Genomic DNA, 72,089 nt, shown 5'->3' on the forward strand with positions numbered 1-72,089 from the left:
CTTTTCTTCTGTTAGAGAAGAGCATTCTGTAGAGCATTTAGTATTACTGTGTATTACATACTAAATTACACACTAAATATCAGGCCCCATTGTGACAAGTACATAACACCAGAATACTGTACCATTCCCTCATCTGATATTATCCAGGTGAGGTGAATTGGGTTAAGGTTAGAATAAGGGTTAGGGGAAGGGTTAAACTAAAATGCAACGTTTGGGAGTAACTGATTACTTAGTCAGTTACATGCCATTTGATTACAAACAAACTGTAATCAGTTACGTTACCAGCAAAAACATTCTAATCAATAATAGGATTCCAGATACTTTGAAAGTCAGAGACTATGATGACACACCAAATGCATTTGATGGATCCTTTTTGTCTTCTTCTAATGCTTCTTAAGGGGAAAGTAATCCAAAAGAAACTGAAAGTAGTCAGATTATTTGACTGAGTTTGGGTAATCCAAAAGTTACATTACTATTCACAATTTTGGACTGGTAACTAGTAACTAACGGATGACATTTAGAAAGTAACATACCCAATCCTGCTAAAATGCTACAGTTGTCCCCGACGTGACTTGAACATGCAACCTTTTGCTAGACAGTCGCGGTTTAAATCCACCCTTCCTCCCCGACCAACCTCCATACTTTCTGTCTGAAATAACTAGACCATTAGTATATATAATATGTCTTAGAGGTGCTCATAAATAGACATGTTGGCTGACAATGTCACAAAAATGATGCACGCACATTGATGTGGTCGGAAGTCATACTTTGTTATCATTCCGAATGATCAGAAAGCTAGCAAAAATGACAAGCTGCCATGTGGGGAATCATAGGTGGTTCGTTTCACCTAGTTTAATCTTGTTCTTGATACCACATCTTGTTTTGAGGTGTTTTGACTGATTTTATGTCAATGCTAATAAGGCTAAAATTCACTAGCTAGCTAACCAACAACTGTAACAACATATTTAAGAGACCACAAGGGCACATTGTGCAAATGTACTTGTTTTCAATAAACATTTGGAGACTAAATATAGTTGACATGTTGTCAACAATCTAATTTTGCCCCATAGTTGCGCATGCGTTGGTTTTGTTGCTAAACAACCAACTCGCCTATATGTATAGTATGTTTCCTATGGCTCTGAGGCCAGGCTGAGCGCACCTGATTTTAATCTAGGTTTGAAAATACGTTGACCAGTTGGGAGAACTCACAGAGAGGTTTGGGAAACACTGCTGTATAAATATCTCCCTGTCAATATGCAATATGTGTATTGTCTGGTATCTCAGTGTGTGTAAGTGACCCAAATCTGCAAGGAATCATGGAGGCTTTACAGACATATCTTACACCATGAATGATATCAATACTATCACAGTAAATATACTATATTGGGTTTCTTATGTTTTTTTTTAAAGAGTCAAGGGAGCAAACTTGTTTTAAAGTGTCTATCTTTGTTGTTAACACAACCTTCCAATAGTTCATAGGTCCAGGGCATGCTGCATGTTGCGAGGTCCAGGGCATGCTGCCTGTTGCGAGGTCCAGGGCATGCTGCCTGTTGCGGGAGTATGATTCATGAAAAAGACTGAAGATATCCCCTATAGAGCAGACATGTTTTTGGGGATAAATATTTTTTTTACCACAGTTATCTGGGTGTCACTGGCCTCATATCAAATCTGTCAGCTATTAAACAATATACAGTATTTACAATGTATCTTGATACCCAAGACAATTCAACCACAACCATAGGCAATTTACATTTTACTTGATTAGTTGTCACATTTAAATATTTAATATAAAATCCATAAATGTAGCTCATATTCACTGAAGCAATGTGAGTTTTAACACTACTGTTGCCTTCAGCTTGTTGTTGATATAATATTATTCTGTATATCTACATTACATCACTCTTACTGTTTACCTTGGATCCTGTTTTTTTCAGACGTCCAGTCCCCTCCCTGAACTTCTCAACAGAAAGCCAGCACAACAATAGTTCTGGCAACTACAGAAAACATTGATATTTCTCATTGATATTTCACCTTATGGATATAGTTGTTGTTTTGCACAAAATCACTTATGCTTGCTTGTTATGAGGGCCTTTCAACTTTTAAGAGTCTTCTAAGATTCTCTCCAGTACTCTGTGTTTGGTGTGTGACTGTAGAATATTACAGTGTGAATACTTTCTCACCTGCTTTCTCCAGTGTCTCACCTGTTCCTCCTCATGACCTTGTTCACCTGGAAACTCTGTCCATCAATGTGAAGTCTACACTCGTTTGACTGTTCCATAGATATTACAGCTCCATCTAGCGACAGGGCAAGTAGCGCCCTCCACACACCGACCATAGAGTTGGTTAGAGGCCGCACTTTCCACAAAACCTATGCTATCACAGAAGCAATAATGTCAAAGATAGGAGGTGGGCCCTCTTTCCAACTCTATGACAATGACACACACAACCAAGGGTTATGACCTCTGATGGCGACACCCCCAGAAAAATGCTGCTTTTTAATTGGTATTTTTATTTGGTTCAGGACGCCTTAGGCGGAGCCCCTGCTCAGAAAAAAAGAGAGGAACATCTTTATTGTTGATATATTAAGTCTGAACTACTGTAAGTGCTTGTGCTTTTAAGCAATGAGAGTTTTTTTTATACAGCATTTATATACAGCGTCTATACATACAAACATTCACACTAACATGGGCACTGGAGGCATGACAGTCCGCCTGCAAGCCTCCAATTCTCTTCAGACTTAAAAAAAAACGAAACAAAGAAGAGAAACAAAACAGGCATTAACATGGCATTCCAGAAGCCACAACCTTGCTTCAAGTCAAAAGAAGAAAAGCATGGGTATAGATCTTTGGGCATGGCTTCTGTTTCGGAACGTATATATTGTTTATTCTACATCTTTAAGAGCTATTTTCATCTTGGTTGTATGAGCTGATGTTACATGACAGATGGGGGAATGGGATGTGTAGAAGACGAAATAAATGCTTTACGGAAAATCTGAAATCTTTAAACTGTCGGAACATTTCGTAAGAACAACAAAAGTTCAACAGTGAAGCAAGCAGGAGACATGGCAATCGACTACAATGTGAAAGAAAGAAAATCGAGAATTCTTTCAAATAGTACGACATATTGTAAAGGTACACTTTGAACGCTAGCTACTACACAGGTAATATACTCTAGTACATTCTAGTATCCTAGCTGGTGTTAATGATATTAAGACAAAAGTTAACCCTTGGCTGCCCGCTCTGCAGGTCAGCTTACCTTCTGTAATTGTCACAGATTTATGCACGTAAAGGCTTGTTGCACACAACATGTCTACACCGGTCAAATTCAGATTTTTCGGCCAATCTCAACCAGTTGACATGTGTGAGGTATTAAAGGGTTAACCGTGTACATATTTTCAAAGTGGTCATAGATATTTTTTGTTGTTGTTGAAAATATTTTGTTGTCTTTCATAATGTTTCTTTCACACACAAAATAACATTTCAGTCATGCAATCTGAGGGCACACACTTCGAAACCATTGGACAGACTTCTGTTAAAGGGCAGTTCCGCCCCTTTTCAACCTCATATTCATTATCTCCAGCACCATATCAGTGTCTACATGTGTGAAAACGACACGTTGTTTAGTCTATGATCTGTGGGTAAAAAGATAAGAAGAAAGGTCCTAAAAAAATGCTTCTCTGTGACATCACAGGGTAGGAGTAAAAGTTTTTTTTAAAACAGTGCTTTTCCAAACCTGCAACGAGTTTCTAGCCAGAGGGATGGTATTTTCTTGGTGATGTCATTGGGTATATCTTTTTAACTTGATATTTGTTTTCTACAAAACATAGAAATGGGACGTTTTCACATATGTAGACAATGGTATTGTAATGGAGATAATGAAAATGAGGTTGAAAAGTGGGTGACATCCCCTTTAAGTTGAGCTTTTTGACAGATAACTACCATGAGGTAGTGTTACAGTATTTCATGAGTTGACGGTTTATTGTGTATGGAAGACCTGTTACAGGATAATGCCAGTGATTACTGTTGTAGAATATGAAATGTACAAATGACACATGGACTATTATAAATCAACTGTTTGCATACAGAGCTGGTTTGAGTTATCACTAAGCCATCTATGGTTCGAAGGTTTGGTACTGAGTTTTGTAACTGTTCTGTCTTTGCTCATGAAAACATTAAGTACTGTAACTGTTAAAACTGTATTGGATGTCCGTTATGGTTTTAAAATGGGGATAAAGTTGCCGATCGGTGTTGTGGGGTAGATGGGGGGCTGCGGTTCACACACACACACACACACACACACACACACACACACACACACACACACACACACACACACACACACACACACACACACACACACACACACACACTCTCCCTCTCTCTGGGGGTGGACTACTTTTTTTCTCTACTTCTTCCTGTAGTTGCCCAGCTGGATGGCGGAGCGGTCAAACACACAGCGGAAGGTGATGGGCTGCACCTCCCAGTAAGGGACGGGGTTGGAGAACAGGCTGATGCCAGAGTACATGGCCTTCTTGGTATTGTAGCCTGGTGGGCAGAAGTCCTGGGTGCCCACCACCCCTATCTTGTTGCTGTGGAGGTAGATCACCTAGGAACATATCAACCACAATGAGTGGTTAGAGGGAGGGATGTCTGGAAATGAACATTGCATATATAAAAAGGTAATGTATGAAGCTAACACAATTCCTTTTGTTGAATGGCAGAAAATCATTTCTGTGTTAATCAACTTACTAATATTTATTTCACCATCATCATCATGAGATTGATCTGTAATGGTTACACCCTCCTGAGAAAACCCTGTGTGAGGTGGAACATTCATGGACATGAAGCCTCTACCCATTCTCCCAGGTGTGGCGGGACACCTGTGTGCTCGGTGGAACCCACCTGGATGTACTTGTGGTCAGGCAGGCCTGCAGGCACGGTGGTCAGGGCATTGTTGTCCAGGTGAAGCTCTCTGAGGTGAGGAACCATGGCCAGAGAACCGTTCTCCACCTGGCTGATCTCATTGTAGCTTAGACCCAGCCTAGGAGACAAACCAGCCAATGGGGAGAGACACAGAATGTGTCAGAGCCAATGGGAAAGAGACATGGTGTGTAAAAGAGCCAATGAGACAGAGGTACAGAAGAAGAGAGATAAAAGAGGGCATGAAGCCCTGAGCTGTCCCTACAAGTCCCAAAGTACAGAATGTATAAAAACAAATGAGAGAAAGAAAACATCCAATGGGAAAGACACAAACTGGTTTTCTGCCAATGAAAACCATGGGCAGAATGTAGACTAGCAAATGCGAAAGAGGCTCTACTTTTGCCAAGGGACCAACTTCGTTGACAAAATGAAATACTTGCTAGCGAACGTGTTGCCGATCCAGAAAATTTAAAATAATATTTTCAGTGAATCCTGTAGCTCTTCCAAAATAAACTGCCTTGTACTGCATGAAATGATATTTCTGTTGTTTAGTCTACCTACTTTGGCATGAGACTTTTCCTACCCTCCAAGCGGTGATCTTATAAACCAAGCTGTTGATTTTCAGAAACATTGCTTTCATATGCATTTTGTCAAAACTCTCAAACACATAATGCCTTCATAAATCAACGCCCCCAATGTCTCAATGAGAGCCAGAGAGTGAGAGAAAACCAGAGGTTGGGTTCTCTGAGTGAGTCTGTCTGGTTGGTTTAGATCTGGTACTGATGTATACCTCTTACTCAAGCTCTGGCGACTTTCTACAAATACAGCAGTGGACTCCAATTGCAGAACATACTCAGCGTTGAGCAGAGTGAACAACTGAGTGATAACGAAGGAAGAGAGAGAGAGAGAGAGAGAGAGAGAGAGAGAGAGGGAAAGAGAGAGAGAGAGAGCGAGAGTGCACGTGAGAGAGAGAGAAACAGAGAGAGAGACACAGAGAGAGGGACACAGAGAGAGGGACACAGAGAGACACACAGAGAGAGAGAGAGAGAGAGAGAGAGAGAGAGAGAGAGAGAGAGAAAGAGAGAGACAGACAGAGAGTGAGAGTGAGCGAGAGAGAGACAGAGACACACAGAGAGACACAGAGAGAGACACAGAGAGACACACACAGAGAGAGAGACAGTACTAGCAGCAGAGTACAGGGCGGACAGGGAGTTTTGGATATGCTGCTCCAGTCTAACCTCCCCAGTGAATGAGACGATGTGGTACAAAAATTCAATTCAAATACTCCTTATATAACTGAATTGGTGACTAACCCAGGATTGTTGCTGAGGTTTGAAATACATACTAGGGTGTGTGTGTGTGTGTGTGTGTGTGTATGTGTGTGTGTGTGTGTGTGTGTGTGTGTGTGTGTGTGTGTGTGTGTGTGTGTGTGTGTGTGTGTGTGGGGGGCACTGTTGTCTAGAGATGACCCAATATCCCACTACAGGACTACTTTTGAAGTGTTGACCCACTCATCAAATCCAGAGAAGAAGAATACTGTAAGCATGCTTTGTCCTCGTCAAGAGCATTTATCAACCGTTTTTGAAAAAAAAACAACGTTTTTGAAACATTGAGTAGAAGTGTTGAAACATCTTTACTTAGCCAGGTTCTTGAGGCCCTTCAGGTTGTCCGCCTGCACCTTGGTGATCTTGTTGCTGTCCAGGTGGAGCTCGGAGAGGGAGGAAGGCAGACCTGGCAACCCACAGGAGAGAGACAGTGACGAGAGGACAAACAACCGGGGAAACCACAGCAGTTATGGTGAGGGGAAGGTAAGTGGTTGATGTCTACGTACAGTATGCCAGTAGGACTCTGAATCCATACTAAGTCTAATGCATCTGAAATGGCACCCTAATCCCTAGTGCACTACTTTTGACTAGGTAATAGTGCACTATAGTGAATAGGATGCAAACTCAGACGCAGCCTCTAACATCCAGAGGCCTATACTTCATCCCTTCTATTTCTATTAAAGCATTCGATTAGAGGATCTCTCTCTGAGTACTATTCCATCTGAACTGGTTGCCAGATTCCCACAATAGACCAGATAACATTCATCTTACACGCCTTTGAATTAATATGCTGTTTTAGTTTTCCTGTCTTGGTTCCACACTGTAACCATTGTTCAGTGGAGCCTATGAATCCAAATGTGCATTCTTGCAGTGCAAGATGATTGATGATTTTGGCTGTGGTCGATTGAGTAAGAGATCCTCGCTGTTAACTTGAATTCCTTTGTTTTAGCTGGAGCTATTGAGCTGTGAAGTATTCAAACCAGTCCTGGTTGAAAATAGAGATTCAGGCCCTGCACTGTAAAAAAAAAAAAAAGATGTTGATTCAACGTACAATTGAAAGGCATTAAGTTGCAATTGTGAGTATGCTCAACAAAATGTTCACACACCAACTATTGTTGTGAGTTTGCTCAACAAAATGTTCACACACCAACTATTGTTGTGAGTATGCTCAACAAACATTTTCACAATCCCATTGCAGCTGGTTGCCTTAGAATTCTACAGTATGTTGAATACATCTTTTGTTGTTGTAGTGTGGTCAAAATCCTTATAGCCATCCTTTATTGAAGTGACATGTTATTTTCCGTATTCTTTAGTTGGATCCTCCCAGTGAAATGATCTGACATGGCTGGATAGGTGAAAGCTATGTAATGGATCTCATACCTAGCCTTGTGTTAGATTTCCTATGATCCCTTCAAGGGACTGGAAGGAAGGATGATTTGTGATGGGGTGACCAGAGAGGGCAGTACCTTTGGGGATCTCTGTCAGGTTGGTGTCTGCAATGCGGATGTATGAGACCTTCTTCAGGGCCCCGAACGCCCCAGCCTCAACCCCTGCACTCTTCAGGGGGTTGGAGCCGAGCTCTGGAAAGACAAGGAGGGAGAGAGAGACAGACAGAGAGACAGAGAAATAATTAAGGGAGATGGAGTATTAAGAGACAGAGGGAGTAGAAATAAAGAGAGGGCAAGAGAGAGATAGACAGAGAGGAAGATAAATAGAGGTAGACAATCAGGGGAGGAGACAGAAAAGAAAACAGAGAGAAAAAAAGGTCCATTAACCACATTCCAGTCCTGGTGTTTTACGGGAATCTCAACCTGACTCATGTATAAACATGGTTTGTGGCCGGCGTGGGATATTGTCCATAAGCCCTGTCTCCCTCGTCCTTAAGCCTTTCTGGATTGGCCGATTTGTCACACTGGGGATATAATCTGAGGATCAGTGTGTTTTAGGGCATACCGCTCCAGTCCTTCAGCTATGCTGTAATGAGATACTTTACATTCTGAGAGGGAATGTAACACACACCAGAATAGAGACATTATAAATAAATGTATACATGTGCACACACACACACACACACACACACACACACACACACACACACACTCTGTCACTCTCTCTGCTGCTGGCACCCTCAAATTCCACTCTCCACTCTGTAAGCAATGAACCAACCTTTCCTCTCTGTAGGCGATTGCTGGCACTCTAAACACTGACACGTTGTAATTCATGGTTACACAACACTTTGATCATCAGTCTCTGACTGTAATGTTTTAGTGTACTTTTTAGCTGAAAACTTGTTAACTTGCTCCTGTCATATTGCTACTATACAGTCAATTAAGGAAACATGTTCAAGTGACTGTCTGTACTGTATATGTGTGTAAAGGATTAGACTAGTTCTATCGTTTGGAATTTGAGTACAGAACAAGGGATGGGTTGAGTTCACCATGCACCCAACAGAAGAAAACAGACTTGTCATTAAGGCAATCCAGGCAGGCTAAAGCAAGGGCACAAAATATCTGAAAGATTTCTAACAGTATTTGAACCCAGGTCTGGTTCATACCCATGACGATGACCTGGGCCATGCCCTCGAAGGAGGCCTTCTTGATCTTAGTGATCTGGTTCTCGTGGATGCGAAGCTCCTGCAGGCTCTTGGGCATGTTGGCGGGCATTTCCTTGAGGTGGTTCTTGGAGAGGTAGAGGCGCTGCAGCTTGCCCAGGGGAATGAAGGCCTTGGGGTGGATTGTGGTGATCTGGTTGTTCACCAGGATCAGGGTCTGGGGAGATTGGAGAGAGAACGATCCCTGTTATATTTAAGCTAACGCTAATGTGTATGTTTTGCTAATTATAATTTATATGTTTATGCTAATTATAATTAGTATGTTTGTGGTAATGCTAATTACTATGTTGATATTTATGCTAATGTGCAATTGGGCAACTGCTTTTTCTATTTGAGATAGCTTTTTCTATTTGAGATAGCTTTTTCTATTTGAGATAGCTTTTTCTATTTGAGATTGCTTTTTCTATTTGAGATTGCTTTTTCTATTTGAGATAGCTTTTTCTATTTGAGATTGCTTTTTCTATTTGAGATAGCTTTTTCTATTTGAGATAGCTTTTTCTATTTGAGATTGCTTTTTCTATTTGAGATAGCTTTTTCTATTTGAGATTGCTTTTTCTATTTGAGATTGCTTTTGAGATAGCTTTTTCTATTTGAGATTGCTTTTGAGATTGCTTTTTCTATTTGAGATTGCTTTTGAGATAGCTTTTTCTATTTGAGATAGCTTTTGAGATTGCTTTTTCTATTTGAGATTGCTTTTTCTATTTGAGATAGCTCGCTACATTATTGCAATATATCACTATTATCATTAGCAATGTGTTACTCTGAAATTTGTTTCGTCACTGGCTACTTTAATGTGGCTACAACTTCCCGTCGGTGTATGTGATCATTGTTTATGTGTGTAAAATGAAGTAATTGAAGGCAGACTTTTCATTATATCATAGTGAGGTTGCAAAAATTGCTTCAAACAGACTGGAATCTTTTAGGCTATTTTGTACTAGTCGATGAGCATCTTAAACACTTGACATCAACAAAATACGATGTTTTTGACCTATTGCAGACTGTTTGATTACATTTCCCAAGTATGGACTGACTCAATTGAACGTATCCAAGGTAACTGAAATGTGAGATTGTTTTTTAACGTCTGTACAGTAATCCCAACACACCCTTGCACCTAGTCTTAAAGAGCACAGGCGCCAGGGTTGTTGTGATTGGAGGCAATTTCTGAGAAATTTCGCAAGAGAAATTGCTGTGTCTCTAGTGGACCGTTCCTTACTCAAGGCTGCAGACGGGGGTGGAAGAATGGAGAATGCAGCAAATTCCCCCCGGAGAGAACAACTAATGTACGGGGGTAGAAACAGTGTGTGCCGTTTGACAGAGGTAGGCTATTTATTACAGGTCAGAAAGCTATACACGTGTAGAGAGGTCACGCGATGGCCCAGAGGAGAATAGTTTCCATGGCACATTGGTACCTGGATTCCTGTGGTTAAAACAAATGTTTACAGTGCTGTTTCCTTTGGCAGACTATTTTTAGGATCTTTGATTCGAGTTAAACATGTTAGTTAAACATGTTAGTGGTTTGGAATATGACACGTGGAACACACACACACACACACACACACACACTTAAGCTCCCTTTTGTCTCAAGAAAGTCCAGAGATAAATCAGATTTCCACTTCTTCACTACAGCCGATACTTTTGCATGTATAACAAGCCTGTTAGGATGTCATCCAACAAAACCCGGCTTCAAGTTCAGCTTCAGTGTTTTCCCGTTAGCTCTCTCCTACCCAAGACGTTCAGGTTTCTACACTCACTCTGGTGTATACTTTGAAGGGATGTCAACATTGCACTCCCTAGAAGAATTGATACAACATGGCGAATTGTGAATCAATGCTTTTTGGAAAATGCAAAAAGTAAGGGGCCAATCAATATTTGGTGAAAAGCTGCAACAGAGTGGACATATTGACTATTTAGTGGACATATTGAGTGTTTAGTGGGTATACAGTATTACGTGTTTAGTGGACATATTGAGTGTTTAGTGGACATATTGAGTTTTTAGTGGACATATTGAGTGTTTAGTGGACATATTTGAGTGTTTAGTGGGCATACAGTATGAAGTGTTTAGTGGACATATTGAGTGTTTAGTGGACATATTGAGTGTTTAGTGGGCATACAGTATTAAGTGTTTAGTGGACATATTGTGTGTTTAGTGGACATATTGAGTGTTTAGTGGGCATACAGTATGAAGTGTTTAGTGGACATATTGAGTGTTTAGTGGACATATTGAGTGTTTAGTGGACATATTGAGTGTTTAGTGGACATATTGAGTGTTTGTGGACATATTGAGTGTTTAGTGGGCATACAGCATTAAGTGTTTAGTGGACATATTGAGTGTTTAGTGGACATATTGAGTGTTTAGTGGACATATTGGGTGTTTAGTGGGCATACAGTATTAAGTGTTTACTGTACATATTGAGTGTTTAGTGGACAAATTGAGTGTTTAGTGGACATATTGAGTGTTTAGTGGGCATACAGTATTAAGTGTTTAGTGGACATATTGAGTGTTTAGTGGGCATACAGTATCAAGTGTTTAGTGGACATATTGAGTGTTTAGTGGACATATTGAGTGTTTAGTGGAGGGGACATATTGAGTGGTAAACTCTTACTTGGAGTCCCTTCAGAGTCTTGAAGTCATTCTCCTTGATCTCAGTGATCTTGTTGTTCTGCAGGTCCAGCAGGGTGCTGTCTGCAGGGATCTCATCTGGAACACTCTTCAGGCCTGCAGAAGAAGAGGAAGGAGAGTAGAGATACTCACAGACCGAGACAAAACAGGAAGGAGAGGAGAGATACTTCTAGGCCAGTCCGTTGAAGCTAGTTTCATAGCTCCATGTGATTTTACCCTGCCATTAGCATTTGTGTGCATGATGAGGCACGGCAAGGAGTGTGTGTGTGTGTGTGTGAGAGATAGTGTGCACGCTTGGCCGTGTGTATGGTATGTTTGTCTAGGTGACAGCAGACTTCCTGAGCTGTGCTGCAGCTGGGCCTGCTAGCTGATGGGAAATGAAGTTCGCAGTAGAGTCGAGAGATTATGGCGTCTTCACGTGCTAGTCGGAACAAGGAAACTAGGACATTTCAGACTTTCTAACTGGTTGTAGTTATACACGTGCCGCGTTCAACCAGTTAGCAAGTCGGAAATGTCCAAATGTTTAGCATGTCAACAGTGAATAACCCCAAAGAACCAACGTATGATGTGTTTCATGGTAATAGTCCAGACATGAGTGATACCAGATACCCCATGAGTTAGCATTGGAACAATCTATGGCACACAGTGCGGAAATGGGACTCAAAATGAATTTCCGTCAATTTCAAGTGTCCACATACCTGGACACTGACCTCATTGCATGCAGTTTGGGTTGGAGAGTACATTGCATTATTTGGCACTGAGACAGTAAATGTCACCTGTCTATATGACTGGTAAACCAGAACCATATGTTCTGAGGGAGAACACTGAGGGAATTATGAGATGGGGTGATGTATACACTATGTAGATGTATTGGGTAAATGATGTATTTTTGTGTAATATGATTCTGTTCTATTCTAACTTTTCTATTATATTCTGTTCTGTTCTGTTATATTCTATTCCATTCTATTGTGTTCTATTCTATTATATTCTGTTTTATTCTATTATTTTCTATTCTATTGTGTTCTATTCCATTCTATTCTATTCTGTTGTGTTCAATTCCATTCCATTCTATTCTATTATTGCATATTCTACTCTATTCTATTCTGTTCTGTTCTATTCTATTATATTCTATTGGTATTGTTTTAAATAGAGGGCGAACACGGAGAGCTACCACAAGTCATCAACACAATGTCTAAGGGTCAAGGTTCACATGGCTGGTTTCCATTCTAGAGGACGGCGGTTGTCTCTGGAATAAACTGTTTAGTCATTTAGGGCTTAAATGCTGTGTCTTTTAAACTCCACATATGCAGACACACTTTGGCTTAAAAGCTTTGAGCACGCCCCACTTACACAAACATTCTCTTCAGCTCAGATGGCTTTTCTATCAGTTTCTCCTGCCCTACCCAAGCCCCACAATCCTCCACACAGCTGTCTGTAGGCTCTTACTGTGCGGCATATCACCACTGTGCTCCCTCTCTCCATCTCCCACTTAATATCTTCTCTCACTCCTCATGTCCTTCTCTCATATCCCTTCACCCTTCCATCACGTCTCTTTCTTATCTACTCGCTCCCCTTTTCCATCCATCACCTTCTCTCTCTCTCCTCTCATTACATTTCCATCTCCTCCCTCTACCTCAATCCATCTTTGTTATTCTCTCTCTCTCTCTCTCTCTCTCTCTCTCTCTCTCTCTCTCTCTCTCTCTCTCTCTCTCTCTCTCTCTCTCTCTCTAGCAGCGTGAGGTGAACCACATGGCGTTCTGTCAGTCAGAGCTGACGTGGTTGGTACGGTAAACAGTTTGGAGAGAGTATGTCTACGTGTAGGAGAGGGAGACAGGGATGAGAGGTCAGTTACTGAGAGTCAGGTGGCTGGAAAGTCTGGTTGAGATGTTTAGTATCAGGGTTTTTGTCCTCTGGAAGGATTGGAAAAGAAAGACTGAATAGCAGACAACAGACTTCTGTTATGAGCCACCTGTGTGTAATGGATGTATTTACAGTGCCTCTGGTCACACTCACTGGTCCCAAGCACAGCCGAAAGCTGCCCAGTGACACGAGCCTACCGGATGAGCTAAACTACTTATATGCTCGCTTTGAGGCAAATAACACTGAAACATGCATGAGAACACCTGCTGTACCGAAAGACTGTGTGATCATGCTCTCTGCAGCCGATGTGAGTAAGATCTTTAGACAGGTCAACATTCACAAGGCCGCAGGGCCAGACGGATTACCAGGACGTGTACTGCGAGCATGCGCTGACCAACTAGCAAGTGTCTTCATTTACATTTTCAACCCCTCCCTGTCCGAGTCTGTAACACCAACATGTTTTAAGCAGACCACCATTGTGCCTGTGCCCAAGAACACTAAGGTAACCTGCATCCCAGAAACCCTAGACCCACTCCAATTTGCATACCGCCTCAACAGATCCACAGATGATGCAGTCTCTATTGCACTCCACACGGCTCTTTCCAACTGGGACAAAAGGAACACCTATGTGAGAATGCTATTCATTGACTACAGCTCAGCGTTCAACACCATAGTGCTCTCAAAGCTCATCAATAAGCTAAGGACCCTGGGACTAAACCCCTCCCTCTGCAACTGGATCCTAGACTTCCTGACGGGCCGCCCCCAAGGTGGTAAGGGTAGGTAACAACACATACGCCACGCTGATCTTCAACACAGGGACCCCTCAGGGGTGCTTGCTCAGCCCCCTCCTGTACTCCCTGTTCACTCATGACTGCATGGCCAGGCACGACTCCAACACCATCATTAAATTTGCCAATGATACAAAAGTGTTGTAGCCCTTATCACCGACAACAGCGAGACAGCGTATAGGGAGGAGGTCAGAGACCTGGCCGTGTGGTGCCAGGACAACAACCTCTCCCTCAACGTGATCAAGACAAAGGAGATGATTGTGGACTACAGGAAAAAGAGGACCGAGCACACTCCCATTCTCATCGATGGGGCTGCAGTGAAGCAGGTTGGGAGGTTCTTTGGTGTCCACATCACCAACAAACTAAAATGGTCCAAACACACCATGACAGTCGTGAAGCGGGCACGACAAAGCCTATTCCCCCTCAGGAGACTGAAAAGATTTGGCATGGGTCCTCAGATCCTCAAAATGCACCATCGAGAGCTGGTTGCATCACTGCCTGGTATGGCAACAGCTCGGCCTCCGACCGCAAGGCATTACAGAGGGTAGTGCGAACGGCCCAGTACATCACTGGGGCCATGCTTCCTGCCATCCAGGACCACTATACCAGGCAGTGTCAGAGGAAGGCCCTAAAAATTGTCAAAGACTCCATCCACCCTAGTCATAGACTATTCTCTCTGCTACCACATGGCAAGCGGTACTGGAGTGCCAAGTCTAGGTCCAAGAGGCTTCTAAACAGCTTCTACCCCCAAGCTATAAGACTCCTGAACATCTAGTCAAATGGCTACCCAGACTATTCACGTTGCCCCCCCTACCCTCCCGTCTCCATACCACTGCCACTCTCTGTTTTCATCTATGCATAGTCACTTTAATTAACTCTACGTACATGTACATGGTACCTCAACTAACTGGTGCCCCCGCACATTGACTCTGTACTGGCACTCCCCTGTATATTGTTATTTTACTGCTCTTCTTTAATTGCTTGTTACTTTTATCTCTTATTCTTATCCGTATTTCTTTAAACTGCACTGTCGGTTAGGTGCTCGATAGTAAGCATTTCACTGTAAGGTTGTATTCGGCACATGTGACTCATACAATTTGATTTGATTTGATTGGAATCTTCCCCAAAAATATATTAAGTGAATTAGTTTGTTCAAACTTGGGAGCATTTCCATAGCCATGTCACGGGTAAAATGGCTGGTCAGATCGTCTCAGTGCTCTGCAGATTATTCATTTAAGAAAGTCGGCTTGGCTGATACATACAGTAAGTAAGTGAGAGAAACCAGAGGTTGAGATGGTACGTTCTGCTCTTGTTGAGATACTGGCACGGTAACATGACCTCTTGACAAGTGGCACATTTGTGGCACATTTGTGGCACATTTGTGGCACATTTGTGGCACAAGTGGCACATTTGATAACTGCAGCTGGACACCTGCAGAAAAAAGGCCTTGTGCTAACTTTTCCTTTATCATCCAGTTTTCTAACTGTAAAAGGGGGTGACATTGGATGGAAAGCAAACCAATCCAATCCAGCCCCCTCCCCTCCCAGGCCTGTGTGTGTGCCAGCAGGTCTGGGGAACAGATGCAGTCTCCAGGCCAGAGGGGCCGGTGCCAGAGATGATCCAACTCTGGGGCTCCTGGGAGACGTTCAGCGCTAACAGGACCCAGTGAGGTAATGGAACCAGCCCTTTCCTGATCATCAGTCTCTCCATCTGTCTGTCGGAGTTGTTCTGTCTGTCTGTCTGGCTGCGTGGTTCAGTCTGTGTCTTTCTCTGTCCCTCTATCTCCTTCTCTTTCACTCTGTCTCTTTCTGTCTGTGTCTTTCTCTTCCTCCACTGGAACTCACAGTTTCCTTGATTTCCCTCCTCTCTTTCTCTGTCCCTCTCCCTCCTTCTCTTTCACAGGTCTCTGTCTCTTTCTCTGTCTCTTTCTTTGTTCTCTCTCTCCTCTCTGTGTATACATCCCAGTCCATCTGTATCTCTCACTCTGTCTTTGTCTGTCTCCAGTATTCCTCCCCTGCTCCTCCCTTTTAAAACAAGAGTAAAGCCCAAAAACCAACCAAACTCATAGAGAAGAGAAGTTATACAAGCTACATAAGCTACAGCCAAACAACTGGGTCAGTGACTTCCCTTGGCAGAGCAGTAGTCCTAGAGATGAGTCAGGCCAAAGCATAAGGGCGAATGAAGCAAATAAACAGGATAATCTAACAAACAATTAAGAGGATCAAGTAAATCATTTTAACTGTGTGGAAACAGAGCGCCAGGCTAATTCGTGGCAGAGTTCGTTTGCCTCCGGAGGGGATGGAGAAAGGAGCGATCTGACGGAGAAAAAAACAAGCTATAGAACATTGGGCTTGTTAAACCGGGTTGAGTTCGAGACTTTCCCAAGCCCCGCTAACCTTTTATATCCCTGCGTCTGCAAAAACAATTAGGAAAATTAGAAAAAGGCCAAAATCCCGGCAAAACTATGTCATCGTCGCGGAAGAGCATGAAATTCGCAGCATCTGAGATCGTTTAAAGTGGTCAGGCTGGGGCGATATTCTTTTAGGCCAATTAACGAGCTGATGATGGGTAGATCAAACGCCAGACACTCTTTGAACATTTCTCTGAGGTCCCCAGATGGAGGGAACTCCTTGGGAACCAGGAAGATGTATCTTGTAAACTAAGGGACTGCCTCAGTTAGACGAGAGAGGGAGAGAAGAGCTGATGCAACAGGTTGTCTGTATTACACTGACAAATTGACCTCAGCTCATGAAAGCACATTGAATCACAGAAGTACATACTGTTATGATATTAAATATAATTTATTGGGAGAGTGTCTCACCTAAGTCGGAGCACTGCACCACGCGCAGGTGGCACTGGCAGCGGAAGGGGCACTTGGGTCCTTCGGGCATGGTGGGGATGTCCACGCTGGGCTCGATGGGCACCTCTGGCAAGCCAGAGCCCGCCTCATCCTCCATCATGAAGTCCAGGAAGCCCGACTGGCGGAAGGGAAGTGACCAGCATGCTGTGACCAGGAGCAGGGAGAGACAGGCTGACCTCATGGTGCCTTTGTCCTGGAGCCTAGGAGGGAGGGAAAAGGTCATGGCTTAGAGGTTAGAACTACTGTAGAGGGGTGCATGGGTATTGGTGGGTGGTAAAGGATGGGGGCAGAGGTGAGAGGTTAAGATGTTCTACTTTTAGCAATAAAGAAGCTTTTTTATTGTATTCCATTGTCCTCCAAGCGTTGCTGACTCTCCTCTCTCCTTCAGTTTGCTCATCAACTCAAGCACCTGGGTTCCAAAGTGAGGTGGCGGCAGTGATCCCTTCCCTAAGAGGTCGAGGATAGAAAGAGGCCAACCTTTCATTTCAAGTAAAGGGTTGTGAGGTGATGTGTGGGGGTGACAGGGTGAGAGGGCAAAGGAGAAAGGGTAAAGGTCAGAGGTAGGAGGCTATAGGCTAGAAGGCCAAGCACCTGGATTTGCTTAGGTTTGTAACAGGTCAGCAGGGGGAGAATGGCCTATTTACCTAAGAAAGGTTAAAGAGGAGAGGTCAGGGCAAAGCCAAGAACATTGGGAAATGTATCAATCTGTAAAATGGGGGAACACCAAGGCTGTACCAAGTGTATGTGCACTTTCACAGGGCAGAAACAGTAAGTATGCATACATATTAACAATATATGGTAACGATTTGTGAAAAACATCTTGTCAAACCAATGACTGATATCTGTATAATTGTACAGGAAAGTAATTTGTACTTATACTGTTTTCCTTGTTTATCTCTCTCTATTTCAAGGCCCTCTAAGATTATAGGTAACCTGCCATATGCTGTGAGAAGTCTTCCAGTCTTCTTCTCTGACCAACAAGTCATGACCGCAATGGTCATCCATTCCAGTTCATTTTTGACCCACTCAATCCTTCTGGCCAGTCCATTCACACAAAACACACTCTGTCCAGTCAAACTGACCCTGTACTCCAAGCCCAGACAAACACAGCCCGATTACTGTACTATACTTTCAGTTCTCTCCAACTGATTCAGGGTCAACGTTATTATTCAGCTCATGATGTTTGTGGTTACACACCGCCCCTTCAATTACTTTGGGACCAAAGAGAGAGGCGGGTCTGCTGGACCTTTGCATGACAGACAGATTGCTGGGTGTGTGTGTATGTGTGTGTGTGTGTGTGTGTGTGTGTGTGTGTGTGTGTGTGTGTGTGTGTGTGTGTGTGTGTGTGTGTGTCCGGTTCTTAGGGTGGCGTCAGGTCAATGGGAACAGGATCAGGCATTACGGCGGCTCTCTCTGAACATCCAGGGTAATAATAGGTCTAACCCACACTACAGCCATCACACAGACAGACAGAGCTACATTACAGCACTCAATGGGAACAGAGTTCTCTGAGCATACTGTATCACCGTTGGGATCAATTTAATGAAAAGGAAATGATGAAAAAATGGATGGGTTGATGGATTGAAATGGAATGGATTCCAACCGTGTGGCATATGCCTCTGCTCATCGTAATATGGGTGGACGAAGAAAACAAGGATTCAATGGGATTTTACTTGCAATGCTGTGACTTTGACTTCTATTTTCCATGGAGGACTGAGCCGTAACCTATGGAAACGTGTTATTAAGTAGCCTTGCACGAGCCTTGCCTTATTCGAGCTGGAACGACTCATAGGGCAGGAGCCCTTCTCCTGTTTCTGTAACATGAGGCAGCTTGATGTACAAGTACACCCCCTGGACAGGATGCTAGTCTATCACAGGGCCTTACCTCCAATCTATCTCCTTAGCTGAGTGTCAAGCGAGACAAATCATGTCCCGTTTTTAGTCTTTGTTATGACTCAGCCAGGGATTGAACTCACAACCTTCCAATCTCAGGGTGGACTCTAACCACAAGGACACTGAGTTGGAAACATGTGCCATGCGGAAATGTGTTGAAACTCTGAGATAAAACAGATCCAGTCTTAGCTTAACAGTATGGAGGACCACACATGTTGGTCCAATCTTTTTGAACAGGGCAAATCTTGGCTCTAGGTTTAACTTATCTATAAGTCAATATGTAGGGGAATCCATAATGAATACCCTGTTAGTTAAACCCTCATTGGTCTGAGAGCAGGAAACCAAATAGAGATAGCAGGAAGGAATGCTGTACTAATTCCACAAAAATAGGGCATTTTAAAAGCCTGTTATATTAAATGAAAATTCAATGAATCCGATTTTTTATATGGATAAAGACTTGCTGAAGTGCAAAAATTCTGCATTTTGACATGTCGACCCTGTTACCCATAGATAGACAGGCTAGAAATGTTACAACAATTGATTTTGTTGTTTTATGATTGCCACTCCCTGTTGCACACGACACACTTCCATTCCCCCTGTCACAAGGGGATTTATGACTGATTTAAGATGAAATCACATGTTTTTTTTTTTAAGTTACACTTCTCAAAAGGCGCTGAATTGGTGGAACGACCCGTAAAGTCCTTGACCACTAAGCATTGATCCTGATCTCCTCAGTGTTTGGACGTTAGCCACTGCTGGAGGTACACGCAGGCAGGCACACACACATACACACGCACACACAGAGGAATTCATATTAAAAGCAGCCTCCTGTGTGTCCTCCCATTTCTAGGTGATAATAAACATTCCTGAGGCGTATTAAAACAAAGCAGAGCAGGAGGGAAGAGATACCAATCTCCTTGAAGAGGGAGATCTGTCAGTCATGTTTTTATTAAACACTATAAGACCGCTAATGAACTCTTATACTGGAACATCAGCAACAACTGTATAATACTACCTGCTGATTGGTTGGTAATATGCTAACCCAACAACGCCACATCCAATGTGGTGCTAGTAATGATCAAAACTGACATGCATGTCTAGGTTAGCTTATTTCATGTGTACAGGCATAGTACGATAAGGATTTGCAACAATTGTGAGAAAAATGTGAATAAGGAAACGTTGGAAGCTTGCAAACCATGCAAACCATGCAAACCATGCAAACCATGCAAACCATGCCAATCAAGATCTTGATTCCAGTCCATTTAGTAGTAAGGTGCAGTAGCCTAACTGCAGTGAATGCATTTCCTTTCTCTAACTAATCTGTATTCTAGAGAGGCTGAGCGATGCCACGAGACCCAGCAATGTAGAAGAGAGTTCGTCACAGTTTGGTTGAACCTGTGCAGGCAGACACATTCCATTAGACGTCTCACTGAGCCCCAGGCATTGGCTCTTTCATCAGTAGTTTCCTGAAAGATATCCAGGAGAGAGGAGGGGAGAGAGGGTGGAGGTACAGCTTCACAAGCATAAAGAACTGATCTGGCGAGGCCCCCATGGTGCATCTGGAGCATCCATTGGTTAGATCACAGACGGCCCTAAAAAAACATGCTTCGAAGTGCAAGTCTGTGTGTGAACCTAGAGGGCTTTGTCCACGGCACGCCACGACACGACAGACACAATCCTCTGCTAAACCACTTTAAAAAACCTGCCCCTATCAGCCCTTTGACTGGTCCTCAATCTCCCAACTGTTTGGAAATGTCTATTGGGCCAGCAAGGCCTTCTCTCTCTCTCTCTCTCTCTCTCTCTCTCTCTCTCTCTCTCTCTCTCTGTCTCTCTATCTCTCTATCTCTCTCTCTCTCGCTCTCTCGCTCTCTCTCTCTCTCTCTCTCTCTCTCTCTCTCTCTCTCTAATTGATGTTTTGTTTAGGTGGATCTTTTGAATGAGTTCTCAGTGTACTTCTAACGACTAATTCCAAAGGGCTTTACAATGTTTGTTGACAGCTGTATATGAAATGCTTTGAGCGGGCTGAGGTGCACAATGCAAAGTGTGTGAGTGAAGGCCTTACATGAGTTCAGTCAGTGTCTAGGTATCTAGACCACACAGCGTTGTAGTTGACCCTGCTGTAGGGTAACGTCTCCGGGAAGCAGTTGTCAGGGATCTAAGGATCATTGGATATAGTTGGTTAAATAGATAACAAAATAGCTACCCGAACTGTCTGCGTTGACCCTTTTTGCAGTTACTTTTTTGTCTCTGCTACTGTTGATTATCTGTCACTTTATTCCTAGTTACATGCACATATCTACGTCAATTACCTCGTACCCCTGCACATCCACTTGGTAATGGTACCTCGTGTATGTAGCCAAGTTATCCTTACTCATTGTGTATTCATTATTACTATTGTGTATTTATTATTACTTTTATTAATACATTGAATTACTTTTCAATCATTTCTCTATTTTCTTTCCCTCTGCATTGTTGGGAAGGGCTCGCATGTAAGCATTTCACTGTTAGTCTACACCTGTTGTTTACCAAGCATGTGATGAATAACATTTGATGTGATCGTGGTTATTTTACCAGTGTATGCTGCAGAGTAAAACATGTATTTGACATCGATATTGTTTGATGGCTTAGGGAACTAAGCCACAGAATAGTGTGGCACTTTACAGTGTGGTTTACCACTCATGTTGAGTTCGTCTCATTGATGTACCGGGCAATGCCCACCAAGATGCTTTTGCACATTGGCATGTTTGTTGAACTCTCTCACCATTCGTGCCGTTCCGCTGATGCCCCCCCAAATCATGTCAGAGCAATCTTTTTGTCTGCCTGTTACAGTAGCAAAGGCAACAGGGCCAGATACTGTTCATATGCACTCAAGTGGACCTAACCTAGCAATTATTTGTATTTTAATGAGGTGACAATTAGTGTACGTTAGTCAACTTGTGTCATCTGGTCAACATCACCGTGATTACTAGAACCAGACACGTAAATAGCGACACAATGACGTCTGACGGGGTCCGTATTTGGATCGTACACGAGGAGGGCTGTAACTAGCTGTAGTGCTAGCTGTGAGCGATGTCTTTGATGTTGCGGATGCGTAATGTGAGATGTTATTTAATTCCCGGATCAGTAGGGAACACGGTGCAATGAGGGTCTAGAGAGTTTTAACAGTTCTGAGATCAGTGGTTATTTTCCAGCCTTCAAAGTTTGTGTCCTCGATAAAATGTGTAAAAGGAGGTGTGTCTTCATACTGTGTGTGTGTGTGTATATGTGTCTTCATACTATGTGTGTGTGTGTGTATGTGTCCTCATTCTGTGTGTGTGTGTGTGTGTCTTCATACTATGTGTGTGTGTGTGTGTGTGTGTGTGTGTGTGTGTGTGTGTGTGTGTGTGTGTGTGTGTGTGTGTGTGTGTGTGCGTCTGACTGCCTGTGTTCAATAATCGAAAGGTGGAAAGATAGGAGCAGTCAAAAGACACCCTCTCCCTTTAATTCTCCTCCTCCTCCTCCTCCTCATCCTCCTCCTTCTCTCATTCTCTGTAAGGCCTGAGGGCTGTGTTTTGTCAGAGCAAGTCTGATCTTTCTCTCTGAGCGGAGGGGTGGGGGTTGACACTTCCTTTCGTTGCAGCAGCCTTGTCAACCCCCCTCCCTCCCTCTCATCCCTCTCTCCTTCCCTCCTTCGCCACGTTCTGTAAAAATCTGGACACACTTCTGACAAGTCTCAGGCAGGAAGCAGATTACAGTAGAGACACTATGTAACATATCAGTCTCATTATTCCCTCCTCCTCATCTCTCTCTCTCTCTCTCTCTCTCTCTCTCTCTCTCTCTCTCTCTCTCTCTCTCTCTCTCTGTCTCTCTCTCTCTCTCTCTGTCTCTCTGTCTCTCTCTCTCTCTCTCTCTCTCTCTCTCTCCCTCTGTCTCTCTCTCTCTCTCTCTCTCTCTCTCTCTCTCTCTCTCTCTCTGTCTCTCTCTCTGTCTCTCTCTCTCTCTCTCTCTCTCTCTGTCTCTCTCTCTCCCTCTCTCTCCTGGACACCATTCAGCTGTATTCCATCCATGCCACATGTACAGTATGTAGGTCATCAACCCATACTCATACCTTTCCAAACTTGTGCAGCATTTGCGAGAGGATGACAGAGACAGTATTTTGGAATTGGGGTTATTGTGTTTACAGTAACGAATCCATGGGGCCTGTCAGTAACAAATCCATGGGATGTGTTTACAAGGCTACAAGATGTCTGAAACATGTGTGCCCCCTTTAAACTCATCAACAACTCAACTCCTCCCCAACCAGACGCAGATACCCAGACAGTTCTAACCATTTCCAGTCCTCAAGACCCAGTTTGTCTGTCTGCGTGATTCGTCTGCCTCCATATTGAAATCCTACTAACGGGTCTCCATTTGTCATTGTTTTTTCCCTAAAGACATTTCCAAAGACATCTGAGTTCAACAGAGTTTATCTATATGGGGAGAAAACCAGAGATGTCAAGTGATGGGTAGATTGGGCACACAGATAATATACCAGCGCTTTGTCAACAGGAAATGCCTGCACCACTAACCCCTTCAGTGGTCACAATAGTTTATCTACAGCCTGTATTATCTACAGCCTGTATTATCTACAGCCTGTATTATCTACAGCGTGTATTATCTACAGCCTGTATTATCTACAGCGTGTATTATCTACAGCTTGTATTATCTGCAGCCTGTATTATCTACAGCGTGTATTATCTACAGCCTGTATTATCTACAGCGTGTATTATCTACAGCCTGTATTATCTACAGCATGTATTATCTACAGCCTGTATTATCTACAGCTTGTATTATCTACAGCCTGTATTATCTACAGCCTGCATTATCTACAGCCTGTATTATCTACAGCCTGTATTATCTACAGCTTGTATTATCTACAGCGTGTATTATCTACAGCCTGTATTATCTACAGCGTGTATTATCTACAGCCTGTATTATCTACAGCATGTATTATCTACAGCCTGTATTATCTACAGCTTGTATTATCTACAGCCTGTATTATCTACAGCCTGTATTATCTACAGCCTGTATTATCTACAGCCTGTATTATCTACAGCTTGTATTATCTACAGCCTGTATTATCTACAGCTTGTATTATCTACAGCCTGTATTATCTACAGCCTGTATTATCTACAGCTTGTATTATCTGCAGCCTGTATTATCTACAGCCTGTATTATCTACAGCCTGTATTATCTACAGCATGTATTATCTACAGCCTGTATTATCTACAGCTTGTATTATCTACAGCCTGTATTATCTACAGCCTGTATTATCTACAGCCTGTATTATCTACAGCCTGTATTATCTACAGCTTGTATTATCTACAGCCTGTATTATCTACAGCTTGTATTATCTACAGCCTGTATTATCTACAGCCTGTATTATCTACAGCTTGTATTATCTGCAGCCTGTATTATCTACAGCCTGTATTATCTACAGCCTGTATTATCTACAGTGTGTATTATATACAGCCTGTATTATCTACAGCCTGTATCATCTACTGCCTGTATCATCTACTGCCTGTATCATCTACTTCCTGTATTATATACAGCCTGTATTATATTCAGCCTGTATTATCTACAGCCTGTATCATCCACTGCCTGTATTATATACAGCCTGTATTATATACAGCCTGTATTATCTACAGCCTGTTTTGAACAGATGTGAACATCTACTCCTTTTCTCTCTCTTTTCCCTCTCCCTTCATCTCCCATAGATTAAGACATTTCTTCTTTGACCCTTTGGCAGTACCATTTCCTTTTTGGAAAGAGCACTACTGGAGAATGGAACTTTATATTATTCCAATGAGGGAAAAAATCATTTGTGGCTAACGTCCATCTTTCAGCGTATTGTTCTCTCTCGGCCTGGACAGACGGGAAAATGTGGCCCCTGGGCTCAACCCTGGGCCTAACCTCTAAAGACCCATGTCTTACTTTTCTAATACAGAGCTACCCAAACTATACCGTACAAGTTAGTCCAAACAAACAAGATTTAAACATCAACGACTCCATCAACATGCCACAACATGTTTATCCTCCAACTCATAATCCCTTCCTCTCCACTCTGTTCTCCAACTCATAATCCCTTCCTCTCTACTCTGTTCTCCAACTCATAATCCATTCCTCTCCACTCTGTTCTCCATCTCATAATCCCTTCCTCTCCACTCTGTTCTCCATCTCATAATCCCTTCCTCTCCACTCTGTTCTCCAACTCATAATCCCTTCCTCTCCACTCTGTTCTCCAACTCATAATCCCTTCCTCTCCACTCTGTTCTCCATCTCATAATCCCTTCCTCTCAACTCTGTTCTCCATCTCATAATCCCTTCCTCTCCACTCTGTTCTCCATCTCATAATCCCATCCTCTCCACTCTGTTCTCCAACTCATAATCCATTCCTCTCCACTCTGTTCTCCAACTCATAATCCCTTCCTCTCCACTCTGTTCTCCAACTCATAATCCCTTCCTCTCCACTCTGTTCTCCAACTCATAATCCCTTCCTCTCCACTCTGTTCTCCAACTCATAATCCCTTCCTCTCCACTCTGTTCTCCATCTCATAATCCCTTCCTCTCAACTCTGTTCTCCATCTCATAATCCCTTCCTCTCCACTCTGTTCTCCATCTCATAATCCATTCCTCTCCACTCTGTTCTCCATCTCATAATCCCATCCTCTCCACTCTGTTCTCCAACTCATAATCCCTTCCTCTCCACTCTGTTCTCCATCTCATAATCCCTTCCTCTCAACTCTGTTCTCCATCTCATAATCCCTTCCTCTCCACTCTGTTCTCCAACTCATAATCCCTTCCTCTCCACTCTGTTCTCCATCTCATAATCCCTTTCTCTACACTCTGTTCTCCAACTCATAATCCCTTCCTCTCCACTCTGTTCTCCAACTCATAATCCCTTCCTCTCCACTCTGTTCTCCAACTCATAATCCCTTCCTCTCCACTCTGTTCTCCAACTCTAGTTCAGCCCTGTAAAAAAAACTCCCTCTGTGTTGGAGGATGTTGGCTATTAGCTGGGAGTTTTGCGGTGTCTTGCAGGGAAGCCATCAGTCAGATCTCTCTGTGATAGAGGAAGCTGTACTGTTAGTAGATTAATAAGGCTTTGGGTTGCCAGGTACTGCTTTTTTCTTTCCCCCTTTCTTCAACTTCAAAGCAGGTCCTCCCTTTAATTTTGGTTGCCCCGGGTGATTTGGGTCTGCAGCGCATCCATCAAAGTAGAGTGGTCACGAGGTTGGCCGAAACGGTGCGTTAACGTTGGTGTGAAACAGAACAGCAGTACAACAAGTTAAATAAACCATTTCAGATCGATTTGTTTCAGTCTAAAATGCCCTGGATGGGTTCATTCTGGCTTGAACTGCTGCAAGTGAACTGTCATGGCTTGAGGCAATACAAAGAAATCCCTGTTGTTGTTGTTGTGTTTTTATTTCGCTTGTAGGATCTCCAAGTGCCAGAGGGAGAGTACAAAAGAGAGAAAGCAATGCATTAAAGTGCTACAACTGAAGAAAAGGACACTGGTAAACTTAATGGGTTTTCCACCAGGGCCAGTTACTGACAAGAGAGGAGAGAAAACTCTCCAGAAACCTCTTCTCTTTCGCTCTATTCCTCTGCCCACAACACCTCTGAATGCATGTAAGACATAAACAAACACACTGGACAGTTTGATGTTAGGGAAAACCACATGTACAACCACAAGCCAACTAACTGACAAAACAGCTCACTTGCTCAAGTGCCTTGAGGGGTAAAAAACTAAAATCCGCTAGCCAAGGGATAAACCAATAAAGTCAAGGAAAGATAACATGGTATCCTCTTTTGGATAAATAGGGTAGGGTTTTCTCATACATTGGCATGGGAGTGAAGTGCTAGCATCAACAGTAGCACCACACCCCCTCCCTATAGCTGGTGCTGTCTTCATCATTCTGTAGGCTATCACATGGTCTGGTATGGGAATGATTAGCTATGGTCTCTCCTCCCTAAGCCAGTCCTGTTGTGAGACTAAGACCTGGCCACGCATCTAGTTTAGAGGGAGCGTGCACACACACACATGTACACACACACACACACACACACACACACAAACACACACTAACCCTACGCCCACACAAAACAAATTTGCAATATCATGCACAAACGCATCACTTTCATGATATGCCTGGCATGACTCATGTCGTACATTCTAATTGAATGTATGTGCAAAAGCATTGAAATGAACAACCGTTCATGACCAGTTCAACCACCAAACCACTGCACACAGAGTCTGGCGACAGAGTTAAGGAATGAAGGAACATCAAAAGAGCATCCACATCACAGAACCTACCAAGCCATTAGAAAACCTCAAACCACAAGCACAGCATCACCATTTTACTAACCAAGTCTGCACGTTTGGGACCCCCGAAACACAATAGCCCCAATTCCAAATCCCTTTTAACAACTCCCCTCACAATCCCCCTCTCTTCCCACACTCCCCAGGCCTATAATCCAGTCTTTCCCGAGTTTCCCCCCCAGGATCCATCCCCTCTATCTACCAGTGTGTTGTCCTACCTGTGCTCTTTAGAATCGTGGGAGAGAGAGCGAGAGAGTTAGAGTGCGCCGAGGTCAGATGGTCTTCCTTCCAAATATCCAGTTGGGGCTATAGGCTGAATCACTGTGAGCCTTCTGCACTGTGCTGCAAGGGGCCGAGCGATAATTGCACTGAGAGCGCGCGCAGCCAAGACCAAGCAGGTGTGCTCTGTCACGGCCGAAGGGGAGGAGGAAGGGGCTGAGAGAGGAAGAGAGAGAGGGAGGGAGCTCCTGTTAAATTGAGACACTTGGTGGAGAGATCTTCCCCCAGCAAAAGAGAGAGAGAGAGAGAGAGAGAGAGAGAGAGCGTTCCAAAAACAGCTGGAAATAGAGGGAGAGAAAAGAGAGGAAAATTAAAAAATGAACAGCCACAGAGCGATGGAGACAAGAAGAGGAGAGTGGAGGGAAGAAAGGAGGGAGAGAAATGCAGGGAGAGGGAGAGGCAGAGTTAAGGCAATAAGCAGTGACTAGGCTGGCAGGCTCCCATTCAGTACCATCTGGTAATGATAGGTCCTCCAGAGCTCAGTTCAAAAACGCCAGCTACTCTCTGCCTTTCTCTCACTAACGTTCTTTCTTCCATTTTTCTCCCTCTCCTTCTCTCTTTACTTTGGTAAAATTCAAAATAATTTAACACAGCCAACTACATTTCTGCCTTTGTTTAATCCCACACAAACATTCAGTCCACCCTCTCACTTCACCCCCATCTCTTGATTGGGTCGGTTTACTTATTTACACTTAACCAAAAGGGACAAGGGGACGTTCCAATTAGGAGGAAGAGGAGGGGGATCTTAGTTCTTAGTTCTCCCCATCCCCTGGTTTACCGTCCATGTGTCACATCTACTTTAGGTCTATAATTTCCCCCTCCGGCTGGGCTCAGGGTTGGTCTGTTTGACTAAAATGTCACCCTAACCACCCTGGTGTGTGTGTTATTCTAGTCCAAAGGCTAATGTGAAGGATGTAATACTCTTTAAATAGTTCAGATTACTGCCCCAGACCTGTGAGGTGCAGTCGGAGCTGAGCCCTTTGAGCTCTGTGTCGCTTGAGCTGGCTCTGCATAGTTATTCTTGGGTTTCACATACAACAAAGACTGCAAGACAGAGGGAGAGCTTTCAAGAACACTTTCTACAGTACAGAGATGAGTACACCGAGAAATATGACTAAGACATAATGAATGCATTTGAAGACATGCAGGTTGTTGTAAACAGCCTACAGCTGTATTTTTATTTTATAGAACGTTTTCACAAGCACCATTACAGAAATGATGGACATGGATCAGTTAAAGCTAATTGGAGGAAACATTGCTTCCACCCATCCAGTCCCTTCATTGGTCGCTGTGTGGCGGCGAAAAGCTAGAAGGATGCATTGAAGGAGGCATACTGTACATTTAACAAGGACTTATAAATCAATGACATTGATTCTTGAGGAACATAACTTAGAAATGCCTCATGACCTTGTTTCAACTGGCGTATCTCATCAGAACCCCAAATATAAGCTTGTTTAACTCAAATGTTTGTAAACAAAGTAAATGTAAACAAACACTAATTTGCCTTATTGTTTCAACTGTGGATTGCCCCTTTAAGGCCTGGGGACAGGCAAAGCATTGCAAAGTTCATGCTAGCTACCGATCTCAAGCCATAGTGTTAATGGTATATAGACCAACGATGACCAGAGTCAATGAATCTTGCTAGCTCCATAAAGCATACATGAATGGTGACGTATCCAGACTCCCACTCTGAGAAGTACACTGTATCAACAGTCATGAATTATCTCAACAACTTTGAATTATTTCAACAACACATGCTGCAGAGATCTCAGAGTGTGGGCATATGGTCGTTGATGAATGATTGTGTAGAGGGTAGAAACAGAGAGCAGATCTGATGAATGATAGAACTAGGAACATCTACAAAGGACTGCTGTGCCCTTCCTGCATTCAGCCTCCACCCAATGTATGCTAGCATCAGATGCTCTCTCTCTCTCTACCTCTTTCTCTCTCTCTCTCTCCCACTCAGCCTATCATGCATGGCTCAGATCAAAGGAATCTGGTAAAATGGCTGAACTTTAGCTAGTAAGACTTTGTCTCTAATGGGAAGTACAGCATTCCAGCCGCATCCCATCTCAGTTATCCTTCTCCAAGCTAAGGAACGAAGGACCACCCACATAGACAATGGTCATGACCAAGGTATCAGTACGACTGTCTTAAATCACTCAGAAACCAACCCAACAAACTGAACCCTAAAAACACCCATTCTCAAAATACAAAAGCAGGTAACATTGAAAAGGTATTTTTACTTGTTAAGTTAAACGACTTGTTAAATGGTTGTCATTGTACGGTCTTTGATTCAGATTCTGGTCGAGTTTCTTACTTTTTTGTAGGGTCAGGAAAGGTTCAACTGAAATACAGGGGCAGTTTTTCAAAAGTGATCTTTCTGGATTTCGCCTATCGGATAGGATTAAATGCATAGAAATAGAATCAATAGAACAGAGGAATCATTGACTTGAATGGGGACTCCAGTTCTATTAATTATTTCTCTATGCATGTAATCATATCTAGGGGGAGGAGGGGACAAGGGAGTCAGACAGAGAAAAAGAAGGGTGGGTCATGGTCTTTGGCACTGTGTGGTGGTCTTGGATGAAGCCTCGGGGTAGAGGGCCACGAATACAAACACTGAGATCATACCTTGTGTGAAAAAGGGCGTGGAGGGGAGAGGAATGGAGGGGAGGGGGGGGGGTGATGGAGGGGAAGAGAGTGAGTGGAAAGGAGAGGGGAGTGGGGATGGAAAGGAAAGGTGGATGGGAAAGAGGAGTGGTGGATGGTGAGAGAGGGAGGAGGGGCAGAGGGATATGAGGAGAGGAAAGAAGAGGAGAGAACTGTAAACATCAGTGAAACAGCTCAGTTCACATGTCCTCCAGACGGTCTGAAAGACAAGCCTTTAAAAATGACTGAGTGGATCAAGGAAGGTTCTATACCTGTAATCACTAATATAGGTGTTGTACTGGGATCATCAGGGGTTGTCACAAATGTCTCTGTTTTTTGTCAACATACAGCTTCTCACTATCAAACCCCAGGGATAACCCCAGGGATAACCCCAGGGATAACCCCAGGGATAACCCCAGGGATAACCCCAGGGATAACGTTTGGTTGGACAGTAGAGAGCCCTAATCCTCTGACTTCAATGTTCCATTATCTACTTTTTTCTGTGTGTGTGTGTATGTGTTTGTGTGTGACCAGGCAGGTAAGGTTTTTCCCGAGGTCGGCTCGTCCTCGCTCCACAGCACACAGATAGGCCTAAACATAGCTCTAAATGATTTGGAAATTGCACTCTGTGCTAAACGAACACATTCTCCATCTCTCTTTCCATTACTCAGCATTCTCCCTCCATCTCTCACATTTCTCCCTCCACCTTCCTTTTATGTTTCTGTCTCTCAATCTCTCCTTCGTTACCCCTGCCCTTACTTGCTCCCTCCCTCCCTCCCTCCCTCCCTCCCTCCCTCCCTCCCTCCCTCCCCTCCCCCGCTTCTTCCCTTCTTTGTCCCTGTCCCACCCTCTTCCCTTATAAAATCACATTGTTTCCACGCCAGCTTGCCATGACACTGCGAGGCTGTTGCCTCCGTCAAGCCCAGACTCCCTTCAGCCTCAATCCTCATCCCAGTCCTCTTGATTAGAACAGAGCAGGGCTGGAAACTGACTCACTGCAACATGGTTACCCTCTCTGGGTCAAAACATTTACCACAGCAGAAATATGACAAGATATTATTTTAATAGTATCTATTAAAGATGATTGTGATGTCTCTTGAGAGGCTACTGTCTGATGGTGGGAAACAACCTTAGGCAAGAAGGAGGTGGAGTTCAAAATGGAGGCTGGATGGGGTATCAAAACAGGGTAGGAGGATAGGCTTTGTGAAGACTACCTGTCGAAACAGGTTCATGTAACTTTTTCTCTGTAACAATTGTTTTAATTAATTGCTTTGATTTTTAAGTGAATCATTTGAATGAATACTTGTCAATGACACCCACCATCACTCCAAACCTGACAGTAGTCTGGATCTTTGTGAATACATCTACTTTAGCCCATCAGTAAGCGTGACAGTTCCAAGATTTGGTGGTTGCGTACATTAGTACTGGATGGCAAGCTTCCTGAGTCTGGCGTGTCTTCAAATCAAGTTATGAATCATTCGTTATTAATTCAGGTATGTGAGGACATGTGTGAAGCATACCAACCCAGCCTCTTTGGGGCGTCAATTATGTTATTTAGACCCAGTTAGCTTGATATCCTGACACCTGCGTGCCCTGAAGGACCTGCTGTGAAACACAGACCCATATCACACCTCAAAAATCACTAAATGGGTGTGATATAACTGTGATAAGGGATAAATATCACACAGGAAGTAAGGGATGTCCTCTTTCAGCAGAACTTTATAGGGTGTTTGGGGTATGATGAATGTGGATGCTGTGTTTCTCAGATGGTATGGTTACAGCACTGACAGCGCAACAATGATGTCACTGACATTACGATAATCCGTTGCATGTCTTTACAGAACAAGGGCCCTTCCGGGGATTGGCTGAGGCAATAAATCTTGGTGAGATCATTGTGTCCCTATGAAGGTGGTTTAGTGACCTCTGACATTTTGTGGTCAACTACGTAACAGGCTCTCAGTAGCTAACGGGAGTGACATGACGTTTCATTCAGAGTGAATAAAAGAAACGCCTGATGTGGCCAGGTTTACACTGCCAGTAAAGAGTGGTGGTCTTTGAATGACTGCATCTGGGTGACACATTTACATTTGACACTTTAATCATCCAGCAAAAGCTCTTATGCAGAGCGACTTACAATAGTGAGTGCATACATTTTCAGACTTTTTTTTATACAAAGACAATTTATTTCTAATGGACTCCACAGAGCAAGGGCTTCAAACTGGTTTCCAGTTTCTCTACTGTTCTCATCCTTTCAAGGTGACTGGGAGCTTTTGGTTGAAAAACTCAACAGTTGATTGATTTAGGTCTTTATACATCTTTATTCATGTGAATAATCGCTATAGATACCAACAATCATTCTGTATTAGAATGGGGTGTTTGCAGTACACATGCTACAGTACTAATTGACTAGCAATGGGACCCAAGCAGAGTTTTCAGAATTGCAACAGAAGCTCCTTTCATAAATCCCATCTTGGACTTGTTAAGCATTATAACAGGAGTAGAGCAGAGGAGCTCTGTCAGACTCATCTCTAGACCCAGAGAAAGTCTACTGTGACGGGCTAAACAGACTTCAGAAACTCACCAGGGAAGAGAGGGACAAAAGATGGACTGTGCAAGCCAATGGCAGGAGCTGTAACAGCAATGGCAGTCCATCAAATAAGCAGAACAATCAAGTTCCGAGCCAAAAGTACTGTGGGAAGTGACCTTTTTTGGGCCAATCGGAGTGGCGCTGCGCGGCACAGCATTCGTATGCTAATCACCCCGGAGGAATCCCGTCCCATTGGGTTCGTAACTAGAGTAAACACCCTGAGTCGTGAACACACACACACACAAGCATAAGCACACACACACACACTGTCCCTGTCAGTGCACTAACTGCTGGCATCGATGGCTACTTTTCATGGATGAGGAGGCGAGAGTGCCGAATTCACAGTCTGATAAACCATTATGGTGAAATAAAACGCACCAGCTATGTCATTAGTGGCCTAGTGAAAGCTGTTCACTGGAATGTCTGGGTTTTGAAGGCCATGCCGTTCCCATTAAAACACATTAATTGTCCTGGATGTTCATACACACATAACGACAGGCCCGTGAACTTGACCCAGAGAAAGTTTCATCTATGAATATCCTTGTAAAATAGATGGTGTTGTTATCTTGGTGAGAGATGAATTGTATTGACAACAAAGTAACAATAGAGAATGGAAGACATGCTGACGTCGTCTACAGTACGTCTTGAATAAACATCATTTAAATATTCTTGTATGTTCACATACATGAATATAGAACGATGGACTTGACCACAAAAAAGTTTCAATAATAAATATCACTGTGAAATGGAGGCCACTGTTACCTTGACTTACTTGCCACTTAACTTCTCAAGTATAGATTCACAATCTGTATTCACAAGCAAGGAAAGCGTTTGTCAGTTGTGCATTAGGTTTTTACACAAAGGGCCTTTCAGAGAGACCAGCCTGGCATTCTGCCTCTCCTCTCTCAATCTCTGGCCCCACACAGCGTTGAAACACGCAGGCAACGGAAACACTCGCTTGGAGCGAGTGCTGTTGTGGTATTAACTTGCCCATTCAATGTACGACGGAACTTCTCCTCGCCATGGCAACAGGCTTTCGAAGTGAACGAGGGGGGGAACACTACTTCTCGATTGGCCAAGCTTACCCCACACCCTCTAATAACGAGGAGAAAAATGAGGAGGATAACACAGCTGCTTGGCTAGAGAGGTGCTAGCTAAGGCATTGTTTGTGATGGAATGAGTTTGGGGGAGTATTACTTTAAATGCACCTCTCCTTGAGCTAGCTTACAAATAGCTCATCATCCCTCAATTAAAGGTGTTACATAGGATTTATTAGAATTGTTGCATTGTAATTTCAGAAAATGTCAATAATATATCTGCCGCTAACAGTGCAATGATAGTGTTTCACAGTATTACTTACCCACCAGTGTTGTGATTGGCTGTGGTATTCGCCTGTTGATTTCTCCCCCCAAAGCAGCATCTGTTGTCAAACTGGGAAAGCCGTTCTGACTTTGTGGCAGTGTTATCTAGTGGACTGTTCGGTCAATTTGAATAGTGTAGGGAATCATTGTAACATCTAAATCACTGTGAAATATCTTTTAAATAACAAAAAATAAAAATTTTACAGCTGTTTGAAGCTGGTGGACCATCAACTTCAAACAGCAGTTTTGGTAGACCAAAGTGGGCAGAAAGATATTTCACAGTGATTTAGAGAGTACAATGATTCCCTACACAGTTCAGTGATTATTTTCTCACAAAAACTGAAATTGAGCGAATAATGTAGAATTTTAGCAACCAGGAAATGAATGATTTCCACTAAATAACACAACCACAAAGTCGGAAAAGTTTTCTCAGTTTGACAACAGATGCCGCTGCGGCGGGAGAAATCAGTAGGCGAATATCACAGCCAATCACAACACTGGCAGGTAAGTGACGTTTTCTGAAATTACAATGCTAAAATTCAACAACAAAATATCCTGTGAGTAGCACCTTAAAGTTGAAGGTTCTTAACTTGACCATAAAGATTTTCATTGCAAAATCCATAAAAGCTCCTCTCCTCGAGGTAGCTTATAATGCCTCATCATGTCAGGGCTCCTGACTTCAACATGAACTGTCTTGACTTATCGGCAAAATACATAAACTATTTGTACACTTCTATTCATACATTTATATGACATCTGCTGTGTTTCAATGGTAGGAGTTTATGATGTAGGGACAAAACACACATTTAAACTCAAAATGGATCTGATTAAAGCACTTGCTCAAAGAAACATCTCAGAAGAAAGCAATCAATCAATTCCCAGATCTCTCAGCTCCGCACAAACCTCTTGGGACATACTACTGGCAACTTCCGACCACTGTAAACTAGTTCATTTTCTAATCAGCCTTTCTTTTGCAGGCAATCTGTAAAAAACAATCATGGGCATTAATATGGAGTTGGTCCCCCCTTTGCTGCTATAACATCCTCCACTCTTCTGGGAAGGCTTTCCACTCGATGTTGGAACATTGCTGCGGGGACTTGCTTCCATTCAGCCACTAGAGCATTGGTGAGGTTGCACACGGATGTTGGGTGATTAGGCCTGGCTCGCAGTCTGCGTTACAATTCGTTCCAAAGGTGTTCGATTGGGTTTGTGCAGGCCAGTCAAGTTCTTCCACACCGATCTCATCAAACCATTTCTGGATGGACCTTGCTTTGTGCACAGGGGAATGGGCCTTCCCCTAACTGTTGCCTCAAAGTTGGAAGCACAGAATCGTCTAGAATGTCATTGTATGCCGTAGCATTAAGATTTCCCTTCACTGGAACTAAGAGCCTAGGAAAAACAGCCCCAGAACATTATTTCTCCTACACCAAACTTTCAAGTTGGCACTATGCATTCGGGCAGGTAGCGTTCTCCAGGCATCTGCCAAACCCAGATTTGTCCGTCGGACTGCCAGAGGGTGAAGCGTAATTCATCACTCCAGAGAAGGTTTTTCCACTGCTTGGTAGTGAGTGTTGCAACTGAGGACAGACTATTTTTACACGCTACACGCTTCAGCACTCGGCGGCCCCGTTCTGTGAGCTTGTGGCCTACCACTTTGCGGCTGAGCAGTTGTTGCTCCTAGACGTTTCCACTTCATAATAACAGCACTTGCAGTTGACCGGGGCAGTTCTAGCAGGGCAGAAATTTTGACGAACTGACTTGTTGGCATCCTATGACGGTGCCACATTGAAAGTCATTGAGCTCTTCAGTAAGGCCATTCTACTGCCAATGTTTGTCTATGGAGATTGCAGGAAATTTGCTTTAAAACTGAATTCATCAGCCCCATGACATAATGTGTTGAATTGCAGGAAAATAGCTTTAAAACTGTCAAATGTTCTCTCCGCCCCATGGCAAAATGTGTAGAATTGCAGGAAATTTTCTTTAAAACATCAACATTTTGTCTTTGCGGCAAATAGGAAGGCCTCTAAAAGTGTTGATCGGAGATGGCACTGTTGGCCATTCCCTCTACATATAACCCCCCGCCACGCTAACTTTCTATGGGAACCACTGCTAAGCTCCCAGTCTTGCAGATATTACACAGGCCTTGTACCTCTCTAACTGCAGTGGAATAACATATGTAATAACAGATTAATAAGCCAGTAAGTACAGTAAGCTTTAATTAATATCTTGTTGCTTTATGCTTGGAAAGCAGCATTAACACTTGTTAGTACTGTAACTGTGTATATGTGTGACTGATACAATGTTGTTCCATAATTCTATGGACACTTCACTTTGTCTCGAAATACGCTACACTATATGGCAAATAAAAATGTGCTTTCTCCTCATCTTAAGTAGTCATTACTCTGTAACACTCCTTTACTATAGTATGAGTACAAATGTGTTGGGTGCACAATCTGCTCTCAAGTCGAGTCTGTTTTTGATTTTGCTGGGTCGAAACAGAGCCAGTAGCCAGACAGCAGTCTCTCTGCCAAAGAGGCAGACTCAACACTCCCAGAACCATTTGGAATTATAAAATTAGTTTATAGTGTCGCCAGAGCTTCAGAGTGCCAAACTCTGTAACAACAAAAAGAGCTTTCAGACATATCGATATTTTCCTTGTGTCTCACAATGAGATGTCATGGTTACCAAAATGAAGTCTTAAGTTCACACAATGGGCGAGTTACAAAAATAAATATGACTTGTATCAATGTTTGCTCAACCTATAGCCGACAGCATGTAATCATGACCTTACACTATAGATCTACAGAATAACACATTTCTGCCTGTTATACAGTTACAGTAGTCATTACTGGTCCTCATCACATTTATCCAATTATAGGCCAAAAACCAGATAGGAGACTGGAATGAATAGAAGACCTCGCCTCCCAGACCGTGCTCGACAGTAACAAGCATCCCTGTGGTCGACAGTCCAACAACAAGACATTAATCAGTGGCCTATTTCCTCTTCAGGAGGGACAGCAAGAGGAATGCAGGGTGTTTTGAGGGATTCACAACATCTGGGTTGGAGGTAGTAGGAGAGGTGTAACCATGGGAGGACGGATTCGGTGAACCAGAGAGACAAGAGAGTGCTTTGGCGCTGTACAGCGAAGCGTTCTGCGAGCTTTTGGGAACTCGGGCCACGTGTGATAAATATTAGTTTGTGCTCCTACTACAGAACATCTGTTGGCCATGTTTTATGCATTCCTCCTGGCTAGTCCTCCAGAGGCCATTGCTCTGCAAGGACAGCACACTTTTACGTTTACATTGAATCACGCTCATGGAATGCCTGCGTTTTTATTAACGCGAGTTGTATTCTATCTAATCATGTCCTTTGAAAGAGAATCCAAATTTTAAGTCAATCGTTTTGCTTTTCCACTTATTGCGTTTTGCATTTTACAATGATTTCTAACATGCATTTTGTCTTCAACCTCGCTAATACATTTTGTATCATGAAGACAACAGAGACATATTCCACAGTTATTCTTATTTGTTACGTCTACATTCATTCTGCCTATTGAACCAGTGATTTCCCCAATTTCAGCAGAAACCAGACTCGGAACAGACGGTATCATTCATATGTGAGTTGCATTAATTCCTTATGAAGCCGTACGTGCTGTGAGATGCTGTGACCCATAGTCAGCACTTTCTGGGGGGTGTGGAATCTGCCTGGGCTGCTCTAATCATGACCAGGCTTGAAGAGCTGGCTAGGAGGAAGGCTGTGAGCCATGTCAGTCAAAATGTGCTTAAATGGAATGCAATGCACAAGCTAGCCCACAACCCCATGCAATGAGCTAAAGGAGCATCTGTTTTAAATCTGTTCATTGATGATATCAGGTACCGAGCCTATATCATTAATCTGGTATCTGATATTTAATGCTCGTAGATAAGGGGTCCAATATGGTACAACACTGGCTTGGTGTCGCAAGTATTTCGCTACACTGCAAGTATTTCGCTAAACCCACATTAACATCTGCTAAATATGTGTACGCGACCAACACATTTGATCTGATTTGAGATGTAGGCTTGGTTGGGGATTGGATGACCATTTCCAGAGGCTGCTAAATACAACATGCTACTTCAGACTGGGTTAGGGGGAAAGGGTTTGGCAAATGCATTCCCAGGTGTGTCTTCAGAACTAGTGTTCCTACCTTTAGCTACGAGAAAGAGGCAGGAGGGGGTGGGGTGAAGTATCAGGGGTGTGGATAGAGAAGGGTTCTTTGGACCAGTCTTTAAACACCCAGCCATCAGAACACACTGGATGGGTAAATAAACACACAGGCTACATCTATGCAGTGGATTCAATAGTGGTCATTTAAGTCATGTAGTGGTAAATATAATGGACAAGGAGCTGAAACTACTGGAGTCACTGTTAATTCCATATCATGGCCATTGTGTTTATTCCCGTCAGAGGATTTCCAAGAGACCCTGTCTGTAATATTGTTTAGCAGTGCTCTAAGTTAGCCTTCAACAAGTGGTAAGTCAGGTATTTCCTCAATGGTGGTCAGTCCTATGTAAGAAGCAAAGGGTCACTTGCCACATCATCATGAAGTGACACTTCACTTCTTGAAAGTCCAATATCTTGAAAACTTGACTGCTGACATGCAAAACATTTTGGGATTATATTAACAGTGGACAATATATATATATATATATATATATATATATACATACACTAACTACCGTTCAAAAATTTGGGGTCACTTAGAAATGTCCTTGTTTTTGAAAGAAAAGCACATTTTTTGTCCATTAAAATAACATCAAATTGATCAGAAATACAGTATAGACATTGTTAATGTTGTAAACTGGAAACGGCAGATTTTTTATGGAATATTTACAAAGGCGTACAGAGAACCAACATCAGCAACCATCACACCTGTGTTCCAATGGTACGTTGTGTTAGCTAATTCAAGTTTATCATAAAAGGCTAATTGATCATTAGAAAACCCTTTTGCAATTATGTTAGCACAGCTGAAAACTGTTGTTCGGATTAAAGAAGCAATAAAACTGGGCTTCTTTATACTAGTTGAGTATCTGGAGCATCAGCATTTGTGGGTTCGATTACAGGCTCAAAAATGGCCAGAAACAAATAACTTTCTTCTGAAACTCGTCAGTCTATTCTTGTTCTGAGAAATGACGGTTATCCATGCAAGAAATTGCCAACAAACTGAAGATCTCGTACAACGCTGTGTACTACTCCCTTCACAGAACAGAGCAAACTGGCTCTAACCAGAATATAAATAGGAGTGGGAGGCCCTGGTGCACAAATGAGCAAGAGGACAAGTACATTAGAGTGTCTAGTTTGAGAAACAGACGCCTCATAAGTCCTCAACTGGCAGCGTCATTAAATAGTACCCACAAAACACCAGTTTCAACGTCAACAGTGAAAAGGTGACTCCGGGATGCTGGCCTTCTAGGCAGAGTTGCAAATACAAAGCCATATCTTAGACTGGCCAAAAAAAATAAAAGATTAAGATGGGCAAAAGAACACAGACACTGGACAGAAGAAGATTGGAAAAAAGTGTTATGGACAGACGAATCTAAGTTTGAGGTGTTCGGATCACAAAGAAGAATATTCGTGAGATGCAATTTTTTTTTATAGATGCTGCTGGAGTGCTTGACGCCGTCTGTCAAGCATGGTGGAGGCAATGTGATGGTCTGGGGGTGCTTTGGTGGTGGTAAAGTGGGAGATTTGTACAGGGTAAAAGGGATCTCGAAGAAGGAAGGCTATCACTCTATTTTTCAACGCCATGCCATACCCTGTGTACGGCGCGTAATTAGAGCCAATTTCATCCTACAACAGGATAATGACCCAAAGCACAGCTCCAAACTATGCAGTAACTATTTAGGGAAGAAGCAGTCAGCTGGTATTCTGTCTATAATGGAGTGGCCAGCACAGTCACCAGATCTCAACCCTATTGAGCTGTTGTGGGAGCAGCTTGACCGTATGGTATGTAAAAAGTGCCCATCAAGCCAATCCAACTTGTGGGAGGTGCTTCAGGAAGCATGGGGGGAAATCTCTTCCGATTACCTCAACAAATTGACAACTAGAATGCCAAAGGTCTGAAGGGCTGTAATTGCTGCAAATGGAGGATTCTTTGACGAAAGCAAAGATTGAAGGACACAATTATTATTTAAATTAAAAATCATTATTTATAACCTTGTCAACATCTTGACTATTTTTCCAATTAATTTTGCAACTCATTTCATATACAGTATGTTTTCATGGAAAACAAGGACATTTCTAGGATGTTCAACTACTCTGCGTCTCACAAAGTCACAAGTTTGGACTCATCAGACCAAAGGACAGATTTCCATCGGTCTAATGTCCATTGCTCATGTTTCTTGGCCCAAGCAAGTCTATTCTTCTGATTGGTATCCTTTAGTTGTGGTTTCTTTGAAGCAATTCGACCATGAAAGCCTGATTCAAGCAGTCTCCTCTAAACAGTTGATGTTGAGATGTGTCTGTTACTTGAACTCTGTGAAGCATTTATTTGGGCTGGCAAATCTGAGGTGCAGTTAACTCTAATGAACTTATCCTTTGCAGCAGAGGTAACTCTGGGTCTTCCTTTCCTGTGGTGCTTTCATCATAACGCTTGATGGTTTTTGCGACGGCACTTGAAGAAACTTTCAAAGTTCATGTCTTAAAGCAATGATGGACTGTCGTTTCTCTTTGCTTATTTGAGCTGTTCTTGACATAATATGGTATTTTACCAAATAGGGCTACATTCTGTATCCCACCCCTTCCTTGTCACAACACAACTGATTGGCTCAAATGCATTAAGACGGAAAGAAACCCAGAAATTAATTTTTAACAAGGCAAACCTGATAATTGAAATGCATTCCAGGTGACTACCACATGAAGCTCGTTGAGAGAATGCCAAGAGTGTGCAAAGCTGTCATCAAGGCAAAGGGTGGTTACAAATATAAAATATATTTTGATTTGTTTAACACTTTTTTTGGTTACTACATGATTCCATATGTGTTATTTTATCATTTTGATGTCTTAACTATTATTCTACAATGTAGAAAATACTAAAAAAAGAAAGTGTCCAAACTTTTGGCTGGTACTGTATATAGTTTGAGTGGATTTTTCCTTTAAGTGTTAATTAAAACTCCCAGGTCTCTCCCAGGAGGGATGGGGTAACTACAAAATAACCCAGTCTCTACTCACCTTGGCTCCCTAATCAACCACAGCTGTGCTTTGTTAGTTTCACCAATAACACCAGGTGCTCTACTCCCAACACAACACAAAATGGCAGACCACCATCCTCCATTGAGAATCCCTCACAGGAAGTGGGGGGAGCAGTCAGGGAGGGTGAAAATGGGACAATAACACAAGTGATTGATAGCGGTTCGGTAGGTTTGAGGTCAGTTACCAAACTAAGGTATTTGTTTCTCCCAGTCACAATATCTCCCCTTGAACTCATCGGAGTCTCTTTGTCATTGTGCTTTTATGCAACTTCATGATATTCTCACCAAAGAGAGTTGATGAAGTATGGGAAAAAAGGGATACAAAGACAACCAACATATTCTGAGGATTTGGATTGTACTATCCTCCAAACTAAACAGCGGTGAAATGTATTTCAATATAATGATTCCACAAAAAATGACAGAGAATAACATTACTTGGAGAGCACTACTAAATTCCTGACAGTGCCAGAAGAAGTCTTCAGGAAGAATATAAATTCTACAAATCACCACGGAAAGGCTCATGTTACAATTTCAGTCAACCGTGTTAAAAAAAGGATACAGATATTTATTTAACCATTTAACAACAGTGAGTACAGATTTATATGAATGGAAATAAGAGGGAAAGAGAAGAGTTATTTGGTGGAAAAAACAGGCAGACAGTTAAAGTGTGATGTCTTTAGCAGGCCATCCAGGCTCTCGGGTGGCTTTTGGTACGTCTGGGGCGGAATGTATGTGAAAGACGTTAATGGTGGAGAGCCCCACCATGCCATCAGCTATAGTTCTGGAGAGGAGTTTGCCCTGGCAAGGTGACTCATCACTTACAAGAGGTAGTGTGTGTGTGTGTGTGTGTGTGTGTGTGTGTGTGTGTGTGTGTGTGTGTGTGTGTGTGTGTGTGAAAGAGTGTGTCAATAAGTTTTAATAAATGCTCATATGAGTGAGAGATATAAAGAAAGAGAGAGATAGAGAGACAGTGAGTAAGTGTACATATTTGTGTTTACAATGTGTCTGAGTCATTGAGTGCTCCACATGGAATTGTTTGATATGTTTCTGAATGAGGTGAGAATAACAGAAGCATACTAGAGGAAGACCCCTTTGCCCCGTAATGGCAGTGAGTCATAGTGAGACAGCACTGTTTCTTTACAGGAAAGACTAACCTAAATAACAAGATAAACAGATGTCCCCCCTACACACACATGTCCCATTACAGAACAGTTGAGTACTGTAAACTTATCCACACAAGGACATATCACACACACACACACACACACACACACATGTCCCATTACAGAACAGTTGAGTATTGTAAACTTATCCACACAAGCACATATCACACACACACACACACACACACACACACACACACATGTCCCATTACAGAACAGTTGAGTATTGTAAACTTATCCACACAAGCACATATCACACACACACACACACACACACACACATCCTATTACAGAACAGTTGAGTATTGTAAACTTATCCACACAAGCACATATCACACACACACACACACACACACACACACACACACACACGTCTCAGGCCCACCCCCACCACCACACACATACATACACATGCCAAAAATCCCAATCTCACTCTCCCTCAAGACACACAACCCAGATGAGGAGATGCATTAGGCAACGTCTGAGGAATGCACCAATCCAGAGGAGAGATAAACTCTGGCTGGTCATTTGAGGGACAGAGAGGGGGAGACAACAGCAGTAAGAAACGCTATGGGACTTTGGTCTTAGTTATATCTTGTAATTTATCATAGCGCAGAGATCTCACATAAATAATCCTAGCTTGTTAGAGAGGCGAAGACAATGTGTACACAGGAAGTCACGAGTGCCAGAGCAACTGTTGTTAATACAACAGCACATCCTCTCCATTCACAACGTTTTCTAATTGTTTGGAGAAGGATCTCTGTGTAATGAAGCCTAGTATGACAGGGATCAGACTGGAGTTGAGTCTAAAACCTTTATTCTACATGTTTGACATTCAAAGTAATTCATTTTTGTAGTAAATATCCCTAATCCTATATACATTTTTGTAGTAAATATCCCTAGTCCTATATACATTTTTGTAGTAAATATCCCTAGTCCTATATACATTTTTGTAGTAAATATCCCTAGTCCTATATACATTTTTGTAGTAAATATCCCTAGTCCTATATACATTTTTGTAGTAAATATCCCTAGTCCTATATACATTTTTGTAGTAAATATCCCTAGTCCTATATACATTTTTGTAGTAAATATCCCTAGTCCTATATACATTTTTGTAGTAAATATCCCTAGTCCTATATACATTTTTGTAGTAAATATCCCCAGTCCTATATACATTTTTGTAGTAAATATCCCTAGTCCTATATACATTTTTGTAGTAAATATCCCTAGTCTTATATACATTTTTGTAGTAAATATCCCTAGTCCTATATACATTTTTGTAGTAAATATCCCTAGTCCTATATACATTTTTGTAGTAAATATCCCTAGTCCTATATACATTTTTGTAGTAAATATCCCTAGTCCTATATACATTTTTGTAGTAAATATCCCCAGTCCTATATACATTTTTGTAGTAAATATCCCTAGTCCTATATGTATTTTTGTCCAGGCTCCATCGCAGACGATCTCTGTCTCCATGGCGATAGAGTTTCCTGTTCACTGAGGTCCTTGGCCTCGGCTGTCTTCCGTTTGTGCCACGTATCTGCATTCCGGTCTGCTTATTGCTACCAGAACACTGTGACGCTATCGATTTTATCACTGACTTGGCTGGATTCTTGCCTCTTAGGTCTGAAATCCCAGCTATCCCTGGAGAAAAATCATGCACTTCAGCAAACATCTTGCACCGTTAGGGTATGATGTGCAAACCCAACCTGATTGTGCTTTTTTCAAAGATATGTCTTATCATTCAGTTGGAGTTCAAGTTATCTTTATTGTCCCAAATGTGAAATGTGTTGTGCAGTCAGGGTTCATCAATAAAAACAACATTAAAAACTTTGGCAACCATACAACAGATATACACATAAGATAAATAATAACAAATGAGATCGGTTTACATGACAAACACGTGGCTTTGCTACAATTCTCTACGAAACTGTACTACTCAGCTGTTGCAATGATATCCATCTATGCTATTGTAAGTAGCTTTCATTTATCTTTTTTTTATTGCTTAGGGAGAGTCATATGTTGGTTGTTTAGGGAGAGTCATATGTTGGTTGTTTAGGGAGAGTCATCTGTTGGTTGTTTAGGGAGAGTCATCTGTTGGTTGTTTAGGGAGAGTCATATGTTGGTTGTTTAGGGAGAGTCATCTGTTGGTTGTTTAGGGAGAGTCATATGTTGGTTGTTTAGGGAGAGTCATCTGTTGGTTGTTTAGGGAGAGTCATCTGTTGGTTGTTTAGGGAGAGTCATCTGTTGGTTGTTTAGGGAGAGTCATATGTTGGTTGTTTAGGGAGAGTCATATGTTGGTTGTTTAGGGAGAGTCATCTGTTGGTTGTTTAGGGAGAGTCATATGTTGGTTGTTTAGGGAGAGTCATCTGTTGGTTGTTTAGGGAGAGTCATCTGTTGGTTGTTTAGGGAGAGTCATCTGTTGGTTGTTTAGGGAGAGTCATATGTTGGTTGTTTAGGGAGAGTCATATGTTGGTTGTTTAGGGAGAGTCATCTGTTGGTTGTTTAGGGAGAGTCATCTGTTGGTTGTTTAGGGAGAGTCATCTGTTGGTTGTTTAGGGAGAGTCATCTGTTGGTTGTTTAGGGAGAGTCATATGTTGGTTGTTTAGGGAGAGTCATATGTTGGTTGTTTAGGGAGAGTCATCTGTTGGTTGTTTAGGGAGAGTCATATGTTGGTTGTTTAGGGAGAGTCATCTGTTGGTTGTTTAGGGAGAGTCATATGTTGGTTGTTTAGGGAGAGTCATCTGTTGGTTGTTTAGGGAGAGTCATCTGTTGGTTGTTTAGGGAGAGTCATATGTTGGTTGTTTAGGGAGAGTCATATGTTGGTTGTTTAGGGAGAGTCATATGTTGGTTGTTTAGGGAGAGTCATCTGTTGGTTGTTTAGGGAGAGTCATATGTTGGTTGTTTAGGGAGAGTCATATGTTGGTTGTTTAGGGAGAGTCATATGTTGGTTGTTTAGGGAGAGTCATATGTTGGTTGTTTAGGGAGAATCATCTTTTGGTTGTTTACGGATAATCTTTTTTGGGTTGTTTAGTTAGAATCATTTTTGGGTTGTTTAGGGAAAATATTTTTGGGGTTATTTAGTTAGAATCATATTTGGGTTGTTTAGGTAGAATCATTTTGGGGTTGTTTAGGGAGAACCATTTTTGGGTTGTTTAGGGAGAACCATATTTGGGTTGTTTAGGGAGAACCATATTTGGGTTGTTTAGGTACAATCATTTTGGGGTTGTTTTGGGAGAACCATTTTTGTGTTTAGGGAGAACCATTTTAAGGTTGTTTAGGGAGAATCACCGGTCTATCTCTTTCCCCTGTACTCTCTGGCTGGATCCCATTGTCTCTTCAACAGACTGTTTTTCTTAACACTTCTCCTTGATGACTAGTGATCTGCAATTGCATGTGGGATAAAAACAACCCTGTCAGATTGAAGGGCATTGAGTGAAGGAGTCAAGTAAATCATGTAGGATCATTATTACATAGCCTCTGTCTCTTGTTGAGGCATGTCAATTTGGTGAGTTGAAGGGACGAGGGGAAGCTGCTGATCATTCCGTTGGTAATGTAGCAGGCGTAAAAAAGACGCCTGAGTAGAGTCCCCACATCCATTTTTAAGGGGAAACGGAAGTTAGGTTGAAAATACTTTATCCCTGAAAACTGGACAGTGTTCCATCAGGGGCCGAGATAACCTGCTCATCATTAGCTTGTCTTAGCATAGCTCAGGTGTCAGTGGCTGTAATGAATAGAAGGTCAGCCATCTTTCTTCACCTTTCATTGAGACAAGCCCAGTGTTGAGCTCCAATGGGTGACTTGATTGAGCCCAGAGTGGCTGGTAATTCGCACAGCCAGACAAAACACTGCCCTTTGTGTATGTTAGGGCCAGTCGCCAGACAGACAGCGATGGGGACTGTTTTTGTCTTCTTCCTCTGAGAGGTTTATGAGTCTCCTGTTCCGTCCACATCCATCATTGTGACTGCCAATGGGATTGCTCCAACTTCCCTTTTTAGCCCCTACACTTTGTATGTTTCTTTAGAGAGTTAGTGTGGTACAGTACGGTGCAGTTATGACGTTTGTAACAGAACGTTGTGTGACTGACCAGTACGGTGCAGTTATGACGTTTGTAACAGAACGTTGTGTGACTGACCAGTACGGTGCAGTTATGACTATGTAACAGAACGTTGTGTGACTGACCAGTACGGTGCAGTTATGACGTTTGTAACAGAACGTTGTGTGACTGACCAGTACGGTGCAGTTATGACGTTTGTAACAGAACGTTGTGTGACTGACCAGTACGGTGCAGTTATGACGTTTGTAACAGAACGTTGTGTGACTGACCAGTACGGTGCAGTTATGACTATGTAACAGAACGTTGTGTGACTGACCAGTACGGTGCAGTTATGACGTTTGTAACAGAACGTTGTGTGACTGACCAGTACGGTGCAGTTATGACGTTTGTAACAGAACGTTGTGTGACTGACCAGTACGGTGCAGTTATGACGTTTGTAACAGAACGTTGTGTGACTGACCAGTACGGTGCAGTTATGACGTTTGTAACAGAACGTTGTGTGACTGACCAGTACGGTGCAGTTATGACGTTTGTAACAGAACGTTGTGTGACTGACCAGTACGGTGCAGTTATGACGTTTGTAACAGAACGTTGTGTGACTGACCAGTACGGTGCAGTTATGACGTTTGTAACAGAACGTTGTGTGACTGACCAGTACGGTGCAGTTATGACGTTTGTAACAGAACGTTGTGTAACTGACCAGTACGGTGCAGTTATGACGTTTGTAACAGAACGTTGTGTGACTGACCAGTACGGTGCAGTTATGACGTTTGTAACAGAACGTTGTGTGACTGACCAGTACGGTGCAGTTATGACGTTTGTAACAGAACGTTGTGTGACTGACCAGTACGGTGCAATTATGACGTTTGTAACAGAACGTTGTGTGACTGACCAGTACGGTGCAGTTATGACGTTTGTAACAGAACGTTGTGTGACTGACCAGTACGGTGCAGTTATGACGTTTGTAACAGAACGTTGTGTAACTGACCAGTACGGTGCAGTTATGACGTTTGTAGCAGAACGTTGTGTGACTGACCAGTACGGTGCAGTTATGACGTTTGTAACAGAACGTTGTGTGACTGACCAGTACGGTGCAGTTATGACGTTTGTAACAGAACGTTGTGTGACTGACCAGTACGGTGCAGTTATGACGTTTGTAACAGAACGTTGTGTGACTGACCAGTACGGTGCAGTTATGACGTTTGTAACAGAACGTTGTGTGACTGACCAGTACGGTGCAGTTATGACTTTGTAACAGAACGTTGTGTGACTGACCAGTACGGTGCAGTTATGACTATGTAACAGAACGTTGTGTAACTGACCAGTACGGTGCAGTTATGACTATGTAACAGAACGTTGTGTGACTGACCAGTACGGTGCAGTTATGACTATGTAACAGAACGTTGTGTAACTGACCAGTACGGTGCAGTTATGACGTTTGTAACAGAACGTTGTGTGACTGACCAGTACGGTGCAGTTATGACGTTTGTAACAGAACGTTGTGTGACTGACCAGTACGGTGCAGTTATGACGTTTGTAACAGAACGTTGTGTGACTGACCAGTACGGTGCAGTTATGACGTTTGTAACAGAACGTTGTGTGACTGACCAGTACGGTGCAGTTATGACGTTTGTAACAGAACGTTGTGTGACTGACCAGTACGGTGCAGTTATAAAGTTTGTAACAGAACGTTGTGTAACTGACCAGTACGGTGCAGTTATGACTATGTAACAGAACGTTGTGTGACTGACCAGTACGGTGCAGTTATGACTATGTAACAGAACGTTGTGTGACTGACCAGTACGGTGCAGTTATGACGTTTGTAACAGAACGTTGTGTAACTGACCAGTACGGTGCAGTTATGACGTTTGTAACAGAACGTTGTGTGACTGACCAGTACGGTGCAGTTATGACGTTTGTAACAGAACGTTGTGTGACTGACCAGTACGGTGCAGTTATGACGTTTGTAACAGAACGTTGTGTAACTGACCAGTACGGTGCAGTTATGACGTTTGTAACAGAACGTTGTGTGACTGACCAGTACGGTGCAGTTATGACATTTGTAACAGAACGTTGTGTAACTGACCAGTACGGTCTAGTTATGACGTTTGTAACAGAACGTTGTGTGACTGACCAGTACGGTGCAGTTATGACTATGTAACAGAACGTTGTGTGACTGACCAGTACGGTGCAGTTATGACGTTTGTAACAGAACGTTGTGTGACTGACCAGTACGGTGCAGTTATGACTATGTAACAGAACGTTGTGTGACTGACCAGTACGGTGCAGTTATGACGTTTGTAACAGAACGTTGTGTAACTGACCAGTACGGTGCAGTTATGACGTTTGTAACAGAACGTTGTGTGACTGACCAGTACGGTGGAGTTATGACGTTTGTAACAGAACGTTGTGTGACTGACCAGTACGGTGCAGTTATGACGTTTGTAACAGAACGTTGTGTGACTGACCAGTACGGTGCAGTTATGACGTTTGTAACAGAACGTTGTGTAACTGACCAGTACGGTGCAGTTATGACGTTTGTAACAGAACGTTGTGTAACTGACCAGTACGGTGCAGTTATGACTATGTAACAGAACGTTGTGTGACTGACCAGTACGGTGCAGTTATGACGTTTGTAACAGAACGTTGTGTGACTGACCAGTACGGTGCAGTTATTACTATGTAACAGAACGTTGTGTGACTGACCAGTACGGTGCAGTTATGACGTTTGTAACAGAACGTTGTGTAACTGACCAGTACGGTGCAGTTATGACTATGTAACAGAACGTTGTGTAACTGACCAGTACGGTGCAGTTATGACTATGTAACAGAACGTTGTGTGACTGACCAGTACGGTGCAGTTATGACGTTTGTAACAGAACGTTGTGTGACTGACCAGTACGGTGCAGTTATGACGTTTGTAACAGAACGTTGTGTGACTGACCAGTACGGTGGAGTTATGACGTTTGTAACAGAACATTGTGTGACTGACCAGTACGGTGCAGTTATGACGTTTGTAACAGAACGTTGTGTAACTGACCAGTACGGTGCAGTTATGACTATGTAACAGAACGTTGTGTGACTGACCAGTACGGTGCAGTTATGACGTTTCTAACAGAACGTTGTGTGACTGACCAGTACGGTGCAGTTATGACGTTTGTAACAGAACGTTGTGTGACTGACCAGTACGGTGCAGTTATCACGTTTGTAACAGAACGTTGTGTGACTGACCAGTACGGTGGAGTTATGAAGTTTGTAACAGAACGTTGTGTGACTGACCAGTACGGTGCAGTTATGAAGTTTGTAACAGAACGTTGTGTGACTGACCAGTACAGTGCAGTTATGACGTTTGTAACAGAACGTTGTGTAACTGACCAGTACGGTGCAGTTATGACGTTTGTAACAGAACGTTGTGTGACTGACCAGTACGGTGCAGTTATGACGTTTGTAACAGAACGTTGTGTGACTGACCAGTACGGTGCAGTTATGACGTTTGTAACAGAACGTTGTGTAACTGACCAGTACGGTGCAGTTATGACGTTTGTAACAGAACGTTGTGTGACTGACCAGTATGGTGCAGTTATGACGTTTGTAACAGAACGTTGTGTAACTGACCAGTACGGTGCAGTTATGACTATGTAACAGAACGTTGTGTGACTGACCAGTACGGTGCAGTTATGACGTTTGTAACAGAACGTTGTGTGACTGACCAGTACGGTGCAGTTATGACTATGTAACAGAACGTTGTGTGACTGACCAGTACGGTGCAGTTATGACGTTTGTAACAGAACGTTGTGTAACTGACCAGTACGGTGCAGTTATGACGTTTGTAACAGAACGTTGTGTGACTGACCAGTACGGTGGAGTTATGACGTTTGTAACAGAACGTTGTGTGACTGACCAGTACGGTGCAGTTATGAGGTTTGTAACAGAACGTTGTGTGACTGACCAGTACGGTGCAGTTATGACATTTGTAACAGAACGTTGTGTAACTGACCAGTACGGTGCAGTTATGACGTTTGTAACAGAACGTTGTGTAACTGACCAGTACGGTGCAGTTATGACTATGTAACAGAACGTTGTGTGACTGACCAGTACGGTGCAGTTATGACGTTTGTAACAGAACGTTGTGTGACTGACCAGTACGGTGCTGTTATGACTATGTAACAGAACGTTGTGTGACTGACCAGTACGGTGCAGTTATGACGTTTGTAACAGAACGTTGTGTGACTGACCAGTACGGTGCAGTTATGACGTTTGTAACAGAACGTTGTGTGACTGACCAGTACGGTGGAGTTATGAAGTTTGTAACAGAACGTTGTGTGACTGACCAGTACGGTGCAGTTATGACGTTTGTAACAGAACGTTGTGTAACTGACCAGTACGGTGCAGTTATGAAGTTTGTAACAGAACGTTGTGTGACTGACCAGTACAGTGCAGTTATGACGTTTGTAACAGAACGTTGTGTAACTGACCAGTACGGTGCAGTTATGACGTTTGTAACAGAACGTTGTGTGACTGACCAGTACGGTGCAGTTATGACTATGTAACAGAACGTTGTGTGACTGACCAGTACGGTGCAGTTATGACGTTTGTAACAGAACGTTGTGTAACTGACCAGTACGGTGCAGTTATGACGTTTGTAACAGAACGTTGTGTAACTGACCAGTACGGTGCAGTTATGACTATGTAACAGAACGTTGTGTGACTGACCAGTACGGTGCAGTTATGACGTTTGTAACAGAACGTTGTGTAACTGACCAGTACGGTGCAGTTATGACGTTTCTAACAGAACGTTGTGTGACTGACCAGTACGGTGCAGTTATGACGTTTGTAACAGAACGTTGTGTGACTGACCAGTACGGTGCAGTTATGACGTTTGTAACAGAACGTTGTGTGACTGACCAGTACGGTGGAGTTATGAAGTTTGTAACAGAACGTTGTGTGACTGACCAGTACGGTGCAGTTATGACGTTTGTAACAGAACGTTGTGTAACTGACCAGTACGGTGCAGTTATGAAGTTTGTAACAGAACGTTGTGTGACTGACCAGTACAGTGCAGTTATGACGTTTGTAACAGAACGTTGTGTAACTGACCAGTACGGTGCAGTTATGACGTTTGTAACAGAACGTTGTGTGACTGACCAGTACGGTGCAGTTATGACGTTTGTAACAGAACGTTGTGTGACTGACCAGTACGGTGCAGTTATGACGTTTGTAACAGAACGTTGTGTAACTGACCAGTACGGTGCAGTTATGACGTTTGTAACAGAACGTTGTGTGACTGACCAGTACGGTGCAGTTATGACGTTTGTAACAGAACGTTGTGTAACTGACCAGTACGGTGCAGTTATGACTATGTAACAGAACGTTGTGTGACTGACCAGTACGGTGCAGTTATGACGTTTGTAACAGAACGTTGTGTGACTGACCAGTACGGTGCAGTTATGACTATGTAACAGAACGTTGTGTGACTGACCAGTACGGTGCAGTTATGACGTTTGTAACAGAACGTTGTGTAACTGACCAGTACGGTGCAGTTATGACGTTTGTAACAGAACGTTGTGTGACTGACCAGTACGGTGGAGTTATGACGTTTGTAACAGAACGTTGTGTGACTGACCAGTACGGTGCAGTTATGACGTTTGTAACAGAACGTTGTGTGACTGACCAGTACGGTGCAGTTATGACATTTGTAACAGAACGTTGTGTAACTGACCAGTACGGTGCAGTTATGACGTTTGTAACAGAACGTTGTGTAACTGACCAGTACGGTGCATTTATGACGTTTGTAACAGAACGTTGTGTAACTGACCAGTACGGTGCAGTTATGACTATGTAACAGAACGTTGTGTGACTGACCAGTACGGTGCAGTTATGACGTTTGTAACAGAACGTTGTGTGACTGACCAGTACGGTGCAGTTATGACTATGTAACAGAACGTTGTGTGACTGACCAGTACGGTGCAGTTATGACGTTTGTAACAGAACGTTGTGTAACTGACCAGTACGGTGCAGTTATGACTATGTAACAGAACGTTGTGTAACTCACCAGTACGGTGCAGTTATGACGTTTGTAACAGAACGTTGTGTGACTGACCAGTACGGTGGAGTTATGACGTTTGTAACAGAACGTTGTGTAACTGACCAGTACGGTGCAGTTATGAAGTTTGTAACAGAACGTTGTGTGACTGACCAGTACAGTGCAGTTATGACGTTTGTAACAGAACTTTGTGTGACTGACCAGTACGGTGCAGTTATGACGTTTGTAACAGAACATTGTGTGACTGACCAGTACGGTGCAGTTATGACTATGTAACAGAACGTTGTGTGACTGACCAGTACGGTGCAGTTATGACGTTTGTAACAGAACGTTGTGTAACTGACCAGTACGGTGCAGTTATGACTATGTAACAGAACGTTGTGTGACTGACCAGTACAGTGCAGTTATGACGTTTGTAACAGAACGTTGTGTGACTGACCAGTACGGTGCAGTTATGACTATGTAACAGAACGTTGTGTGACTGACCAGTACGGTGCAGTTATGACGTTTGTAACAGAACGTTGTGTAACTGACCAGTACGGTGCAGTTATGACTATGTAACAGAACGTTGTGTAACTGACCAGTACGGTGCAGTTATGACTATGTAACAGAACGTTGTGTGACTGACCAGTACGGTGGAGTTATGACGTTTGTAACAGAACGTTGTGTAACTGACCAGTACGGTGCAGTTATGAAGTTTGTAACAGAACGTTGTGTGACTGACCAGTACGGTGCAGTTATGACTATGTAACAGAACGTTGTGTGACTGACCAGTACGGTGCAGTTATGACGTTTGTAACAGAACGTTGTGTGACTGACCAGTACGGTGCAGTTATGACTATGTAACAGAACGTTGGTTCCTCCCAGTCTTTGCCAAATCGCAGATTAAACAAAGAGTAGAAACGTTCACGCTGCCGCTTCATCCCATCCCGTTCCACAGAAAGTATGAGATAATGTTTGTGTGTTTTGATAGAAACCCAACGATTTTCCATTTCCCATTTTATTATCTAATATGTCAAGCTCATTTTTTATGCCTGTTTAATTCCTCAATGACATCAGCCATAACTATTGTAGCATATCGGATCTCCCCCCAGTGCTTGGAGTGCAGCCATGTGGTAGGAACTCCAGAAGGCAACGAGGAAAAGACCTGGGGATGGAGATGGGATTAGAACCACCGTGCTGCTGGCTGTAGGAACACTTTGATCAGGACCACAATAAGTACAGCGGTCGACAGAGAGAACACTTCTCGGCTTGTGAACACCTGTGACGTGCAGAGGTGCATGTTGGGAAAACCAGACCACAGGGAGAAAAACCATCTAACAACAACTTGAAAAATCTAACACACTGTTCCCTTTTGCATACTGAAGAGACAGAGAAACATTTATTAATGGTAGGAGAGAGGGAGTGAGCGAAAGAAAGAAAGAGAGAGAGAGAGTTTGTGTTGAGCCAGAGAGTAGGCGTTGTTCACATCTGTTCAATCTTTATAATGGATCTGTGGTTAATGGCAACCCTGGAACTATTCAAAAATGGTTTATTAACCATTCACTGGCTTTCTTGTTCAACAGTCCAAAAAGGCAAAAACGTTTTAGGGCTCTCTGCGGTCTTTCCAATGAAATCTAAGTCTTGGTGAAAATAAGTGAATTATTTTCAGTGATTAACTGTAAAGAACAGCATTGGTCACAGGGAGACCTAATGAACCACATAGCATTTCAACAGTATGTACCAGTATGTTAGCTAGTTGCTTAGCGTTGGCTACTAATACATTGAACTTGCCAGGCAGTATATAAACTATCTGCTATCTAACTAACTACCCAACATTTATTTACTTGATTAATTACATAATTCTTAGCTAAGTGTTGTAGTCTTGTATTTCAATGGCTATCTACTCTGATTTCAGAGCACTCTTGTACAGAATAACTGATGAATTTAAGGATGCTCAACACCCGTTGAATATGGTCGGTGTCAGTAAACGTCGGCAAAAAAAAGCGTAGTTAAATTGTTGCCAGCAGCACAGTTACAGTCACCAACGCTCTGGATAACATGAAAACAGCCTAACCAGCTCTGCTAGGGCAAGTAAAATGGTCAGAATGAGGTGTTCTCCCATTTGTGTCTGGAAGTAACTAGCCAATGTTAGCCAGTTAGCTTGGGTGCTTGACTGCTGTTGAACGCTTGGATCAACCCTACTCCTCGCTAGAGCGTCCAGTGTGCGCTATGAACGCTCCGAGAGCGAAATGCCCTGAATTTGCGAAAGGACAATCTGACAACAGTCTGGATTTACAAACGCCCAAGAGCACACCCTGGCACTCCAGATTGAATTTACGAAAACACCAAAATCGTAAAATGTTTAGCTAGTCATTTGTTATGCTAGCAAGAGGTTGGATAGCGACAGCATCAACTTCCGGTAGACAGGCGAAGCTCTAGTAAGCTCAGCTGAAATGATACCATTCGTTTACAGTATACTAAAACAAACTAATAGCATATAGTATGTAGTATACAGTATGTTAGTATGGGTATTCAAACACAGCTCAAGTCTTTCTCAAAGCACAGATGTCAACCCGAAACTGCATGACACTCCTAACCTAAAGCTCTGATGTCCTGCCCACCCGTCTCTCCCTGCTAGATACTTGTCTTCACAAGAGAGACTGGCGGGTCAGGGGAACCAGTCTGTTTCTTTTGGAGCCGTCTCAGTTTACCCAAGAGTCGCCTCTAATTCTTTCCACATATTTCACATTTTCATCACCAGGATCCTGTGGAATCGTGAGAAGGTCCTCTACGAATAAACAGAGGGTGGGAAAGATGACCAGACATAACTGGACAGACGGACGGTCAGTGTGTTTCCATCACCTCATCACCTCTGTTGTGGCCATCAAAATTCCAATATTACTCACAGAAACTGACCAACACCTCATAGACTGACCACTAGGCATTGTGGTTGAATCAACATTGTATTGTTGAATCAATGAAATTACATTGAACCAACATGGAATAGATGTTGAATTGACGTCAGACATTTGCCATACAGGTGAAAACCTCAACTGTTTGACCATGTCAAACTCATCGGTGTGGAAGACAAAAAGATCTTTGGCATAACATTCAGGTGGTTGTGTTGCATGAGTATACCTACTAGCAAGGTTGTGAACTATTGTGGCTCCTCATCCAATTCACTTCCATAGTGATGTTACACTGAAGCTTTACAGCCTCACACTAGCAAAGGGTAGGTCCCCTCACAGCAGTAGACCAGTTAGAACTTGTTAGCGGTAGCGCTAACTCCTCTGAAGTTAGCCTCAGCTCAGGGACTGTACAGTTTTAAAGGCCCTTGACCACAGAGGGAACTGGAGAGCTAATGAGCAGTAATAGAGGCCAGGGCTAGCATAGCGCTGACTCAGAGAACATCTTGGTTTCATTGGAGCTCAAAGAACACAGGAAGGGAACAGTGAGCGGTTACACAGAGAGACACGCACAGAGGAGGAGGGGAGGGGAGGACAGGACAGTAAAAGAAAAGAGAGCGAGAGATTTAAAGAGGAGGGAGATGCAACAGAACAGAAAAGAGAGACTAAAGGACCAACAAAAAGTAAGTAAGACCAGCAAGTACGTAAGACCAGCAAGTAAGTAAGACCAGCAAGTAAGACTGATGGATTAGAGTGAACAAGGAGAGAGGGCTTACATCTTCAACCTTCTCCTGATCTAAGTCAGAGTTTCCAGAGCAAAGAGAACAAGCAGGCAGAGGCCCAGAGGCTGAAACAGCAAACAGGAGACCTAGCCAACACACACCACAGCAGGGCTACACCATTGAAGAGAGGCCAGTAAGCCTTAGCACAGGATTAGGCTATGTGTCCTACATTCAATCAATGTCCCTGGAGTTAGACTATAAACCATTCTGCTTGAGCTGGGAGAATGTACTGTACATTTGGATATTTAGTTGATTAAATCATGATAACTGAGCGGGTGGGAAAGCAAATGAACTTATCTCAGGGGAAGAGTCTGTAAGATATTTTGACTGGATGGTGTCCAAGAACACACTCCAACACCCACACACTCACCCATGTGAGGCCTACTGCAGGGGAGACTTAGAGTGAACCCAGCTGGAGCTCAGGCCTGGTGTGCTGTGGACCTCTGGACTACAGTGAAGGTCAATGATTCAGTAGCTCATAGGCAAATATCTACAGGCACAAAAGACAAGTTGTCCAGGTTTTGGCCTCCATGTTCCGGCACACAATAGGGATGAGTTGGCTGATTAAAATCACATTTCAGAGCTGAGAGATTCCTTGATTCCCCTCATTCCTGTAAGATATTAGTCAAGGTTTTCTGCTTAGCCAGCTTTTAAAGTCATAACCTGTAATTGCATTGTATCTCAGTTCATGAGCGAAGTGGCTCAGCAATTTAATGGTAGTCTTCTAACTAGCCGTTTGACTGTTAGCCTTGAATGCTAATACTAAGTGATTTACAGTAATGCTACAGTAGATAGGGGAGAGGTGGAAGGTGAGGAACATGTTCACTCATTGCTGTGGTGACAGTGAGATACTTATCAAAACAGCATGGCTCCCTTCCCTCTAAAACTTCTCTCCAGCTTGGCAGAGAATCTAAGCAAGAAGCTTTTCAAATATTTTTGTTACTATGCCTCACACATCTGACATCTGCTGCGAGTCTTCTTTTTTGGTGATTAAGAAGATCTCTCTTCAGCTATCGAAGACAGACATGTCATTGCACAACTTAAGTGAATGTGCTGATGCCAGCCATAGGCTGTGATTGGTGGAGAGGTTACTTCATGTTTCCATATTTGTTATTTCATAGTTTTGATGTCTTCACTATTATTATACAATGTAGAAAATAGTTCAAATTAAGAAAAACCCTTGAATGAGTAGGTGTGTCCAAACTTTTGACTGGTACTTTTGACTGGTACTGTATATATCACACCAAAAAAGTGTTAAACAAATCAAAATATATTTTAGATTTTAGATTTATCAAAGTAGCCACCCATTGCCTTGATAACAGCTTTGTAGACTCTTGGCATTCTCAAAATCAAATAAAATCAAAATGTATTTGTCACATACACATGGTTATTAGATGCTAATGCGAGTGTAGCGAAATGCTTGTGCTTCTAGTTCCGGCCGTGCAGTAATATCTAACAAGAAATCGAACAATTTCACAACAACTACCTTATACAAGTGTAAAGCAATGAATAAGAATATGTACATATAAATATATGGATGCAGTAGATGGTATAAAGTACATTATATACATATGAGATGAGTAATGTAGGGTATGTAATCATTATATAAAGTGGCATTGTTTAATAAAGTGACTAGTGATACATTTATTACATCCAATTTTTTATTATTAAAGTAGCTAGAGATTTGAGTCAGTATGTTGGCAGCAGCCACTCAATGCAGCCACTCAGGCAATGGCTCAGGTGGTTGTTGTCCTTGATGATCTTTTTGGCCTTCCTGTGACATTGGGTGCTGTAGGTGTCCTGGAGGGCAGGTAGTTTGCTCCCGGTGATGCGTTGTGCAGACCTCACTACTCTCTGGAAAGCCTTACGGTTGTGGGTAGAGCAGGTGCCGAACCTGGCGGGGATACAGCCCGACAGGATGCTCTCGATTGTGCATCTGTAAAAGTTTGTGAGTGTTTTTGGTGACAAGCCAAATTTCTTCAGCCTCCTGAGATTGAAGAGGCACTTCTTCACCATGCTGTCTGTGTGGGTGGACCATTTCAGTTTGTCCGTGATGTATACGCCGAGGAACTTAAAACCTTCCACCTTCTCCACTACTGTCCTGTAGATGTGGATGGTGGGATGCTCCCTCTGCTGGGGTAGGTCCATGATCATCTCCTTTGTTTTGTTAACGTTGAGTGTGAGGTTATTTTCCTGACACCACACTCCGAGGGCCCTCACCTCCTCCCTGTAGGCCGTCTCGTCGTTGTTGGTAATCAAGCCTACCACTGTAGTGTCGTCTGCAAACTTGATGATTGAGTTGGAGGCGTGCATGGCCACTCAGTCATGGGTGAACAGGGAGTACAGGAGAGGGCTGGGAACGCACCCTTGTGGGGCCCCAGTGTTGAGGATCAGCGGGGAGGAGATGTTGTTTCCTACCCTCACCACCTGGGGGCGGCCCGTCAGAAAGTCCAGGACCCAGTTGCACAGGGCGGGGTAGAGACCCAGGGTCTCAAGCTTAATGACGAGTTTGGAGGTTACTATGGTGTTAAATGCTGAGCTGTAATCGATGAACAGCATTTTTACATAGGTATTCCTCTTGTCTTGATGGGTTAGGGAATTGTGCAGTGGGATGGCGATTGCATCGTATGTGGACCTAATGGGGCGGTATGCAAATTGGAGTGGGTCTAGAGTGTCAGGTAGCGTGGAGGGGATATGATCCTTGACTAGTCTCTCAAAGCACTTCATGTCAATGGAAGAGAGTGCTATAGTCGTTTAGCTCAGTTACCTTAGCTTTCTTGGGAACAGGTGCAATGGTGGCCCTCTTGAAGCATGTGGGAACAGCAGACTGGGATAGGGATTGATTGAATATGTCCGTAAACACACAGACCAGCTGGTCTGCGCATGCTCTGATGACGCGGCAAGGGATGCCGTCTGGGCAGGCAGCCTTGCGAGGGTTAACACGTTTAAATGCTTTCCTCACGTTGGCTGCAGTGAAGGAGACCCCACAGGTTTGGTAGCGGGCCGTGTCAGTGGCACTGTATTGTCCTCAAAGCAAGCAAAGAAGTTGTTTAGTTTGTCTGGGAGCAAGACGTTGGTGTCTGCGACGGGGACGGTTTTCTTTTTGTGATCCGTGATTGACTGAAGAACCTGCCACATATGTCTCGTGTCTGAGCCGTTGAATTGCAACTCTACTTTGTCTCTATACCAGCATTGAACAAACCTGAGCAGAAGCCTTTCCTGTTTTAGTTTCTGTCCATAGGCTGGGAGCAACAAAATGGAGTTGTGGTCAGATTTGCTGAAAGGAGGGCGAGAGAGGGCTTTGTATGCGTATCGGATGTTAGAGTAATAAAGATACATAATTGTGCCAGCCCGGGTCGCGCATTCCATATGCTGATAAAATTTAGGGAGCCTTGTTTTCAGATTAGCTACAATAAATGCAGCCTCAGGATATGTAGTTTCCAGGTTACATAGAGTCCAAGTTCTTTCAGTGCCGCAGAGGTGTCTGCTTGGGGGAGGGGGTATACACGGCTGTGATTATAATAGAAGAGAATTCTCTTGGTAGATAATGCGGTCGGCATTTGATTGTAAGCTTCATCTCTCAACCAGCTTGAAGGAGTTCCAACTTGTTGGCTGCTTTTCCTTCACACTGCGGTCCAACTCATCCCAAACCATCTCAATTGGGTTGAGGTCAGGTGATTGTGGAGGCCAGGTCATCTGATGCAGCACTCCATCAGTCTCCTTCTTGGTCAAATAGCCCTTACACAGCCTGGAGGTATGTTTTGAATCATTGTCCTGTTGAAAAACAAATGATAGTCCCACTAAGCACAAAACATATGGGATGGCGTATTGCTGCAGAATGCTGTGGTAGCCATGCTGGTTAAGTGTGCCTTGAATTCTAAATAAATCAAAGACAGAGTCACCAGCAAAGCACCCCCACACATCACACCTCCTCCTCCATGCTTCACGGTGGGTACCACATATGTGAAGTACATCCGTTCACCTACTCTGTGTCTCACAAAGACACAACGGTTGCAACCAAAAATCTCAAATTTGGACTCATCAGACCAAAGGACAGATTTCCATCGGTCTAATGTCCATTGCTCGGCTTTCTTGGTCCAAGCAAGTCTCTTCTTCTTATTGTTGTACTTTAGTAGTGGTTTCTTTGCAGCAATTCGACCATGAAGGCCTGATTCACACAGTCTACTCTGAACAGTTAATGTTGAGATATGTCTGTTACTTGAACTCTGTGAAGCATTTATTTGGGTTACAATCTGAGGTGCAGTTAATTGACCATTTCTGAGGCTGGAAACTCTAATGAACTTATCCTCTGCAGCAGAGGTAACTCTTTCTTTCCTGTGGCGGTTCCTCATGAGAGCCATTTTCATCATAACGCTTGATGGTTTTTGCAACTGCACTTGAAGAAACTTTCAACATTCCTGATTGACTGACCTTCATATCTTAAAGTAATGATGGACTGTCATTTCTCTTTGCTCATTTTAGCTGTTCTTGACATAATATGGACTTGGTCTTTTACCAAATAGGGCTATCTTCTGTATACCAACCCTACCTTGTCACAACACAACTCATTGGCTAAACGCATTAAGAAGGAAAGAAATTAATTAATTGAAATGGATTCCAGGTGACTACTTCATGAAGCTGGTTGAGAGAATGCCAGGAGTGTGCAAAGCCGTCATCAAGGCAAAGGGTGGCTACTTTGAACAATCTCAAATATAAAATATATTTTGATTTGGTTACTACATGATTCCATATGTGTAGTTTCATTGTTTTGATGTCTTCATTCTACAATGTGGAAAATTCGTACACACACATCATAATCATAAACTGGCCTAGCTCCTCACTCCGTGCACTCACTCACACACACACACACACACACACACACACACACACACACACACACACACACACACACACACACACACACACACACACACACACACACGTCCATGTGGTTTCTCTCTGTCTAGACATGCCTTCCTCTTTCTGTTCAAAGCAACACACCCACCTTTTTAATCCCTCCATCCTCCTCAGTGTTTAGCACCACTCAGATTAAGGATTAAACACCTTTCATTTACTCCCCTTCATCACTATAGCTACTTATCCCATAGTAATGTTTATGGGAATCAAATTATAGAGACAAAGCAGGAAGTGGATGCTGTGCCCCGTTTTGGCACAACATCAAGACCCGGGTCCTATTCACTAGACACCCAAAGGAGGGACTACATGAACTTGTCCAATGAGAAGCGTTAGTTTTTGTTTTTCATTGCAAAATGTTTATCTGTGTTCACCTGTGAGGCAAACAGAGAGTTTAATGTCTTTCTTATGTGTAATAAGAAAGATTGCAATGACGGAAGGGAATGTCTTAGAGGCCTCAATATAACTCAGTAAAATATCATTATTGCTCTTAATGACTCAATTGGCTCGTCGATCCGAGTTTCTGTTCATTGACATTCAAAGCAGACACCAGTAAAAGTGGGAGCAGGGATGACTGCCTAGTGCTTAGGTAACGTCTGCTCTGAGTGGAAAACCCCATGTTCTAGACCAGTACTCCCCATCCCCTGGAGACACGCACGAGTGACCAGCGTTTTAATTATCCATCTTTCTATATATGCATATAGGCCTATAGGCTTAGGCATCCACTGTATGATATGAATATTTAAACCATTTACATAAAGGAAGATAATCTCAGGCCTAGACCTAGAGAGACCGAGAGAAAGAGAGACATACCGGCTCCATGTTCCCACACCAACATGCATTCTTTATCCTTGTCAGATAGGCACGCAGCAGGAAGCTAATTCGTACATTTTCGATTACAATATTTATTATTTTATAAGCATTAAATTGTTAGATTAAAGGAGTAACTGGTGGGCCTAAAACGTTCTTTCTCACCTGAAGTTCAACTGTGGGAGAGAGTTGGAGCGCCAGAGCCCACTGTCTTCATAGGCCTGCAGTAATTTAACCTAATAATAGGCATACCATACCAAACCAAAGGTTTCTTAACTTTATTAGGGTAATAACAAAAGTAAGTCAAGTTATTGTTTGAATGGAAAATATGAACAGGATATTATATTGCGGCATTAAATTACAATTTGCATCTCTTTGGCTTTTCCTTTTCATGGTTTGAGTGTGAGTAGGCCTATATCGGCCCTACCAGTATCAACATTACAACACAACATTACAGTTGGAACTTAATTTGGCCAAAGAAAATGACTCAAAAGAATTAAACAAAACACTTGTTGCATATTTAAACTGAACTGCTTTAAACCTTCACAAAAGTTTAAGTTTTGAAAAGGCTTATATTGCAGCAATTACCAACAAAGGCTACCATAGGCCTACCCAACAAATGACAGCAATAGGCTAATGATATTTATTTTACAACATGCCCATTTTTTTTACTGATCTTAAACTAAATATGGAGCACACAATGTAAAAGACAGTTCAAACTTAGTTTAGCCAATGAAAATGTCTCCACAAAATAAAACAAAACACTTTTTGCATATTTAAAGAATTGGTTTAGATTCTTAAATAGGCCTACAATAATAGTAATGACATACAACAATAACGATAAAACTAATAATAAATACGAAAATAAATAAATACAATTTGAAAATTGCATCAAACCTGAATAGTGATTCGCACACGGTCCATTTGTCCACCCGCAGAGGACATTCCCCTTGTCGGCTTCACGATACACTTTCTCCTCTAACTCTCGTTTTACTTCAAGGAAAAAGGCCTCCATTCACTTGCTCTCGTGCTCTCTCCTCAGCAGCAGCAGCAAGCAGCTTTAGCTGGACATAAGCTATACGTTTTATTGAGTTGTAATTGGCTGACACAGATAACAAGCTTGCGGTTCTCGTCACCTCACACATTAAATTAACAGAGGACCGGTCCTATTGGGTCCAGTCGGTAAATCAATTTTAATTGCACATACCCAAGACCCATGACAATGGCATCAGTCCCACCCAGACCCGTTACAAAAGTCACAATTTAGGATCCTGCTTGGGTCCCGGGTTGGATCTCAAAAATGTCAGGTCTGTTGGTGTCAATCTCGTTGAAAGGATTGGACCAAGGCGCGGCGTGCGTAGAGTTCCACATATTTTAATAAATCGGAACTCACCAAACAAAACAAACAAGCACAAACGAAACGTGACGTTCTGGACTGCTCACAGGCAGCCACTCAAACACAAGATCCCACAAAGCACAAAGGGGAAATGGCTGCTTAAATATGATCCCCAATCAGAGACAACGATAAACAGCTGCCTCTGATTTTGAACCATAACAGGCCAACATCGACATAAAACGCCTAGATGACTTACCCTAAATCACACCCCGACCTAACCAACATAGAGAATAAAAGCTCTCTATGGTCAGGGCGTGACAGTTGGACCTGTGAAGACCTCTAATACACAGTTTATGTTAAAAGAAACAACATGCAAAGCTACATAAGACCACTTACCCTAATTGGCAACAGTAGTGTTCCGCTAGGTTGAAGATACCCAGGTTAGGACAAGAGGATTCTAATATCCCATAACTCTTTGGATGAATGCGGAAGAATTCTAAACAATGGGACCAGCGCCGGAGTGAAAATTACTGGAAGTGAATATTAGCATTCCAGAAAGTTCGCCATCAAAGTTGAAAATAAGTAGAGAATTTCCGCTTACTACTCGGAAAACGCATAACATACCGGTTTTACTGTCATTCTGTTAATTTAAAGATTTTTCAAATGATGATGTTGTCATAGTAACATATGTCCTTTAATCTAAATATCTTCATAAATAGGACCCTGAGGTTTTCCTGGTCGGGATACATAACTCCTGCATTTTTTTATTTATTGTTTTGGAATCTTTTGTGAGGTAAAATTAAGCAATACATTAATAATGCATGGAAAGTTAATGCTACTCTCCGTTATTAGTAGTAAACTTCAATAGGTTTTCCTGTCCATAGATTATACTACACCTTATAACATGTCTGAAAAGTGAGATGAATTACAGAATGCCTGTAAAGTCTGTCTGATCTATCTGCCATCTACCTGATGGCTTAATGAGGTTTCAGGCCCTTTTTCACTAGTGAGGACACAGAGGCAGGAATTTACAAGAAGTCAAACAAGAGAATTGACCTATGACCCCTTTGACCCCTTTGATTCATCTGGGGAACCAATCATATGACCTCTTTCATCAGACTGCAACGAAGAAACAGAATGTGTCAAATATACAACAACATTCCTTGCAAATCTCCCACTGACGTCAATGCATGATTTACATGCCTAAGTTAAGTTGAGATCCTTTCCCATCCTTATTGAAAGCAAACATTCCCCTTAAATGTAGCGTTTTGGTGATTGCCATTCTAGGCCCTTCTATTTCTATGCCCTTAGACCAGGGGTGTCAAACTCATTCCACAAAGGGCCTAATGTCTGCGGGTTTTAGACAACCAGGTGAGGGGAGTTCCTTACTAATCAGTCACCATAATTTATCAATCAAGTACAAGGGAGGAGCCAAAACCCACAGATACTCTGCCCCCCGTGGAAGTAGTTTGACACGTGCCTTAGACACTGTGTTGAGCGATAAGCCTAGTGTTTGTGTGTGGGGATTCAGTAGACTCTCTCACTCTCTCTCTCTGTTATTGCTGGCTTTTTTTTTACAACGCCAACCACGTGTAGACAAGCCCACACACCCATGTGGTAATTAAGGCAGCAATGTGGACTCTTCTTCTATGACTGGCAGGTATTGTTATTGCAGTTTACCCTGTCGATGGTGTAACCACCACGACATTACCTCGGCTTTAATGATTAAAGACTAATAACCAAAAGTAGCAGGAGTTCCCACTTCCAAGTTAGATTGAAAATACCGTATTCCTGAAACTGGATGATAGCGTTTTCTGGCGACTCCACACAGGCTAAAGACCATAGACAGAGACCATAGGATAAAGACCATAGACAGAGACCATAGGATAAAGACCATAGACAGAGACCATAGGATAAAGACCATAGACAGAGACCATAGGATAAAGACCATAGACTGAGACCATAGGATAAAGACCATAGACAGAGACCATAGACAGAGACCATAGGATAAAGACCATAGAGAGAGACCATAGGATAAAGACCATAGACAGAGACCATAGGATAAAGACCATAGACAGAGACCATAGACAGAGACCATAGGATAAAGACCATAGAGAGAGACCATAGGATAAAGACCATAGACAGAGACCATAGGATAAAGACCATAGACAGAGACCATAGTAAAAAGACCATAGACAGAGACCATAGGATAAAGACCATAGACAGAGGCCATAGGATAAAGACCATAGAGAGAGAGACCATAGGATAAAGACCATAGACAGGGACCATAGGATAAAGACCATAGACAGAGACCATAGGATAAAGACCATAGACAGAGACCATAGGATAAAGACCATAGACAGAGACCATAGGATAAAGACCATAGGATAAAGACCACAGACAGAGACCATAGGATAAAGACCATAGACAGAGACCATAGGATAAAGACCATAGACAGAGACCATAGGATAAAGACCATAGAGAGAGAGACACTGGTTGGAGAGGTAAAGGAAAACACACCCTTCCTTATCTCTCAGTCTTTTTCTCTTTATTTCTCTCACTGTGTGGTGTGAGTTTGTGTACTCGCATGTGTGTGAGTTGTCAGTGCAGCACACAGCCTTATGGGTTTTTATGGCCAGGAACAAAAAGTGTGTGAGACCATAGGATAAAGACCATAGAGAGAGAGAGACCATAGACAGGGACCAGAGGATAAAGACCATAGAAAGAGACCATAAACAGAGATCATAGGATAAAGACCATAGACAGAGACCATAGACAGAGATCATAGGATAAAGACCATAGACAGAGACCATAGACAGGGACCAGAGGATAAAGACTATAGACAGAGATCATAGGATAAAGACCATAGACAGAGACCATAGGATAAAGACCATAGACAGAGACCATAGACAGAGACCATGGACAGAGATCATAGGATAAAGACCATAGAGAGAGACCATAGGATAAAGACCATAGAGAGAGACCATAGGATAAAGATCATAGACAGAGATCATAGGATAAAGATCATAGACAGAGACCATAGGATAAAGACCATAGAGAGAGACCATAGACAGACCTCTCTTTCATATCGTCTGAGATCCCCAAGGATTGGAAAGCTGCCACAGCCATCCCCCTCTTCAAAGGGGGAGACACCCTGGACCCAAACTGTTACAGACCTATATCCATCCTGCCCTGCCTATCTAAGGTCTTCGAAAGCCAAGTCAACAAACAGGTCACTGACCATCTCGAATCCCACCGTACCTTCTCCGCTGTGCAATCTGGTTTCCGAGCCGGTCACGGGTGCACCTCAGCCACGCTCAAGGTACTAAACGATATCATAACCGCCATCGATAAAAGACAGTACTGTGCAGCCGTCTTCATCGACCTTGCCAAGGCTTTCGACTCTGTCAATCACCATATTCTTATCGGCAGACTCAGTAGCCTCGGTTTTTCTGATGACTGCCTTGCCTGGTTCACCAACTACTTTGCAGACAGAGTTCAGTGTGTCAAATCGGAGGGCATGTTGTCCGGTCCTCTGGCAGTCTCTATGGGGGTGCCACAGGGTTCAATTCTCGGGCCGACTCTTTTCTCTGTATATATCAATGATGTTGCTCTTGCTTCGGGCAATTCCCTGATCCACCTCTACGCAGACGACACCATTCTATATACTTCCGGCCCGTCCTTGGACACTGTGCTATCTAACCTCCAAACGAGCTTCAATGCCATACAACACTCCTTCCGTGGCCTCCAATTGCTCTTAAACGCTAGTGTCTGGCTAGACTGTAAACTCTCCTTCCAGACTCATATCAAACATCTCCAATCGAAAATCAAATCTAGAGTCGGCTTTTTATTCCGCAACAAAGCCTCCTTCACTCACGCCGCCAAACTTACCCTAGTAAAACTGACTATCCTACCGATCCTCGACTTCGGTGATGTCATCTACAAAATTGCTTCCAACACTCTACTCAGCAAACTGGATGCAGTTTATCACAGTGCCATCCATTTTGTCACTAAAGCACCTCATACCACCCACCACTGCGACCTGCATGCTCTAGTCGGCTGGCCCTCGCTACATATTCGTCGCCAGACCCACTGGCTCCAGGTCATCTACAAGTCCATGCTAGGTAAAGCTCCGCCTTATCTCAGTTCACTGGTCACGATGGCAACACCCACCCGTAGCACGCGCTCCAGCAGGTGTATCTCACTGATCATCCCTAAAGGCAACACCTCATTTGGCCGCCTTTCGTTCCAGTTCTCTGCTGCCTGTGACTGGAACGAATTGCAAAAATCGCTGAAGTTGGAGACTTTTATCTCCCTCACCAACTTCAAACATCTGCTATCTGAGCAGCTAACCGATCGCTGCAGCTGTACATAGTCTATCGGTAAATAGCCCACCCATTTTTACCTACCTCATCCCCATACTGTTTTTATTTATTTACTTTTCTGCTCTTTTGCACACCAATATCTCTACCTGTACATGACCATCTGATCATTTATCACTCCAGTGTTAATCTTCAAAATTGTAATTATTCGCCTACCTCCTCATGCCTTTTGCACACAATGTATATAGACTCTTTTTTTCTACTGTGTTATTGACTTGTTAATTGTTTAATCCAAGGATTCAAATGTTTCTTTAATTAAAACGGTTCAAACTGCTCCTCTTTATTGATACGACACTTGTTTGAATAGTAGAGAGAAATCGATAATGTAATAAAAGGCACCGTAACAAGGCTGTTGTTTTTCGTACGTTTGTATATGCGTGTTGTCTGTTCACACTGCTATGCTTTATCTTGGCCAGGTCGCAGTTGCAAATGAGAACTTGTTCTCAACTTGCCTACCTGGTTAAATAAAGGTGAAATAAATAAATAAAATAAAAAGAGACCATAGGATAAAGACCATAGACTGAGACCATAGACTGAGACCATAGACAGAGACCATAGGATAAAGACCATAGACAGAGACCATAGGATAAAGACCATAGACTGGGACCATAGACAGAGACCATAGGATAAAGACCATAGACAGAGACCATAGGATAAAGACCATAGACTGAGACCATAGGATAAAGACCATAGAGAGAGAGACCATAGGATAAAGACCATAGACAGAGACCATAGGATAAAGACCATAGAGAGAGAGAGACCATAGGATAAAGACCATAGACAGGGACCATAGGATAAACGCCATAGACAGAGACCATAGGATAAAGACCATAGACAGGGACCATAGGATAAAGGCCATAGACAGAGACCATAGGATAAAGACCATAGACAGAGACCATAGGATAAAGACCATAGACAGAGACCATAGGATAAAGACCATAGACAGAGACCCTAGGATAAAGACCATAGACAGAGACCATAGGATAAAGACCATAGACAGAGACCATAGGATAAAGACCATAGACAGAGACCATAGGATAAAGACCATAGAGAGAGAGACACTGGTTGGAGAGGTAAAGGAAAACACACCCTTCCTTATCTCTCAGTCTTTCTCTCTTTATTTCTCTCACTCACTCTGTCCCTCTCTCTCTTGCTCTCTCTCTCTCTCTGTAACTCTAGTTTGCCGTGCTGCTCTACAAACTGGTGCAGTTCATTAATTTCCCTCTCTCTATAACATACAACTAGATCTGAGTCAGGCGTACCACCTCCACCTTCTCCATGAAATAGTTTGTGTGTTTATCTCAAGGTGTGTATTGATGTTTATCTACTGTACTAGGGATAATGTGAGCTGCTACCCCTGTCTGCACTGCTAGGCTACTCTGTTACTGGGAGGTAGAGAGATCCCCTGCCTCTCCAAAAAAGAAAACACGCTGGCCCCCTAGTGGAGCCCCTGCAGAAAAATGTGTGTGTGTGTGTTTGTGTGTGTGTGGTGTGAGTTTGTGTACTCGCCTGTGTGTGAGTTGTCAGTGCAGCACACAGCCTTATGAGTTTTTATGGCCAGGAACAAAAAGTGTGTGTGTGTGTAGAGGTCCGTCTGGCTCCCATGGTCTCTCTATTTATCCCCTCCTCTCTCTCTCTCTCTATCTCACTTTATCCCCCCCTCTCTCTCCCTCTCTCTCTCTCTCTCTCTCTCTCTCTCTCTCTCTCTCTCTATCTATCTATCTCACTTTATCCCCCCCTCTCTCTCCCTCTCCCTCTCTCTCTCTCTCTCTCTCTCTCTATCTATCTCACTTTATCCCCCCTCTGTCTCCCTCTCTCTCTCTCTTCTCTCTCCCCTCCTTCTTTACTTTCTCTCTGCTGACTCAAGCGCCATCTCCCTCTCGCTCATGCAATAGCAGTGTCTGTTACTGCAGATATACAGTACCAGTTAAAAGCTTGGACACACCTACTCATTCAAGGGTTTTTCTTTATTTTTACGATGTTCTACATTGTAGAATAAGTGAAGACATAAAAAAATTGAAATAACATATATGGAATCATGTAGTAACCAAAAAAATGTTAAACACAATCAAAATATATGTATTATTTGAGATTCTTCAAAGTAGCCACCCTTTGCCTTGATGACAGCTTTGCACACTCTTGGCATTCTCTCAACCAGCTTCATTAGGTAGACACCTGGACGCATTTCAATTAACAGGTGTGCCTTAATTTAAGTTAATTTGTGGAATTTCTTTCCTTCTTAAAGTAATGATGGACTGTTGTCTGTCTTTGCTTATTTGAGCTGTTCTTGCCATAATATGGTATTTTACAAAATAGAGCTGCCTTCTGTATACCAACCCTACCTTGTCACAACACAACTGATTGGCTCAAACGCGTTAACTCTTTATGGATAGGGGACAGTATTCGGAAATTCGGATGAATGATGTGCCCAAAGTAAACTGCCTGTTACTCAGGCCCAGAAGCTAGGAGATGCATATAATTGGTAGTATTGGATAGAAAACAAATTTCTAAAACTGTTAAAATGATGTCTGTGAGTATAACAGAACTGATATGGCAGGCGAAAACCCGAGGAGAATCCATTCGGATTTCTTTTTTGAGATCACGCCCATTGAAATGGCTGTCTATGGGAAAATCAAAGGAATACCTCCCAGATTGCAGTTCCTAGGGCTTCCACTAGATGTCAACAGTCAAGTGGCTCTCATTTTGACTGTAGTATTGTGGCACGCGTGGATGAGGGAGCACACATTGTTATTTATCTCCGGTAATGAACATACTATTCTCTGTCCTAAATGTTATTGTTTATTTACATATTAGGGTACCTGAGGATTCTTTAGAAACGTTGTTTGACTTGTTTGGATAAAGTTTATTGGTAACTTTTGGGATTCCTTTGTATGCATTTTGAACGAGGGAAACAGATGGATTACTGAATCAAGCGCGCCAACTAAACTGACTTTTTGGGGATATAAAGAAGGACTTTATCGAACAAAACAATTATTTGTTATGTAGGTGGGACCCTTGGGATTGCAAACAGAGGAAGATCTTCAAAGGTAAGTGATTTATTTTATCGCTATTACTGACGCCTCTGCTTGTTTGGATAATGTTTTTAATGCTTTTGTACGCGGGGTGCTGTCCTCAGATAATCGCATGGTATGCTTTCGCCGTAAAGCCTTTTTGAAATCTGACAAAGCGGCTGGATTAACAAGAAGTTAAGCTTTTAAATTATGTAAGACACCAGTATATTCATGAATGTTTAATATTACAAATGTTGTATTTTGAATTTCGCACTCTAAAATTTCACCGGATGTTGTCGAGATGGGGCGCTAGCACCCCACCTATCCCAAAGAGGTTTTAAGACATGAAGGTAAGTCAATGCGGAAAACTTTCAGAAGTTTCTTCAAGTACATTTGCAAAAACTATCAAGCGCAATGAGGAAACTGGCTCTCATGAGGACCACCACAGGAAGGAAGACTCAGAGTTACCTCTGCTGCAGAGGATAAATGCATTAGAGTTACCAGCCTCAGAAATTGGCTACTAACTGTACCTCCAATTGCAGCCCAAATAGATGCTTCACAGAGTTCAAGTAACATACACATCTCAACATCAACTGTTCAAATGAGACTGCGTCAGGCCTTCATGGTCGAATTACTGCTAAGAAACCACTGCTAAAGGACACCAATAATCAGAAGAGACTTGCTTGGACCAAGAAACACGAGCAATGGACATTAGACCGGTGGAAATCTGTCCTTTGGTCTAATGAGTCCAAATTTGAGATTTTTTGTTCCAACTGCCATGTCTTTGTGAGATGCAGAGTAGGTGAACGGATGATCTCAGCATTTGTGGATCCCACCAGGAAGCATGAAGGAAGAGGTGTGATGATGTGGTGGTGCTTTGCTGGTGAATTCAAGGCACAGTTAACCAGCATGGCTACCACAGCAGTATGCAGCGAAATGCCATACCATCTGGTTTGCACTTAGTGGGACTATCAGTTGTTTTTCAACAGGACAATGACCCAACACCTCCAGATTGTTAAAGGACTATTTGGCCAAGGAGAGTGATGGAGTGCTGCATCAGATGACCTGGCCTCCACAATCACCCAACCTCAACCCAATTGAGATGTTTTGGGATGAGTTGGACCACAGAGTGAAAGAAAAGCAGCCAACAAGTGATCAGCAAATGTGGGATCTCCTTCAAGTCTGTTGGAAAATCATTCCAGGTGACTACCTCATGAAGCTGGTTGAGAGAATGCCAAGAGTGTGCAAAGCTGTCATCAAGGCAAAGGGTGACTACTTTGAAGAATCTCAAATCTAAAATATATTTGGATTTGTTTTACACTTTTTGGATTATTACATGATTCCACATGTGTTATTTCATCGTTTTGATGT

The 72,089-nt window shown here is 42.8% G+C and overlaps 1 protein-coding gene across 1 annotated transcript; it reads right to left on the reverse strand.

The window, feature by feature from the left end:
• Positions 1-2,544: 2,544 nt before the first annotated feature.
• On the reverse strand, positions 2,545-28,168 carry LOC139392851 (decorin-like). Its single transcript, XM_071141159.1, has 9 exons — positions 28,098-28,168; positions 27,436-27,652; positions 16,945-17,183; positions 11,459-11,571; positions 8,799-9,012; positions 7,711-7,824; positions 6,557-6,650; positions 4,902-5,040; positions 2,545-4,605 (listed from the first exon to the last, which is right to left on the reverse strand). The coding sequence occupies exons 3-9, from the start codon at positions 17,162-17,164 to the stop codon at positions 4,405-4,407; spliced, it is 1,095 nt and encodes a 364-aa protein (XP_070997260.1). The 5' UTR covers positions 17,165-17,183; positions 27,436-27,652; positions 28,098-28,168; the 3' UTR covers positions 2,545-4,404.
• Between the last annotated feature and the right edge of the window lie 43,921 nt (positions 28,169-72,089).

The sequence above is a fragment of the Oncorhynchus clarkii genome, chromosome 33 (assembly GCF_045791955.1).
Source record: "Oncorhynchus clarkii lewisi isolate Uvic-CL-2024 chromosome 33, UVic_Ocla_1.0, whole genome shotgun sequence".
In the NCBI taxonomy this organism is placed as follows: domain Eukaryota; kingdom Metazoa; phylum Chordata; class Actinopteri; order Salmoniformes; family Salmonidae; genus Oncorhynchus; species Oncorhynchus clarkii.

Coding starts and splice junctions, on each gene's coding strand:
- LOC139392851 (XM_071141159.1), bottom strand. CDS start 17,164: ATGAGGTCAGCCTGTCTCTCCCTGCTCCTGGTCACAGCATGCTGGTCA. Junction 9,013..11,458: donor AGACTCTGAAGGGACTCCAA/GTAAGAGTTTAC, acceptor CAATCTCCCCAG/ACCCTGATCCTGGTGAACAA. Junction 4,606..4,901: donor CTGACCACAAGTACATCCAG/GTGGGTTCCACC, acceptor ATATGTTCCTAG/GTGATCTACCTCCACAGCAA.